Source organism: Nycticebus coucang, chromosome 4 (assembly GCF_027406575.1).
Source record: "Nycticebus coucang isolate mNycCou1 chromosome 4, mNycCou1.pri, whole genome shotgun sequence".
Taxonomy (NCBI): domain Eukaryota; kingdom Metazoa; phylum Chordata; class Mammalia; order Primates; family Lorisidae; genus Nycticebus; species Nycticebus coucang.
The window spans coordinates 133,169,762-133,229,960 of record NC_069783.1 but is presented as its reverse complement, the minus strand read 5'-3'; the positions used below and the strand labels follow the sequence as shown (position 1 = coordinate 133,229,960).

Genomic DNA, 60,199 nt, shown 5'->3' with positions numbered 1-60,199 from the left:
GCCCGCCTCGGCGCCTGCACCACCCCGCGCGGCCCCGCCCCCTCACCCTTCGGCCCTTACAGGCTGGCTCCGAGGCCGCGCCCGGGCAGCCAACCAATAGGAGCGTGGCGCGCCCCGCGGCACGTGCTGTTCCGCCCCGCCCAGCCCGGTGCGTGCCCGCTGAGCTCAGCGGCGCGGAGCGCGCGGGGCGGGGGCGCGCGAGGAGGGGCGGGGGAAGGGGCGGGGCGCTGGCGGGGCGGCGCTCTGATTGGCCGGCGCCGCGTTCCGAGGCCGTTAACGGCGGCGGGGCCGGGCCGCGGCTCCAAAACAAAGGGCAGGCGGCCCGCGGGGCGGCGGCGGGAGGATGCCTCGATCCCTGCCGAGGCGCCAACGGCCGCAGCGCGTCCCGGGCCGCGCCGGGGCCGCCTAGAGAGCAGAGCCCGCGCTGACCGAGGCCCGGGCCGGATGGGCGCTGCGGGCCGGGGCGCGGACCGCCGAGCGGCCGTGAGTACGGGCGGGCCCCGATACAGTTGCGCGGGCGGTTACTTTGTGGCGACCAGCGGCCGCGGTGGCTGCGGGCCGGTCCGGGAAGCACCTGTTGGGCATCCGGGCGGGCGGCGGCGCGAGCGGGGCTGACCGACCTGTCGACTTTTTTGTTCTGTTTTGATTTTTTTGATTTGTTGCTGTTTGGATCACCCAGTTTTGGAACAGATGACAAAGCCTAATCTTTTATTTTTCCTCCCCTCTCTCCCTTCTCTCCATCTCCCCGCCGTCCTCGCCCCCCACCATGAAAAGATTTGCAGAAAATGGGCCATATACTTGGTATTGTAATTGTTGGGTTTTCCCTTATTAAAAAATACGGTCGCAGTTGAAGAATATGAGGACAAAAAGAGTTCTTCTAGGAATGTTTATTAAAATGGGGAGACGTCTTCAAATTGCCCACATAAAGGCCATGACTAAAAGGAATCGTCCTCAGCACTAGTCTTTATTAATGAGGAGACTGCAGAAGCCTGAGCTTGGAACCTACCAAGTAGGGTCCTGCCTCGGCCTTGCCTGCCTCTGATTGACATCTTTGATGTCCAAATTATGTGCTGAAATCCAGGATGGAAAGAAAGCTGAGATTCTATTTTCAGTAATGGACATGGACGACATCAATATCCCCACCCCAAGCCTTTTCTGGCCAGTTGTGTTCCTCCTTCCTATGTCTGAAAGGTATTTACCCAGGAGCAGTGTAGTCCCAACTGCTCCAGAGGCTGATCTGGGAGGATCACTTGAGCCCAAGAGTTCAAGACCAGCCTGGGCAACACAGCAAGACCCCATTTCAAAAAAAAAACAAAAACACTAGGCCAGGTGTGGTGGCTCATGCCTGTAATCCTAGCACTTGGGAGGCCAAGGCGGGTGGATTGCCTGAGCTCACGGGTTCAAGACCAGCATAAGCCATAGCGAGACCTCTCGAAAAAACATCTGGGTATTGTGGCGAGTGCCTGTAGTCCCAGCTACCTGGGAGGCTGAGGCAAGAGAATTGCTTGAGCCCAAGAGCTATGCTGTGAGCTATGACGTCAGAGCACTCTACTGAGGGTGACAAAGTGAGACTGTCTCAAAAAAAAAAACCACTGAAGAAAACCAAAACTAAAACGCATCCACCTTCACATGCTTTTTCCTTTGGTAGGAATGTTATTTGTTCCACCCACCAGCCCCTGACTGCTACCCAGGTCTGAAGGCTTATCTCCCCTGGAAAACCTTTCCAGGTGCTTTACCCCTGAGCAAGCTGTAGGTGGAAATGTTTCCTGCGCCTCTCCCCCGGTGCCCGGAGCTGTGCTTGGTGGCCATCATTGAGTCTCACAGTCACATACTGGTTCCCCTACCACCAGCTGTGGGCCCTTGGGCAACAGTCCTGGCAGGTTGAGGAATGCTGATGCTGAGGGTTAGACTTTGTGCCTCTTCCCTTGCACCCCACAGCGTAGAGCATTGTGGGAACCCCTCAGGGCTAGGACCGGGGCTAAATCCTACCTTGCCCTATGCCATAGTGCAGCACAGGGTCTGGCCCAAATTTGGCGCTTAAAAAAATAACCGATCTTAATTACCAAATTGAGCAATAGTCTTTCTGTTTTTAAAATAAACTTATTTTGGAATAACTTTAGATTGACATAAAAGTTGCAAAGGTAGCACAAACAATCCCAATATACCCCAGACCTAGTTTCCCTGTTGTTACCATCCTGTGTTGCTATAGTCATTTGCCAAGATGAAAAAATCATTCTCTTAACTTAACTCCAGGTACGAAACCTTTCCATTTTGAAGTGCCATACGTTGTAAAGCATTCTTTATGTTGAGAGCAGTATGCAGGTAACATCTGTTCTTCCGCACCTACGTGTCTGCACTCAGTTGCCCAGGGGCCAGGCCAGTGCTCACCTGTTTCTCCCTGGAAGACTGATAAACAAAGTGGTCTTGAATGTGAAGAAGCAATGGCAGTTCTCCTGCTTTCAATCAGTTCTCTGACACACTTCACTAGAGATACATTTGATTTAAAATCAGTTTTTGTAAGTAGTTCTGATAATCAGTGAAACTTCTAGGGAATGGGAATTTTGACAAAGGAGAAGATTGAGTGGAAATTAGACAAAGTTCTGAATAGCCAGGATATAGAGGGCTCAGGGCTCTGGAGAGGGCAGTGTGAGTGGGGTTGAGGAAGGAAATTAAGAGGATGAAATCACTTCCCCCAGCCAGGTGACATTCCTTCTCTGTTAGAGACGCTGAGGTAATGAGGAACTGTCAGCTGCGATGTTAAAATGGAATCCTGGAGCTAACCCATTGCTGGCCACACCCCAGGAAGGGGTTAAGAGCCCCTCCCACTATCAGACTTTTGGCACCGACCTGGCTGTGGGATCAGAGCCAGAGTTGCCAGTGGGTTTAGTAAGGTGCAGAGCTTGCTGACCCTCTGCCATGTATGACGTTGACAGGATGCCGCTGTCGGGAGGGACTTGTCAGGCATTTAAACAGCAACCAAAGAGCCACCCCCCTTAACTCTCCTGACTGCCCTGTGAATTGTGTGTTGCTCCATTTAACAGACAAGATAGCAGGGTTTGGCTTGAGGTCCCAGAGCCAACAAATACATGTATATGGCACATTTGGAATCAAACCTTGGGAAGCCTCTCAACTTTGTCCCAACAGCGACAGCATCTCTCTTGTCAGACCTGCTTGCTTCCCTCTGGTGCCACACTCAGCCTGAGAAGTGCCCCCTTTCTGATGCCTCATATCTCTGATTTTTCCCTTTCTCTAAGAAAGGGCTTAGGGTCTGATTAGGTTTTATTTAGCATGGGATTCAGTGAAATAGTTTGATTCCCCACTTCTTCTCTTCGTGTCAATCCAGTCTTCCAGGCCAAGTTCCTGTCCCTTCAGCTGAGCAGAGGGTGTAGCATGTGGTCACTACGTCTTCCCCTTCTTGTTAGCAGGAAGCAAGGCACCTCTGCTAGCATGTGTCCCAAGGACAAGGCGGGGGAAACTTTGTGACCAGTAGAAATAAACAAGAATGTATTATAGGTTCTTCAGAAAGAAAGATTCAGTACAAACACATGGTCAGTAGTTCCCAGAAGATGGCAGAGGCAGGACTGGAGTGCAGGCAGGAGGAGAGATGGAGGATGGTGGCCTGGAGGGCTGAGGTGCCTGGGCCACTGGGCAGTGCAGGAGCTGGGCCCCTTGGGTTCCTCAGAGAGCAGGAGCTGGTGAGGAGACCACAGAGGGCCAGGGGAGCTTTGTCTCTGAGCAGCCATATAGGTGGCATGACTCCAGAACCACCAAGGCTGAAGTTCCTGAAATGTGCAGGACAGCTTTTCATCCTGTAATTCAAGCAGGGAGGAAACGGATGAGTGTGGAAAGGGAAGCCAGATCCACTGAAGGCAAATTGTGCCTGCGCTATTGCCCTGTGATGGAGCTCCTTCCAGGCTTTTCCATACCCGGGACTGTATGTACTCTGTGAGTTTGTAGAGTCGGTATGTATACTTGGCATCAAAATCAAAAGGTACAAAATAGTAGACAGTGTAAAGGAAATCACCTTCACTGCCCTCCTGTCCTCAGCCTGAAGCCGTATTTCTGATATACGGTCACCAGGGCATGTGGCCAAGTCTCTGGTTAGACTCGCGGTGCTTTCTGTTGTTTTGTTATAACAGCTCTTATTCAGTTATTTTGCATATGTGCCAGTCAGCCCAAAGGTAAACTCCAGAGAAAGACCCCTAGTCCACAGCCATGCACCCAGAAATGTTGATGGGTGTTGCCAAATGGCTGGGTCACAGGATGCCCTTGCCAGGGTGTTATCAACTTTTTAAAAACTGTTGCCAGCCTGCAAGGTATAAGACAGGAGTCAGTGCGCCTTCCCTTGCATCAGTGAAGTGATGTTGAGCATCTGATCACGTTTCTACAAGGACTTTGGTCCAAGGTGTAGACTCTCTGGCTTTGACTGCAGGTCCATAGCTTACTAGCTGTGCAACCTTGTGCAGGGTGGTGAACCTCTCTGGGCCTCAGTTCCCTGCGTGGGGGAACTAGCAAGAACATAACATCCCTTATGATGGCTCTTGACTCAACACCATTCCCGTACAGTAGATGGCACAGACCAGGGCTGCACTGGGTATGAGGCTTTGGAGCTGCAGCGTTCCTTTTCATGAGGTGGCAGTTTTATCTGTTGTCCATCTTCTCTGTGATAGTAGTGGCCTTTTCAGCTTTTTAATGCCAAGGACAGTTCCAGGGAGCAGTGGGACAGGCAGAGCCCACAGGGGGAGGCTCCACCGTGCAGAGGGAAGGACACTACCAGAGAGCAGAGGCAAGAAGCTGCTGGGCCCAGGTGGCTCTAGAGGGAGCAGGGGAGCCATTAGTTGGGTGGCACTGCTACCTTCTACCTGCCATCTCTTTCCTCCCAGGGGAAATGGACTCTGATGTCCCAGCACATGCTGCCTGTCTGGGACCCTGCTTTCTGTATGCACTCTGGCTGAACATAGCAAGACCACAGGAACAATGTTTTTTCCCCCACTCTCCCTGGAACTCTGTCCTCCCGGGATGCCAGCAATGTTTTTACCACAACCAGTGCACAACCCAGTTCTCAGCCTACTTTGCAAACTCCAGTCCTGGTGCTCACATCCCTGTCTACCTGGTGCCTCCTTTTCCACCTCACAGCACCCTGAGGAGCTGGGGGACACTGGGAGCCAAACTCAGCTGCCAGGTATGGATGAGCTGGAGGAACGTGAAGCAGCCGAGAACAGTGTTTTTAACCTTTTGTATCTAACTGAACACTTAAAGTTAAACTTCTATGGCACACTTAAATTATGTTAATCAAAAAAAAAAAGCGAAAAAATATATTTACTGTGCTTTGAACTTCTTTTAAAGATAATCAATGATCTTTAATTTTTTTTTTTTTTTTTTTTTGTAGAGACAGAGTCTCATTGTACCGCCCTCAGGTAGAGTGCCGTGGCGTCACACGGCTCACAGCAACCTCTAACTCTTGGGCTTACGCGATTCTCTTGACTCAGCCTCCCGAGCAGCTGGGACTACAGGCTCCCACCACAACGCCCGGCTATTTTTTTTTGTTGTTGTTGTTGCAGTTTTGGCCAAGGCTGGGTTTGAACCCGCCACCCTTGGCCTATGGGGCCGGCGCCCTACTCACTGAGCCACAGGCGCCGCCCAATGATCTTTAAATTTTTTTTGTGACACACCTAAGATCCTCTGATGGCACAGCAGTGTGCTATGGCACCCCATTTAAAAATTACTGGGGCAGAGAGAGACAGGGGTGCCTGCAAGGGGGTGAAGACAGAAAGAGGAAGGGGTGCCCCAGGGCCTGGGCAGTCTGTGCTCCACCCCAGTAAGTGTCTGAGCTTTTGCTTTTGGTTTTATTCCTTTTGTCCCTCAGTGTTTTTGTCTTTAGAAGTGTGTTAACTGCACCATATGGACATGGGCCTGATTCACATTCTCTTAAAATAATTCTACATGCTTATTTTTAGGAGAGACATTTCTGGAATCCACAAAATTGTTTTTGCTCTGAAAACGTCCCCCACATTAATATCTATTTGGGGGCATGGCAGCTGCCCTCCAAACTCAGGGGATGTGATGTCCTATAGTATAGCAGACCCCAACCTTTTGGGCACCAGGGACCAGTTTCATGGAAGACAATTTTTCTATAGCCTAGAGGTGGAGTGGGGGGATGATTTTGGGATGATCCAAGCACATTACAAATATTCTGTACTTTATATTATTGTTACATTATAAAATAATGAAATAATTATACAACTCACCATAATGCAGAATCAGTGGGAGCCCTGAGCTTGTTTTCCTACAGCTAGATGGTCATGTCTAGGGATGACAACAGACAGTGACAGATGCAGCTTTTGCTCACTCTCCCACCGCTGTCCCAGGGTGGGGCAGGGACTCGCTCCCCCAACTCACCTGTGTGCAGCCTGGATCCTCACAGGCCATGGACTGGCCCAGGTTCTGGGATGGGGCCATAGCTACAGTGACTCGCGGGGCAAAGTGCCTAGCACTTTCCTCTCAGTTACTCCAAGGCTGTTCTTCATTTTTAATAGATCTTGAAAAAGTCCATTTGCACATTGGTTGGTTGAAAACTTGGCTGTGATTTCTCAAATTCAACAGTGGATACTGAGTTTAAAAGGCAAGTTAAAACACAGCAGGACACAACACAACATGCTCCTCAGTGGCCACACATTCAGACCTGGCCACTGCCTGCCAGGACCTCCTCTAAGGGCAGGGGACCATCAGGACTAAGCCTGCTCGAAACACTTGTGAGGCTCCTTTGTGGTGAGACACAGCCCTGCTGCCTTTGAAGGGCTGACAGTGGGCGCTGAGACAGACCCGGCTCAGTACAGGCACAGGGACCATTGAAGCCTGGGGTGGGGACCACACCATGAAGGTCTCCATATAAGTGCCTGGGAAACTAACTGCAAGGCCCCTCTGGTCGGACATGGGAGTCTTTCTGGTAATACTATTGACTTGCAGTGTTTACTGTTCATGGCCCTGGGCTGAGCACTTTCCCTTAGTTGTCCAGAAGTAGTTAGTGGCGTCAGATTGGGGTCTTGGTGAGATAACTGAGATGCAGAGAAACTGCTGGGCAGAGGGATAGAGCTGGGGTTTGAAGTGTTGTCCCATCTGCCCCCACATCTGAGAGGCTTACCCTTTCTGTGGGACATCCCAGGAGGGGGAAGGACGGTGGGCAGGGCTAGGGCCCTGGGCATCATGTCTGTGCCAGGAGCACTCCCTTTGAGCAGCTAGAGAACATCATGGCTTGGAGGCCCCTAGGGTGATAGGGCCCGTGGCTGGTTGTGGGTCTCCTCTTGCTGCTTAAGGATGGGGACACACTGCTTCTTCCTCCCCCAAACACTAGCGTTTAGAGGGTCCCCTTCTGGGGATTTGCCCTTGCCTGATGCTTGTCTCCCTCAGACCAGACACAACTGAGTAGCGGAAAGCCTGTGGCTTCAGGTCGATACTTGCCCATGAACAAGGATGCCTGCTTCTCCAGGAAACAGCCTGGAAACTTGCAGGCCCTCAGGAGCACACATGCTGGGTGTGTAAAGGGTGAGTTCCTGTCTGGGACAAGAGTTGAGTCACCCCAGGAGCTCCAGACTCAGACCCGGGACTCAGCCCGATGACACCAGCGTGGAGGACCCTGTACACGAGCAGATGAGAATCCTTCCTGGAACTTTCTGTGGCCAGCTTGGGGCCACAGCAGATGCAGCACTGGCCTTCCTGGACAGCATTGGTGCAGGCCCGGCTTGTGCACTGCTCTTTGGGAACTAAGGTCCTCAAGTGGGGGCACATATGGGTCTGGATGGGATGAACCTGCAGCTGCTCCCATGGCCTAAGCTATGCCGAGGCTTCTCAGTGGCACCTGTGAGTCTGTGTCTTTAACAAGTTCGTAGTGTGGAGGCCATTTCTCCTGGAAAGTAGTGTGTTTCAGCCTCTGTCTCCTTGGCCTCCACCTGAGGAGTTCTTTTGTTCTTTACTCAGTCTTCAAATATTTAAGTGGCTTTTATGGTCCGGGGGCTTGGGCAATGATTTTTTTTTTCCTACCCCCTGGTTTTATGTATTTATTTATTTTTTTTTTTTTTTTGGCCGGGGCTGAGTTTGAACCCGCCACCTCCAGCATATGGGGCCGGCGCCCTACCCCTTTGAGCCACAGGTGCCGCCCTATGTATTTATTTTTTTTTTATACAGAGTCTTGCTTCATCACTAGGGCAAAAGTGCTGTGGCATCAGCCTAGCTCACAGCAGCCTCAAGCTCTTGGGCTTAAGCGATCTTCTTGCCTCAGCCTCCGGAGTAGCTGGGCCTTCAGGCGCCCCCCACAACACCCAGCTAGATTTTCTATTTTTTTTTTTTTTTTTGTAGAGACAGAGTCTCACTTTACCGCCTTCAGTAGAGTGCCATGATGTCACAGGACTCACAGCAACCTCTAGCTCTTAGGCTTCCACGATTCTCCTGCCTCAGCCTCCCGAGCAGCTGGGATTACAGGTGCCCGCCACAAGCCCAGCCATTTTTTTGTTGCAGTTCAGCCGGGGCTGGGTTTGAACCCGCCACCCTCGGTATATGGGGCCGGCGCCCTACTCACTGAGCCACAGGCGCCACCCCTAGATTTTCTATTTTAAGTAGAGACAGGGTCTTGTTCTTGCTCAGGCTGGTCTCAAACTGAACTCAAGTGATCGTCCTGCCTTGGCTCTCAGAGTGCTGGGATTACAGGCATGAGCCACTGCGCCCAGCCGCTACCTGGGTTTAATAAAGCCACCTAGGTGACTTTTATTTTTTTATTTTTTAATTAATTTTTTTAGTGCCATGACTCAGCTATGAGCCCAGATTGCTGCAAGCACTGGGTGTCTTTTAAATTTTCTTTTTTTTTTTTTTTTAAGAGAAGGAGTCTCACTTTATTGCCCTAGGTAGAGTGCCGTGGCGTCACAGCTCACAGCAACCTCCAACTCCTGGGCTTAGGTGATTCTCTTGCCTCAGCCTCCCGAGTAGCTGGGACTACGGGTGCCCACCACAACACCTGTTTATTTTTGTGTTGCAGTTTGGCTGGGGCCAGGTTCGAACCCACCACCCTTGGCATATGGGGCCGGCCATTTCACATTGTAACATACCAGAGGATTTAAGCACAGTGTAGAGAGGTTGGGAAGAAGTACATAGCACGTATACACGGAAGGTTCCGGAGAGTCAAGGGAGCCTTGCTTCCATCTTGGGGAGGGATAGTGTGTGAGTCTTTTTCACTTAATGCAGCATCTTTCTGTCATCCTTAAAAAGAATATGTTACTTACAGGTAAGAAATAAAGATTAATGGATATCTGGGCGGCGCCTGTGGCTCAGTCGGTAGGGCGCCAGCCCCATATACCGAGGGTGGCGGGTTCAAACCCGGCCCTGGCCAAACTGCAACCAAAAAATAGCCGGGCGTTGTGGCGGGCGCCTGTAGTCCCAGCTACTCGGGAGGCTGAGGCAAGAGAATCACTTAAGCCCAGGAGTTGGAGGTTGCTGTGAGTTGTGTGAGGCCACGGCACTCTACTGAGGGCCATAAAGTGAGACTCTGTCTCTACAAAAAAAAAAAAAGATTAATGGATATCTATGTCCTGTCACCAACTTAAAAAATAAAACCCCTCTGGCAGATTTTGCCACTGTACTCTCTGTAGGACCCTTGTTTGCTGTGCCCCACCTGGCACACTAACCAAAGGTGTTCCTCGCAGAGGACAGAGGTGCACCAGTGCTGGAGGGACCTGAGCCCAGAGTTTGCTAACCACAGAGACTATTCTAGTGTGTCCTGGGAGCTACATTTTCTCTTCTAAAAGATGGCCTGCAGTTAGTCACTCAAAATAACAGAAAACCTTTGGCAAATGGCCACTTTTAAAAGTGCTGTCCCTTGGCTGGGCGCAGTGGCTCTTACCTGTAATCTCAGCACTTGGGAGGCTGAGGCAGCTGGATTGCCCTGATCTCACAGGTTCGAGACCAGCCCTAGCCAAAGCAAGACCTCATCTCTACTGAATAGAAAAACTGAGGCAAAGAGGCTTGCTTGAGCCCAAGAGTTGGAGGTTGCTGTGAGCTATGATGCCTCGGCACTCTACCCAGGGGTGACAGCTCGAGACTTTGTCTCAAAACAAACAAACAAAAAAAAAAAAAAAACAAACCACACACGAAAAAAGAGCAAGACCTCCTCTCTAAAAATAGCCAGGTGTAGTGGCGGGCACCTATGGTCCCATCTACAGGGGAGCCTGAGGCAAGAGAATCACTTGAGTCCAAGAGTTTGAGGTTGCTGTGAGCTGTGACACCATAGCACTCTACTGAGGGTGACAAAGTGAAACTCTGTCTCAAAAAAAAAAAAAGTGCTGTCCCTTGTCTGTATATACCACATTTTGTGGAAATACTATTAATTTCTTAAAAAAATAAGAAAAGGCAATTCTGCAATAGGGGACAACATGGATAGACTCTGAAGATGTCACGCTCAGTGAGGTGAGGCAGACACACTTGAGCACTGCATGGCTCCACTCAGGCAAAGCATCCAGAGAGGGACCACACAGACTCAAAGGCCGGAATGGTGGTCACAGGGTTGGGGGTGGTACACGGACTTGTTCATCAGCAGGCGTGAAGTTCCAGGTGAGTAGGAGGAGTGATTCCTGGAGACCTGCAGCAGCGTCCTTGGGGGCCACAGCATGCTGTGCCGAATGTGGGGCAGCAGGCTCAGTCTCATGTGGGAGTGTTCTTACCACAATTAAAAAGAGGTGCCGTTTCACTAGAAGGGAACTAAAGGTTAAAAATGGGGGGTATTGTCCTTTCTAATTATGAATAAAAGTGATACCATTTGTTTAAAAGTGATGAAGAGGTTGGGTGCGGTGGCTCACACCTGTAATCCCAGCACTCTGGGAGGCTAAAGCAGGCAGATTGCCTGAGCTCACAGGTGCGAGACCAGCCCGAGCCACAGCAAGACCTGGTCTCTACTAAAAATAGAAAAACTAAGGTAAGAGGCTTGCTTGAGCCCAAGAGTTGGAGGTTGCTGTGAGTTATGATGCCATGGTACTCAACCCAGGGGTGACAGCTTGAGACTTTGTCTCAAAAACACACAAAAAAAGAGCGAGACCTCCTCTCTAAAAATAGCCTAGCGTTGTGGTGAGTGCCGATAGTCCCAGCTACTCGGGAGGCTGAGGCAGTAAGATCGCTTGAGACGAGTTTGAGTTTGCTGTGAGCTATGACCCTACAGCATTCTACTGAGGGCGACCAAGTGAGACTGTGTCTCAATAAAAAAGAAAGAAAAAAGCTGAGAGCTGGGCATGTTAGCTCACGCATATAATCTCAGCCAGTCAGGAGGCTGAAGTCAGAGGATCACTTGAGCCTGGGAGCTCAAGACCAGCCTGGGTAGCTTAAAAAGTATTTTTTAAACATCAGGCAAGAGTGGTGCACACCTGTAGTCCCAGCTATTCAAGAGGCTGAGGCAGGAGGATCGCTTGAGCCCAGGAGTTGGAGGTTGCTGTGAGCTGTGATGCCACAGCACTCTACTGAGGGCAAGAAAGTGAGACTCTGTCTCAAAAAAAAAAAAGTGATGAAGAAAGCCAAAGACAGGTTCTGTAATTCTTTATTCAAGTCACTGGGAGCAGGGATTTGTGAGTGCTGGAAACCTGAGTAACCGGTTACTCAGTAACCAGTTTTTGAGGAAGATTCTTGTCTCTCTCAGCCCCTTCACTTAATACTGTTTCTTTGTTTTGTTTGAGACCGAGTCTCACTTTGTCACCCTGGGTAGAGTGCTATGGTGTCCCAGCTCACAGCAACTTCAAACTCGGGCTTAAGCGATTCTCTTGCCTCAGCCTCCCAAGTAGCTGGGACTACAGGTGCCCACCTGTAATAGGTACAATGCCCAGCTATTTTTGTTGTTGTTGTTGTCGTCGTCATCATTGTTGTTTGTAGCAGGCCCGGGCTGGGTTTGAACCCCTCCAGCCCTGATGTATGTGGCCGGCACCCTAACCACTGAGCTACAGGCGCCAAGCCTCTTAGTTTCTTTGTTAAATGGAAGCCCAGGGAAAGGAGAGAAGAGAGAAAACAGAAGTTTCTTAATTTGTCTCATTTTCAAAAAGAAATGTGAATGAAGATAATAAAGCAAAGACTGAACCTGAGTGAAGGCACAGTGAGGAGTGAGGTCGGCACGTACCCATCCCTTCCTACTGGGCAGTGCTGATTCGTGGGACGTGCGTGGGTTTGAATAAGCTATTGACATACTCTCTGGCGATGTCCTCGTGGACCAAGTGGGACTCTTGGGTGTGGAAGCAGAGCTGGGGTGGTTCTGGGCTCATGCAGAGTGGTGACTGAGTTGACTCTTGTCCCCAGGACCTCCCCAAGGCATGTCAGCAAGTGGACCAAAGATGAAAAGGATGCTTTTTTTTTTTTTTTTCATAAAAGTCCTATAGGTTAGAGCAGCAGATAAAATCAAAAAAAAAATGTAACGTATTCAGGCTAAATGTGGCCAGCCCCAGTGGCTCCTGCCCATAATCCTAGCACTTTGGGAGCCCAAGGCAGGGGCATCACTTGAGGCTCACGACCAGCCTGAGCAAGAGCAGGATCCTGTATCTATAAAAAATAGAAAAATTAGCTGAACATGGTAGGTGCCTGTAGTTCCAGCTACTTGTGACGCTGAGTCAGGAGCATCACTTGAGCCTCAAGTGTGTGAGGTTGCTGTGAGCTATGACACCACTGTACTCTGGGTGACAGAGACCTTGTCTCCAAAACAAAACAAAAAGTCTAAAGTAAGGTCTTGTCTTTGATTCTAAAGAAACTTGAGGGGACCAGGTGCGGTGGTTCACGCCTGTAATCCTCACACTCTCCGAGGCCAAGGCAGGTGGATTGCCTGAACTAACAGATTCGAGACCAGCCTGAGCAAGAGCGAGACCTCCTCTCTAAAAATAGCCGTGCGTTGTGGCGGGTGCCTGTGGTCCCAGCTACTCCGGAGGCTGAGGCAAGAGAATCGCCTAAGCCCAAGAGCTGGAGGTTGCTGTGAGCTGTGACGCCACAGCACTCTCCCGAGGGCGATAAAGTGAAACTCTGTGTATAAAAAAGAAAGAAATGTGCTTCATTTAAGAAGATAGAGGTGTCTGTGAATTTATGTATCTATTTATATTCTCCACAGAAGTCCTGTTGGATGGTCATCTCTGTTGAGAAATGTGATCAACTGTTAATTTTTGCATATAGCATGAAACAGGGCACAGCTTTGTTTTTTTCTGTAGATACCCAGTTTCCCAGCATCATCTCCCTTGGAAAAATTTGTTCTTTCTCAGCGCCCTGAAGTGTCAGCGCCGTGCAGTCTGGTGGCTTCTATGGGGTCAATGTTCATATCATTGACCTGTTACTCTGGCTTGTGCTGGAACCACACTGTCTCAATAGCTCTGGGGTAAAATAATGAGATGTGCGGGAGTTCACATCTCTCCAGTGTCATGAGAAAGGTCTGTCTCTGCACTTATTTAGCACTCCCTTAGGACACACTCTGAAAGGTCTTTGGATTTATACTATTCTTAGGCTGTTGTGTGAGAGCATATTTACCCCTTATACTCTTTATGCCTAATTTTTATTTCTTATCTTACTTAGCCAGCTAAGAACTCAGTAAAATGTTAAATAGAACTGATGGTGTGGAAGGCAAGCTGGCTTTATTCCTGATCTCATAAAGAATTTTCTCTAAATTTTATCATTAAGTACAATGTGTGTGTTTTTGTTTTTGTTTTTTGAAACAGTCTCACTCTCAACCAGGCTACGGTGCAATAGTGTCAGACTCGCTCACAGCAACCTCAAATTCGTAGGTATACGCAATCCTCCTGGCTCAGCCTCCCAAGCAGCTGGGACTATAGGTACCAACTACAACACCTGGCTAGTGTTTCTATTTTTAGTCGAGACAAGGTCTCACTCTTGCTCAGGCTGCTCTGGAACTCCTGAGCTCGTGATCCTCCTGCCTCGGCCTCCCAGAGTGCTGGGATTACAGGCGTGAGCCACAGCAAATGGCCATGTGTGGGTTTTTGGTAAATATCTCTTAACAGCTAGGGAAGTCCCCTTATGTTCTTAGCCTGCATAGAATGGTTTTAAAATCCTGAATGGATATTTAATTTTGTCATATATTTTTTCTGCATTTAGTGAGATAAACATATTAAAAGAAAAAATAGGCAGTAAATTTAATTACATTTTCTAATGTTAAGTAATCTTTTTTTTTTTTTGTAGAGACAGAGTCTCACTTTATGGCCCTCGGTAGAGTGCCGTGGCCTCACATAGCTCACAGCAACCTCCAACTCCTGGGCTTAAGCGATTCTCTTGCCTCAGCCTCCCGAGTAGCTGGGACTACAGGCGCTCGCCACAGCGCCCGGCTATTTTTTGGTTGCAGTTTGACCGGGGCCGGGTTTGAACCCGCCACCCTCGGTATACGGGGCCGGCGCCTTACTGACTGAGCCACAGGCGCTGCCCAATGTTAAGTAATCTTATATTCCTTTAGTAAAGTCAACTTGTTTAAGGTGTATTATCCTTTTAAAATAGTATTAGATTTTATTTGGTGATATTAAGATTTTTTCATCATGATTCATGAGAAAAAATTTATAGAAAATTTCATTCTTGGGCGGCGCCTGTGGCTCAGTGAGTAGGGCGCCAGCCCCATATGCCTAGGGTGGCGGGTTCAAACCCAGCCCCGGCAAAACTGCAACAACAAAAAAAAAATAGCCGGGCATTGTGGCGGGCGCCTGTAGTCCCAGCTGCTCGGGAGGCTGAGGCAGGAGAATCGCGTAAGCCCAAGAGTAGAGGTTGCTGTGAGCTGTGTGACGCCACGGCACTCTACCGAGGGCGGTACAGGGAGACTCTGTCTCTACAAAAAAAAAAAAAAGAAAAAAAAATTTCATTCTTGGCTTGTGCTCGTAGCACAGTGGTTACGGCTCCAGCCACATACACCCAGGCTGGCAGGTTTGAATCTGGCCTGGACCAGCTAAACAACAATGTCAACTGCAACCAAAAAATAGCTGGGCATTGTGGCAGGTGCCTGTAGTTCCAGCTACTTGGAGGCTGAGGCAAGAAAATCTCTTAATGGGCGGCGCCTGTGGCTCAGTGAGTAGGGCGCCAGCCCCATATGCCGAGGGTGGCGGGTTCAAACCCAGCCCCGGCCAAACTGCAACCAAAAAATAGCCGGGCGTTGTGGTGGGCGCCTGTAGTCCCAGCTGCTCGGGAGGCTGAGGCAAGAGAATCACGTAAGCCCAAGAGTTAGAGGTTGCTGTGAGCTGTGTGACGCCATGGCACTCTACCCAAGGGCGGTACAGTGAGACTCTGTCTCTACAAAAAAAAAAGAAAATCTCTTAAGCCCAAGAGGTGGAGGTCGCTGTGAGCTGACACCACGGCACTCTACTGAGGGCAACATAGTGAGATGCTGTCTCAAAAAAAAAAGTCATTCTTTTACTGTCCTATTTGAGGTTTGGTATCAAGGATAAACTAGTTACATTAAATGAGTTGGAAAGTGCTTCCTCTTTTTCTTTTCTGGAAAAGTTTTTGTTATTTTGTAATTATTCCTTCCTTGAAGTGTAGTAGAAGTGAATTGTGAAGCTGTCTGGGCCTGCAGATTTGTTTTATGTGTGTATATGTTAGGAAAGAAACTTTTTACCAGTGATTCAATTTCTTTGCATTTTCCCTCCTACCTCTGTCCCTCCTACCTCCCTCTCTCTTGATCAGTCTTACCAAAGGTTTGTCAATTTTATTCATCTTTTCTAAGAAACAAACTTTTGGCTTTGTTGAGGCTAGTGTATTCATAGTTTTCTCTTCTGTTTAGTTGGTTCTTTGGTATTTCCTTCCTTACATCATTTGGGCTGTTTTTCTTTCCTTCCTTCCTCCCTTCCTTTTTCTTTCTCCCTCTCTCACCCTGAGTAAAGTGCCTTGGCGTCACTGTAGCTCCTTGTAACCTCACACTCCTGGGCTCAAGCAATTATCCTGCCTCAACCTCCCAAATAGCTGAGACTACAGCCATGTACCACCACACCTGACTAAGTTTTTCTATTTTTGGTGGAGACAGGGTCTTGCTATAACTGGAGCTGGTCTGGAACTCCTGGCCTCAGGCAGCAGGCCTCCCAGAGTGCTGGGATTACAGACGGGCACCCTTGTACCCGGCCATGTTTTTCTTTAGTTTTTTAAAACTAAGATGGTGTCTTGCAAGGTTAGCAGGCTGGTCCTGAACTCCTGGGATCCAGTGATCCTCTTGCCTCAGCCTTCTGTGCCGGGGGGACTTCAGGGTACCTGCCACTCTGCCGGTTTTCCTTTTTTTTTTTAATGAGTCAAGATCTTGCTCTGTCACCCAGCCTAGTACAAGTGACGTCATAGCTCACAGCAACCTCAAACTCCTGGGCTCAAGCTATCCTCTTGCCTCAGCTTCCCAAGTAACTGGGACTACAGGCACATACCACCATGCCCAGCTAATATTTTTTTTTTTTTTTTTTTGCAGTTTTTGGCCAAGGCTAGGTTTGAACCCACCTCTGGTATATGGGGCTGGCGCCCTACTCCTTTGAGTCACAGGTGCCGCCTCATGCCCAGCTAATTTTTTTTTTTTTCAGACAGAATCTTATTATGTCCAGCCCTCGGTAGAGCGCTGTTGTGTCACAGCTCACAGCAACCTCAAACTCTTGGGCTTAAGTGATTCTCTTGCCTCAGCCTCCTGAGTAGCTGGGCCTACAAGCACCTGCCACAATGCCTGGCTATTTTTTTGTTGCAGTTGTCTTTGTTGTTTAGTTGGCCTGGGCTGGATTCAAACCCACCAGTCTGGGTGTATGTGGCCAGTGCCCTACTCTCCAAGCTACGGACACCTGCCCTAATTTTTAAATTATTTTTGTAGGTATGGATCTCATACAAGTGATCCTCCTTGGCAGCACCTGGCCTTCCAAAGTGTTGGTATTACAGGCCTGAACACCCATCCTTTAATTGATTTTGAGTGAATTTTTACTTTTTAATTTAAGTTTTGGTCTTTTATTTGTTTATTTTATTTTTTCTTTTTGGAGGCAGAGTCTCACCTTGTCCTCCCCCCACCCCGCCCCGGTTGATTGCCATGGCGTCATAGCTCACAACAACCTCAAACTCCTGGGCTCAAGCAATTCTCTTGCCTCAGCCTCCCAAGTAGCTGGGACTACAGGCACCTGCCACAATGCCTGGCTATTTTTACAGACAGGGTCTCGCTCTGACTCAAGCAGGTCTCGAACCTGTGAGCTCAGGCAGTCCACCTGCCTCAGCCTCCCAGAGTGCTGGGATTATAGGTATGAGCTACCTTGCCCAATTTTGAGTTAATTTTTATATATGGTGTTAGGTAAGGGTCCAACTTAACTTTTTCAATTGGATATCCAGTTGCCCCAGTCTCATTTGTTAAAAATACAGTTCTTTCCCCACTGACTTGTCTTGGCAACCTTGATGAATATCATTTGCCCATGTATGAGGACTTCTTCCTGGACCGGATCCATCACTCATATTCATGAATGAGTACTTTGAGTCATGAATTCCAGGATTGGGGCGAGGTGGGGCCAGCATGCTGCTGGCTCGCTCAGACACAGTCTGGTTGGCACTTTTTCTTTCATGTCTCCCAAAGCCAAATGTGGTTTGAGAAATATTCGATCAAATATTTTTCTCAAGTTATTTGTATTGTAAAACAAGTTTATTTGCCGCTTGTAGCTAAATGTGGGATGGGCAAACAGCAACTCGGTATTAGTGTTCTTTTTTTTTTTTTTTTTTTGCAGTTTTTTTTTTTTTGGCCAGGGCTGGGTTTGAACCCGCAACCCCCGGCATATGGGGCCGGTGCCCTACTCCTTTGAGCCACAGGTGCCGCCCAGTATTAGTGTTCTTTTTGTGACTAATTAACATCGAAGAGTCAGAGCTTTAACTTCTAGTTCCTTCCCCATTCTTAAGAACGCAGCAGCCTCCTACACACACCTTCACGCTGTGTCTCGTCCTCTCTGTAACCCTCGGCTGTGTCTGGTCAACAGGTGGTGACATTCTTCTCTCGTCCCAGCTGTGTGGACAGTGCCACACGCCCTCCAGAACAACAACGGCTCTTGCGTGCATTTTCCAGTGTTTCTTTTGTCAGAGAGCCCAGCAGAGCCAAGGGTCTTCCAGAGCCAGCCCGGAGCTGAGTGAGGAGTGCCCAGCAGAGATGGTGAAAATGACAAAATCCAAAACGTTCCAAGCTTACCTGCCGAACTGTCACCGAACGTACAGCTGTATCCACTGCAGAGCCCACCTGGCCAACCACGATGAGCTCATCTCCAAGGCAAGTGGCTTATGTCAAAAGAATTGATGTAGGTCTCGCTCATCTTTTTTCCTCTATGAGAGGGACCCACTTCCAACTCTCTTTGGAAGTGCTCTAAACTTTTCTTCCTTCTTCCTAAATAAAATCTCTCTTGTTACACACCCACACCAAAGATGTAGCACAATGATAGCCTGTCATCGTGATACCTACATAGTAGACAAATACTAACCATCAAATGCCCTCCTAAATTTGCTGTGCCCTAAAAGTCTAGAAGCTCATGGCAGCATTGGTGACAGTGGTGTGCGTGATTCCACATGGCCACACCACCATCCTGGGCGTGATCTGGGCACAGGGAGTGGTTTTGGAGGCTAGCCTCCAGACTCCCAAGGACTCTGAGGAGCAGGATAGGACCGTTACTTCTCTGAGCAGCAGTTCACGTAAAGCCAGTGAGGACTGAAAGAGCAAAGAAAGTCTAGGAAATCTGTAGGAAACACATTTATAAAGCTCAGAATGGCTTAAAAAGGAGAGGGGCTGCTCAGGAAAAGTTCCAGGAGGGTGGGGTGCCTTTGCCAGGGCCTGTTGGGGCCCTGGAGCCAAGCTCCCGATGGGCTCCATGCGAGGGACCCACAGGCAGCCCTGGGATATGACGAGGACGCCCCGGCCCCCCCCTCCACTCAGCTCTGTATCATAGCGTGTGACGAATCTGCTCAACCCCTGAGAAGGCTGAGCAGGTATCAAATGAGATAGCACTCCCTCAGGAAACGACAGTCCTCACAGGCCGTGACCCCTGACCTGCACTGAGCAAGGGTATGACCTCCACCCATCCTCAGCAGACTCATGACCCCCCACCTCCACTCTCCTCCTGAGTAGCCTGACCCTCACACTGCTCTGAAAGGAACATGTGCCTTTCAGGAGTCTCTTCTTAGATTTCTGGTTTAAGTCAATTAGAAGAACATTTTATCCGCTTGTATTTTCACTAGGTAATAATGAGAGATTGTCTCGTTTCTGTCCATCATCTGAAATAAAAACTGTTAAGCAAACCCTGTGTCTCCTCTGTCCGTTCAGAAGGTTCAGGTAAGAAGTGGAAGCTCCTCGCACCTTGTTGCCTTGGTGTGTTTCCTGAGGCAGCTTCAGCTCGAGACTACATTGTAAGTTAATGAAAGGCAGTGTGTGGCTTGGTGTTGTCACTGAGCCTTTGACCCCTGTGCATTGGCTAAGACCTCTCACCTCAGCAGCTGGTCAGTGTCAGGCACCACATAGGGTTTTTATTTTGTTTAAGAGACAAGATCTTGCTCTGTTGCCCATGCCGGAGTGCAGTGGTAGCCACAGCTCACTGTAGTGTGGGACTTAGGCTCAAGCCATCCTCCTGCTTTAGCCTCCTGAGGAGCTGGGACTGTAGGCACGCACCACCTTGCCTAGCAGATTTGTAAATTGTTTAAAGATAGGATCTCACTGTGTTGCCCAGGCAGGTTTGGAACCCCAGGGCTCAAGTGATCCTTCTGCCTTAGCCTCCAAGGTACTGGGATTGCAGGCATGGGCCTTTGCTCCTGGCCAGTCTTTTTTTTTGAGACAGAGCCTCAAGCTGTCACGCTGGGTAGAGTGCTGTGGCATCACAGCTCACAGCAACCTCCAACTCCTGGGCTCAAGCGATTCTCCTGCCTCCGCCTCCCAAGTAGCTGGGACTACAGGCGCCTGCCACAACACCTGGCTATTTTTTTTGTTGTTGTTGCAGCTGTTGTTGTTTGGTGGGCCCAAGCTGGATTCCAGCTCAGGTGTATGTGGCTGGCGCCTTAGCCGCTTGAGCCACAGGTGCTGAGCCATGACCAGTCTTTTTCATGAAGCACGACAATGTATTGTTATTAAGGGGCCCAGAAGGAATGCGAGAAGGACCCCGAAGCACGGAACTGATATAAGAATTACATCAGTGGCTCACCCTGTAATCCCAGCACTCTGAGAGGCTGAGGCGGGTAGATTGCCTGAGCTCATGATTTCAAGACCAACCTTAGCAAGAGTGAGACCCCATCTGTACTAAAAAAAAGAACTAGGCACCTGTAGTCCCAGCTATTCTGGAGGCTGAGGCAAAAGGATTGCTGAGGCCAACAGTTTGAGGTTGCTGTGACGCCACAACACTACCCAGGGGGACGGGAGTGAGATTCTGTCTCAGAAAAAGGATTACATCAAGAGCAGGAGCCTACTGGGCAGTCAGTGAAAACCATGATCAGTGAGGACATTAAATGAGCATTTCAGGATGAAACTCCAACACTGAGCTCCAAACTGAGCTCTCCAAACACACAGTTGCTGAGAGGTGTCAGACCTGCATCTCAGCTGGTGATGAAGGTGACGTGACGCACAGCATAAACTCCCCCTTTCACAGCGATTGCAGATAAAGGAGTTTACTGAAACTGGAAAGAACACTTACTATGTCGAACAGAACCACTGACAGCCTCTAGGTCCTTTGTCACTAACAAGTAATCCCCTGGGTCACACGAGCCTGTTCTCGTACAGTTCTGATTGCTAGAAGGCTCCATCTATGATCTGCAGGCCCGATCTGCTGCATGCCACCTGTTTTTGTAAAGTTTTATTGGATCACAGCTGTGCTAATCTGTTTACAGACGGGTTGAAACATACAGCCTGGGAAGCCTAAACTGTTTACCTCCTGCCCTAATTTACAGATGAATTTTGTGGACCCCACGCTCGTCAGAGTAAACTCTGAATCACAGAGCTGCCCCTATCCCTGGTACAAACCTTGTTTAAAAAATAAGGACTTTCGGGTGGCGCCTGTGGCTCAAGGAGTAGGGCGCCGGTCCCATATGCCGGAGGTGGCGGGTTCAAACCCAGCCCCGGCCAAAAAAAAAAAAAAATAAATAAGGACTTTCCCCACTTGCCAAAAAAAAAAAAGGCGGGGGGGGCTTTTTCAGGTGAGCATGGTGGCTCATGCCTGTAATCCCAGCACTCTGGAAGGCTGAGGTGGGTGGATTGCTTGAGTTCATGAGTTTGAGACTAGCCTGAGCAAAAGCAAGACCCCATCTCTACTGAAAATAGAAAAACTGAGGCAAGAGGATCACTTGAGCCTAAGAGTTTGAGGTTGCTGTGAGCTGTGATGCCATAGCACTCTACCGGGGACAAGACAGAATCTGTCTCAAAAAAAGAAAATGTATATATATATAAAATATATATGGACTTTCCCCACTTGGCCAAAAGTATCTAAAAAAATTAAAAAATAAAGGCTTTCGGGATGAGCATGGTGGCTCACGCCTGTAATTCTAGCACTCTGGGAGCCAAAGGCAAGGATTGCTTGAGTTTAGGAATTTGGGTGCAGTCTGAGCAAGAGCAAGATCCCTTCTGTACCAAAAAAATTAGAAAAATTAGCCAGGTGTTGCTACAGTGTGAATCTGTAGTCTCAGCTGTTTGGAGGCTGAGGCAAGAAAATCACTTAAGCCCAGGAATTTGAGATTGTAATGAGCTATAATGATACCATTGTGCTCAATCTGGGAACAGAGCAAGGTTCTGTCTCATAAATAAGGACTTTTAGAATAGGTGAGAGAAGAAGGATATTCAGAACAAAATATTGAAAGCTAATAAGGATGTGTGAGTGAAAAGTCTAATTTGATGTAGGATAATATATATATATATATATATATATATATTTTAGAGACAGTCTCACTTTATTGCTCTCAATAGAGAGCTATGGCGTCACAGCTCACAGCAACCTCCAGCTCCTGGGCTTAGGCGATTCTCTCGACTCAGCCTCCTGAGTATCTGGGACCACAGGCGCCCACCACAGTGCCCGGCTATTTTTTTGGTGCAGTTCGACCAGGGCCGGGCAGTTTGGCCAAACCCACCACCCTCAGTATATGGGACCTGCATCCTACCACACTGAGCCACAGACGCCACCCAAGGATAATATTCTTAATCCTAGAAAACCACGTAAGGGAATACTTCTCTTTAATTCTGAAAGCTGTATTTTAAAACCAAAACACATACTGCAGTACCAGCTGGATTTAAAAAACCCAGAAAAAATAAAATCAAAACTCCACTAGCATCAGCCTAGGTAGAAGAGAGAGAGTGTCCTGCATCTCAATGGCTTAAAGCAAAGGTCTTTCAGGCTCAGGTGAGAGGTCTATCAAGGGTTGTCTAAGGGCTCTGCTTTTTTTTAATTATAAAGGAAATTGCTCAGAATCACCCATTACATAATGTGTATGTATAAAGTAACATAAGAATTGCTTCTTCCCCCTGTCTGGTCTAGCTCCATTCCTTGGAATTATTACTAAGAGTACTTTGGCATCTGTTGTCTGTCTATTGTTTTTGTTTTATCTATAGAAACATCTTTCACTTTAAACAAGGGACTCACCTGACACCCATTTTCCAGCTCACTTTTCTTCACTTAATATCTGATGGCCATCTTTCCCTGAGCACTCCGGCAGGCCCGTCACCAGCACCTGCGTGAACCCCACACCTGGGGACAGTTGACGTGTTAAGCTGTGAGTGCCGTGGCGGTGGCCATTCCAGTCCGTTTCCTGACTTGCTCAAGCTGCTTTTGTTTACGGTACATTCTCAGAAGTGGGACCACTGGATTGCACACTGTGTGCCTTTCACATTTGGATATTGTCAAAGTGTGTTCCAGTCAACATTCTTGTCAGCTACGTAAATTAGTGCTAATGTGACAAGCAAAAAAAAAAAAAGGGGTGGTGCCTGTGGCTCAAGGAGTAGGGCGCTGACCCCATATACCACAGGTAACAGGTTCAAACCCGGCCCCGGCCAAAAACTGCAAGAAAAAACAAGGGTGTTCTTGATTTGGTTTGCATTTCTTTGTTTATTTTTAAGTCCAAGCATGTTATGTTGGTCATTTGAGATTGGCACCAGCGCCGACAGACTCTCCATCTGCATTTCCTCCTGGCCTGTGGGGTGAAGGTTGTGAGCACTGACCGGGGTATATAAGGGTGGCACAAATGCCCTCTTTGGGCTCCTTCACACTCAAACGTCTGAGAATACGTCAGTGTATTGTGAGCTGTTTCTTAGCTGATGATGTTTTTCTGGAGTGAGATGTCACTGGAAGGGCCTTTTCTCCAAGCAAGGAATCACATCTTGGGCTGCAACTTGATTTCTAGTTTAATGGAAGAGTGTGGAAACGTGGCCTTGCCCCCTAACATCTGGCAGACAGTGATGTATCTGGACTGCTGGAGAACATGCAGGGAGGAGAGGATTTTGAGGAGCTATAGGTTTTTGGGTGGAGAAATCTTTCATGATTCCATCTCAGAACTCTTCTAATGGGATGGAGCAGTAATGTAGCTCCCTATTTTAAAAAGTGATTCTGGGTCAGGCAGGGTGGCTCATGCCCATAATCCCAACGCTCTAGGCAGGTAGAATGGTTGAGCTCAGGAGTTCAATACTAGCCTGAGCAAGAGCAAGACTCCGTCTCAACTAAAAATAGAAAAACTAGCTGGGTGTGGTGGTGAGCACTTGCAGTCCCACCTACTTGGAAGGCTGAGGCAAGAGGATGGCTTGAGCCCAGGAATGTGAGGTTGCTGTGAGCTGTGATGCCACCACCACTGCACTCTGCCCAGTGTGAGTGAGACTGTCACAAAAAAAGGGGGAAAAACTGCCATATTTTTACAAAATGGCCACTTGCACAATGTTGAAGCGGCCAAAATCAGCTACTTGGTGACTCAGTCTAGACTAGACTCACAATCAGTTTGCTGCGCTGGTCAGTGGGCGTTGCTGTGGCAGGCCCCAGGCCACGGGCAGCCCCCAGCACGCCCTGTCCACTTTCCTTCCAGAACGTACACTCGCTGTCCCTTGCGCGACCACAGCCAGCCTTCTAACGCCGCCTTCTTCTTTGCAGTCCTTTCAGGGAAGTCAGGGGCGAGCCTACCTCTTCAACTCGGTGTGAGTAGCTCTGCTGGCGTCTGCCGGGCGGGGGGCTCCCAGCCGGGTCTGCGGGGACTCCCGGGGCGCAGCTGCCTCCTCCGGGCTCCCAGGGGCTCCAGGGGGTGGAAGGGCCCAGCCTGCCCCCGAGAGGGCCCCGGTTTCCGGGGAGGTGGCGCGGGCACCCGGGTGCACCGGGCCGGGCCCCCAGCAGGGCGGCTTGTCTGTCCCCAGGGTGAACGTAGGCTGCGGCCCCGCCGAGGAGAGAGTCCTCCTCACCGGGCTGCACGCGGTCGCCGACATCTACTGCGAGAACTGCAAGACCACGCTCGGCTGGAAATACGTGAGTGCCGGCCGCCCCGACCGCGCCGTGGGGGGACGACGCTCAGCGCGCACGCATTTCCGAGCCGAGCTGCTTTGTTTGTTTATTATTATTTTTTAGACAGAGTCTCACCTTATGGCCCTCGGTAGAGTGCCGTGGCGTCACACAGCTCACAGCAACCTCCAGCTCCTGGGCTTAGGTGATTCTCCTGCCTCAGCCTCCCGAGTAGCTGGGACTACAGGCGCCCGCCACAACGCCCGGCTATTTTTTGGTTACAGTTTGGCCGGGGCCGGGTTTGAACCCGCCACCCTCGGTATACGGGGCAGGCGCCCTATTCACTGAGCCACAGGCGCCGCCCTCTTTTTTTGGTTTTTTTTTTGGAGACAGAGCCTCACTTTGTCACCCTCGGGTGAGTGCCATGGCGTCACAGCACACAGCAACCTCCAACTCCTGGGCTTAGGCTATTCTCCTGCCTCCACCTCCCGAGTAAGCTGGGACTACAGGCGTCCGCCACAACACCCGGCTGTTTTTTGGTTGCAACCGTCATTGTTGTTTGGCGGGCCCGGGCTGGATTCGAACTCGCCAACTCAGGTGTATATGGCTGGCGCCTTAGCGAGCCACAGGCGCCGCCCCCGAGCTGCTTTAGAAACGGGTTCGAATGGAGTGTAGGCTCGGGGCTGCCCGCGCTGCCCAGGTCAGGTGGAACTGTGGGGTGAGCCCAGCAGACCTCACTGGGCCTGCCCAGAGCTCTCGGGGCCTGCTAGGGTCTGGGACACAGGGCCACCTGGCTGCCCGCCCACAGGGGCTTGACCCACCCCCTTCTCTGAGGACTTGGAGTTGAAGGTCGCTGTCACCACTCCTCCCTGCCGTAGCCTTCACCTCTGCTTCTCCCCCTCTGGATCTTCTATCCTGAGCTGACCAGCCTGCCCCTCCTGCCCCTCCTGCCCCTCACCCACACACCCTGGTTGTGGTATTTGTCCAGGAGAGTAGGGCCCTTGGTGCCAGGATTCCCAGTTCTCTCCTCCCAGCAGCCCTGACAGCCTGCCTGGTTTGGAGTGCACAGGTGTTGACAGCTGCTGTCCTAGCAGAAGTCCCCTGGCCATCTCCTGAATGCCACACTGACCCTTTTTTTAAGGTGTAGTCCTCATTTCTGGCTTTGATGTTCTTCAAGTCAAGGCTACCTGCTAGCTCTCATTCTTAGCTTTCTGGTCATCTCTCAGATTCCCATGAGCTGTGAGGGCACACAGGCTGCTGCTCCCTGAGGCCTGCCCACACCTAGCCCCCCGGCACCATCAGCCCCAGCGTGGGTGGCCTCCCTTCAGGAAGCCTTGCTGCCCTTTTCAGGCACCGTGTGGTGTCCCCATCTTACTGCTGTTGCAGCACACCTGGTGGGCAGGACTCCTCCCAGTCAGCTGCATCACATCCCCAAGCACCAGGCCACACATTCAATATGCCCTCCCTCTCCCCTGAAAAGGGGCCTCTTCCCAGACGCCTCTGATCCGGGTCCAGGCTCTCCCTGTTCTTGCCTTCAGTCTTATTTGACTTGGAATTCCCTGAAGCACAGTATCTCGTGCCTCTTCATACCTCCTAAGTTGCCCCTCACTTTTCGGTAGACAGATTTGCCTTAACATTGCCCTACAAGTTTCATGACAAATGCAAAGTAAACCTATACTGCCTTGATTGACTTGTCACCTGGGACAGATCCCTTCTGGCACTGGGTCAGCGCACATGGCTCAGGGAACATCTAGGTATAGATGATACTCTTGACATTGGGTTTTTTGCCAAGAATGTAATAAAATTGAAAACGAGACTGATTCTGTTCTTAAATCTACTTCTTTTTTTTTTTAAGGAACATGCCTTCGAGAGCAGTCAGAAATATAAAGAAGGAAAGTTTATTATTGAGCTTGCTCACATGATCAAAGACAATGGTTGGGAGTAAAGAGAAAACTTTCCATTCTCTTTTGAATACTATTTTGTGAAAGAAACTGTGAATGCAACAGAAACATAGGAACATCCTGGATGACAGCGTTTCTTGAACTTTGAGCTCACAGTGTAGACGCGCGAGTAGCTTTGGACACTTGGACCCCGCAGGCCACCTCCTTAGGTAAGGGCTTCCTCTGAGCTAGGTCTTCTTCACACGTATGCTTGTTTCTAACTTCCCAAGTTTTAGAGAAAGATTTAAGCAACTGATGACTTACCTGCCTAGTTAATATCTTCTAACCTGTGCCCTCAGCAGAGTTTGGCTGTGCTTTTGTAGGTCCAGTAGAAAACCAAATGAAGGCTTCACGGCCACGGGGTCAGGGTCTCTTTGGAGAGCACATTTCACCTCTCCCTTTTTTAGGGTGAAGGTGTTGTAGCCCCCCCCCCTTTTTTCCCTAATTCACAAAACTACAGATTGGTTATTCCTCTTGCAGATGAATTGTTAAGGCATAGTGTTCATTTAGAATATTTCTGATTCAGTCAACAAACTTATATACTAAGGGTGTTTTACGTTTTAGCCTGTTCAAAAACAAAGGACAGCACTGATAACATTTTAGTTTAAGCTATAAATAGAGAAATGTGTCTAGTGGAACATCTTGTTTATTTAAGCCAATAGATCCCTTATCTAGAAAGCAAATGAATGAGTCCTTACAGAAGACTGTCCCAGGGGCCTGTGGAGGTACCATTACGGAGTTGACAGCCTTGTGGGGGCTGGTGCCAGGGGTTGCACCTTCCATGGTAGCACACTGGACAGAGGCAAAGTTGGATTTCATTTTCTACCCTGATGTACTTGAAGAAAAAGAAATTATTTTTGAATATGAAAGAGGCCAGAAGCCACAGGAAAAACTTCAAAACTTGATTTGCCACATTGTTTTAAATTTTTTTCAGAAAAAGTTAAAATTGCAAGATAGGTTTTAACCTTGTAAATGAAGATGTCTGGTTTGCTAGAGGAAGTTACCCCCTCCCTGTCTGGTACTGTCACATGAGCTGCAGAGGGGACTTGTGCAATCTCCTAATCTCCTTTGCCACACATTTTAAGTTACAACCCACCTGTCTACCATGCCTCTATGGGGAGTGCACTACAAGAGGGTTTTGGCAATTTGCAGAGAATATAGAGGCCAAAAATCATTCCCAATAAGGTCTGGCTTTCAACATTTTGACCTGACTCAGGGCAGAGAAGTAGGCAGAAGGCTGGGGAGGTTGGGAGAATCCTGAGCTAGATGTCCCTCAGCCTGGCAGATGGCTCTGAAAGTGCCCTCTGACAAGGCTAGCCTAGTGACAGTGTGAGCAGATAAGGACCCTCACCCCAGCCCCTGCCTCAACACAGCTCTGACCCACCACTCACCCTGAGCATCCTCCTGGGCACCCTCTCTGCCACTGCCCTGGGCTGTGGCCTGCCTGGCTCACCACTGAGACGCATCGAGTCGGCAGGAGTGACAGCTACTGAAGTTTCTTTAAGCATGTCCGCAGCTCGGCAAAGGTGGGGAACCAGTGTACAGCTCCGTGAGCCTCTGCACTTGGCTGTGGCCCAGCAAGATGCTTCCTTGTGGACTCAGGCCTGACACATCCCTGCACATCGGAGCTAGCCTGCAGAGCACAGCGTCACCCAGCACGACGCATCTCCTACTGCTGTGGTTTGAAACCTGAAGAGGCTTCACTCACAAGTTGGCACATGAAGTAGTGACACCTGTGGCTTCAGCCTGTATTCTGGACCTGTGACAGGGCTGAGACCCCTCCTACCTGCTGGGGCAATGGGCACCGTGGCGGGAAACCTACAGCAGACCTCCCACTAGTCTACGGTCCTCAGGGGCAGGGGGAAGGACCCTGGCCTCAGAAGCCACTGGGGACAAGGGGAAACCACTGGGAGGCCTCGTGCCATTACCACCCTGCTAGGGCAATCGGGAGATAGCCCTGGTCCTGAGTGTCCATAAGATTCTTCACTTAAATTGGAGAGAATCTTATAAAATCCTTCTGACCAATTTTTGTATATACTAAAACTCTATTTAAAGCTTTTATATGTTCTGGGCAAGTTTACTGCTCCTTCAATCTGAGCACTTTGGTTTTTGTATTGTTGTCTTTTTGTGATGGCATTGATTGCAAATTTTTTACTAGTACTTGTATGATTTTATTTTTTTTTTTGTTTTGTTTTTTTTGGTAATTGATACCAACAAAACCTTTTGATCACTTTTTTGTTGGTCTTCTGCAAAATACAAGGTCCTTTTAAAACCAAATGAACTGACCGTGAGCTGGCTTCAGGGGAAATGATATTCACAAGACCATAACCAGATGTGGTGAAGTGCTGGAATGTCCCACCCTCTTAAATTCCTAAACAATAAATATCACCCATGACTTATATTTAAATTATTTAAAATAATTTTTCCTCCAACAGTGAGAGGTATTGTCAGGATTATAAATGCATTTAACTTAACCTAGTGTATCTGGCACAGTATGTTTGCTTTAGAAATGTGGTTTAGTTTTGTCATTTTATATATATACAAATAGTATTTTTATATTTTAATGATTATTCTTGATGGCATCTGTCAAATTTTAGAAAGGATCAGAAATGAGAATTTTCCCAAAAGTCCTTTAATTAACATTGTGACCTCATCAGGTAATTACAAAAGCCAACTCGTATTAATACTAGAAAACTACAATTTAAGCTCTAAAATGAACTATAGAAATGTAAACCCTCATTTGTCAAAGGCCCTTGTTTTTGTAGGCACCATCCTCTGCCCTGGGGTAAGCGTGGGGCCTGCAGCCTCCTGTCCTGCCCCCAGTGAGGCTGGCTGGCTGTGGCGGCCTAGAGGACTGCAGAGCTCGAGCACAGGCTACCCTCAGTCGCCCTATCCTGTGGCCTTGGCTCTGGCCCTCTGTCTGTCTGAGGTTTACAAATAAAGCTTCCAGTGTCAATTGTCTTGTTTGAAATTGTGCCCACAGTTGACAAGTTGTGCCCTGATGCAGACGGACCAGCCCTGGTTTCCTGTAGAGTGTCGGTAGCAGGAGGCCTCAGGGTCCCCAGGCACCCCCACCCCCGCCAGGGCAAGGGGGTTGCAGGTTCTCCCCACAGCCTACTGTGCCCTCTCCTGGGTGTGTGAGCCTTTAGAAAGCCCCAGAGCTCACCTGCTGGGCCGGCTGCAGAGGCACACACCTTCCCAGCAGCAAGGAAGGCCAGCAGCTGGCATGGTGCAGTGACAAGGGACTGCCGAGCTTGGTGCAGGGCAGTGTGTGGACAAGTGGGGTGGGGGCAGTCCGGAGAGACAAAGGGCTGTGCCTGCAGCTTCAGCATCAGCAATGGTACATTCTGGAAGTCGCAGCTGTTGGACTTGCTGACAGAGTCAAGGTTTTGGGTGAGGGAAAGAAGAAAAATCAGAAACCAAGCCTAAGTCAGGATTTAGTGTGAGGAACGGGAAGGGGGTAGTGACCCAAGGAGGACAGCATGTGTCAGGGGCAGAGCCCGTGCCATCAGAGAACACTGACTTGCCTGCCTAGCCCCCCACCCCCACCCAGGGCCCAGGCAACAGGGCCTGAGACTCAGAGAATAGAGGCCAGATTGGCACAAGCTGAAGACAGAACAAAAGATGAGCCAGAGCCAGAGTGGAAAATTTAGCAGAAAATTGGGGGCCAAGGGAAGGGTCTCCTAAGTTAGGAAACGCTGATACAGTCGCCCAGAGGCTAGGAGAGGCAGGGACCAGGTACAGCGTCCTGGTGCACAAGGACAGGCCCTCCAGGAGGGGGAACCTGTCATCTTCCCCCAGGTGAGGGTCTCCTCACCCCTCTGACTGTAGTGAGGAGGGGCAAGCACACCTAGGATAGAAGCCTGTTGCCCCCACATCCAGTCGCCCCAGAGCCCAAACAAGGGGTAGCAGAAGAGGTTATGAAAGTAATGTCGGTGCTCTAGTCCAGGGTCCTCAACCTTCACCAGTCAGAAGCCCCTGAGGGTTTGTCGAAACAGATTGGGGATCCCACTCCCAGCATCTTGGGTTAAGAAGGTCTGGGGTCCAGGAACTTACATCTTTAAGGGTCCCAAGGAATGGCACTGGTTGTGTAAATAAGCAGTCCCTGACAAGGTGGCAGAGTGGGGGGAATAAAGCCAGCTGAGGCTGGACACAGTGGCTCACACCTTTAGCTACCCTGCATGGGAGTCTGAGGGAGAATGAGCTTTGGAGTCCAATGGTTTGAGTCCAGCTTAGGCCACACAGTGAGACCCTGTGTCTATAAAAAATAATTTGAAAAGGGTGGCACCCATAGCTTAGTGGGTACTCCAACCTAGGAGTTTGAGGTTGCTGTGAGCTATGATGCCACAGCACAGCTCTCTACCCAAGGAAACAGAAAATAAAGAAAATAAGCCATCACTGGTTGAGCTTTAGCATAGTGTCAATGAAGAATAGTGATAGTTATCAGAAAAAGTTGTTAAAATATTCCTTCTTTGGGGGCAGCACCTGTGGCTCAAAGGGTTGGGTGCTGACCCCATATGCTGGAGGTAGTGGGTTCAAGCCCGGCCCCGGCCAAAAACTGAAAAAAAAAAAAAAATATTCCTTCTTTGGTTCAGTGCCCGTAGCTCAGCAGCTAGGGAGCTGAGCCGGAAGGGGGTGGGTTCAAATCCAGCCTGGGCCTGCCAAACGACGACAACTACAACCAAAAAAATGCTGGGTGTTGTGGCGGGCACCTGTAGTCTCAGCTACTCAGGAGGCTGAGGCAAAAGAATCACTTAAGCCCAAGAGTTTGAGGTTGCTATGAGCTGTGAAGCAACAGCACTCTACCAAGGGCAACATAGTGAGACTCTTATCTCAGAAAAAAAAAAATTCCTTCTTTCTTTGTAAGGCTGAAGTTTTTTAGAAACTTTAATCAAAACTACATATTCGGGGAGCACCTGTACCTCAGTGGGTAGGGCACCAGCCACATACACTGAAGCTGGCAGGTTCAAACCCAGCTTTGGCCAGCTAAACAACAATGACAACTGCAACAAAAAAATAGCCGGGTGTTGTGGTGGGCACCTGTGGTCTCAGCTACTTGGGAGGTTGAGGCAAAAGAATCACTTGAGCCCAAGAGTAGCTGTGAACTGTGACTCCACAGCACTCTACCCAGGGCAATATAGTGAGATTTTTGTCTCAAAAAAAAAAAAAAAAAAAGAAAAGAAAACCAAAAACCAGTCAGGAGCCAGAGTCCTTCCTCACTAACCCAGGCTGCCCACAGGGGGTCTGAGCCTCAGGCCGGGTCTAGGGCAGTTTCATGCCCGGAGGTCTGAGAAGTAGGCTCTGGTGGGGCTGAGGCCTTGGAAACAGGGCCAGGCCACCTGGCACCAGGTGAGGGATGAGGAAGCTAAGGGCTCCCAGGGCCAGGAAAAGGAACCCAAACAACATGCAAGAGCTTTATTGGGTTGCAGCCCGAAGGCAGGCCCAGGAAGGCGGAAAGCTCAGGGCAGATGCACAGGCCCCCAGCCCCATATTCCTACCGGAACCCAGAGCCACCGACTGCTGCTACCAGGAACTGAAGTCCCCAAAACCTCGGCTGGGCTTTTTCTTGGCCAAGGGGATGGCTGCACTGGTGGATGGCTCTTCTTCTGCTGCTCGTTTTCTGAGAAGAACAGAACAGGACTCCAGCACCGTGCAGGCCCCAGGCCCCCACACCATCCTGACACATCCACTCCACCTGCATCCCTCCCTGCCAAGCCGGCCCCAAATAGCTATTACGCCCACTTCCCCCTGACTCTGTCCTGGCCAGGCCTTCACAGGGGAAGCCCCCCTGGCTGCTGTAGCCCCTTAGCACATGCTCAGGTCCAACTCACAGGCCTGTCAGCCCCTCCCACTCACGTGGCTGCTGGGCTGATGTACTTGCCCACCCCCTGGCGGAACGTCTGGGGGCCCTGGCTCCCGGCCTGTGGCTGGCTAGTCTTCACTGTGGTCTCCAGGGCCACCTCCAACTGGGTCTTCTTCCGCTCCTCAGCAATCTGTGACACGAGGACTGGGCTGACCCACAGTGCCCTGGGCTAGGGGCAGCGAGGAAGGAGGACACGTCGGGTCGCTCCCCAGGTGGCAACATCGCGCCCTCCTCACCTGAGCATCAGCCTCCTCGTACGGGTCCACAAACACCGTCGTGGCCTCGATGCAGATCTCCTCCTAGGAGCAGAGGGGCTGAGTGTACAAGGGCCCTCGCTCACCTGCCTGCTGGCCAACCTCAGTGGCCTCCCACATCTCCCTGAGCACGTACCTTAGGGCGGTCAGTTTTGGGGTCACTCTCCACATTCTCCATCGCTGTCAGTGTGTCAAAGCCCCCAACAACCCTGCAGCAGAGGGCAGAGGTGGATCTAAACACACTGGGGGAGGGCACCCCACCCACCCCCATGTCAGGAAGAGAGCAGACCGGGGTGCTGGGACATCACTTGGCCGGGGAGGGCCTGTCTGTCCTCTCCAGCAGCCATGAAAGAGGGCTCCAAGCAAATCCAGCTGGTTTGTAAGTAAAGTTTTATTCGGACAGAACTTCCAAATAAAGTTTCTTAATACTGCCTATGTCTGTTCTGAGTGGCAACTGCAGAGCTGGGGAGTTGGGGTCATGGAGACTATGTGGCCCACGCAGCTAGAGACCCTCCTCGAGCCCCTACGGGAGAAGTCTGCAGACACCTGAACCAGAGGCTGAGGAGAGAGACAGACCTGCACAGACTTGGGATTCAAGCACTGCTGGGTCTGAGACGGCAACTGGCCAGGCCGAGTGGGGACACATCTCCTCTCCTGAGCCCGGCAGGCCTGGAAAGCCAGACTTTCCACCCAGCAAAAGCACCCAAGTCCCCACTCTGCACAGCCTCAAGCCCAGCAGCGGCAGGGAGACCCCCTGAGTACAGGGCTCGGGTCTTAGAGAGGCAGTGAGGTAGGCCCAGCTGGGGAAGGAACCCACTTGCTCACAGGCTCCTGACTTCATGTAGCCACATCTCTTACCTCCCGAAGATGGTGTGCTTCTTATCCAGGTAAGCACAGGACCGGAATGTGATGAAGCTGGGGGGAAGGCGCGGGTTAGGGGAGTGTGCTGGTGTCCCCACCTGTCCTGCCCTGGTCCTAGCCACTGCTGAGCACACACCAGGAGCTGCCCACCTCCCAGGGGTGCACACGTGAGTGTGCCCCACCTCCCCACCTCCATCAGCTAAAGCCCCCACGTCACCCCTGACCTCCAGGATCCCAGGCAAGAGCCCAGAACAGCCGCACCTCCCGCCAGGTAGGCCCTGTGCCTAGAGCCAGGAGGTAGCGGCCGCTGGCTAGAACCTGCCCTTCCAGCCACAGGAGAGGTAGCTGGGATAGAGACACATGGAACACCAGAGTGGGGCCCACTCCATCAGAGCCTACCTGAAGGACCAGGACTCAGAAGCAGGAGAAAGGAAACAGGAAGCTGGGGAGTCGGGGATGGGAGGATGGGAGTGAAGGGACTTGAGAAATATGGGTGACAGAAGGAATCACAGACCAAGAACACGATCCTGTCTGGTTTTGTCGCTGTTGTAATCCCACCCTATCTGTATGCCACATTGGCAGGTACCGAGGCCAGGTTACAGTTAACTGTAACTTTGGATTTCACACCGATGGCCTTCTTGATGTAGACCAGAGGCAAGACATCTAACTTCTAAACCAGGAGAAAGGCAAGAGGAGAGGGTGGCGCCTCTGGCTCAGTGGGTAGAGCACCGGCCCCATATACCGAGGGTGGCAGGTTCGAACCCGGCCCCGGCCACACTGCAACCAAAAAATAGCCGGGCATTGTGGCGGGTGCCTCGGGAGGCGGAGGAAAAGAATTGTCTAAATCCAGGAGTTGGAGGTTGCTGTGAGCTGTGATGCCTCGGCACTCTACCCAGGGTGACAAGGTAAGACTCTGTCTCAAAAAAAAAAGACAAAAGGAGAAAATGAAATGTAACACAGGGTAGCTAGAAAGCACCAGGTGAAACAGCAGGAAGCAGTGTACTGAGTCACAACTGTCAGGATGAATGAAAATAAAACAGAATCCAGGTGTGAGCCTCTAAAAAGACAAGACTCCTGTGTAAAAACCTTGAAAGGCTAGCAGAGGATGGAAGAACCAGACACCACCCGGGTGGGGGCTTAAGGCACCCAAGACACAAAGCATCGAGACCTGGTCTCAGCCACTGCAGGGACCAGCTCTCCAGTGAGAGCTGCAGGACTCAATCTCCACGCCACGTACAATCTGTACCACTCGGCAAACCAGAGCAAACCAGCCCTCTCAGGGCACCTAAGCCCCCAGCTCTGACCACACAGGGCCACCAGACACATCTCCACAGATGTCCCATCCAAGACTGTGCAGACAACTCTGGCCTCCGAGCCATTCTCTTTCTCTTACTGACTTCTAACACAGGTAAGGAGGCTAGAAAAATAAATCTCGAATGAAAATATTGATGTGAGGGCAGCGCCTGTGGCTCACTGAGTAGGGCGCCGGCCCCATGTGCCGAGGGTGGCAGGTTCAAACCCAGCCCCGGCCAAACTGCAACAAAAAAATAGCCGGTCGTTGTGGCGGGCACCTGTAGTCCCAGCTGCTTGGGAAGCTGAGGCAAGAGAATCGTGTAAGCCCAAGAGATAGAGATTGCTGTGAGCCGTGTGACGTCATGGCTCTCTACTCGAGGGCAGTACAGTGAGACTCTGTCTCTACAAAAAAAAAAAAAAAAAGGAAGAAAGAAAATATTGATGTGAGAAAGCTGTGTACAAAAATGGTCCTAAAGGAGAGCACCAAAACAAAAGCCAAGGAGAGTCAAGTGTGCCAAGATCTTTAGGAGAGGCAAGACGGTGCTTTGGGCCATGTCACCACTGGACTGAAACACGGCTGAGCCAATATAAGACCCTGAAGCAAAGCGTGGAAGTGCACAGTAGAAGTCAGCCAGTTCTTCACCACCAAAAAAGTTGTCAGTCCAAATCAACAGTCAAACAACGCTGCTAACCTTTTCTGATATCAGAAAGATTGTTTATTATGAATTTGTCAGATGACAGTTAACCAAGTTTACTATTTGGAAGTGCTAAAAAGGTTGCATGAAAAAGCTAGACGAGGGCAGAGCCTGTGGCTCAGTGGGTAGGGCACCAGCCCCACATATAGAGGGTGGTGGGTTCGAACCCGGCCCCGGCCAAACTGCAACAAAAAATAGCTGGGTGTTGCGGCGGGTGCCTATAGTCCCAACTACTTGGGAGGCTGAGGCAAGAGAATCACCTAAGCCCAGGAGCTAGAGGTTCCTGTGAGCTGTGACACTATGGCACTCTACTGAGGGCAACAAAATGAGACTCTGAAAAAAAAAAAGAGAGAGAGAGAGAGAGAAGGGAAGGGAAAAAGAAAGAAAAGAAAAGAAAGATAGAAAAAAAAAAAAGAAAGAAAAGAAAGATAGACAAAAAACCCTGAACTTTCTGCCAAGAACTCATGGCTCTTGCATCATGACAATGCACCAGATCACACGGCACTGTCTGTGTGGGAGCTGTTAGGCAGTAGACAAATTGGAACACCCTCCCTACATACCTGAACTGTTCCCTAGTGACTTTTTTCTTTACCTGAAGATAAAGGAAATATCAAAAGGAAGACATTTGGATGACGTTCACAACATCAAGGGTCATACGATGACAGCTCTGATGGCCTTTCCAGAGAAAGAGGTCCAAAGCTGCTCTGAAGAGTGAACTAGGTGCATAGCTTTCCAGGGACCACTTCACAGGTGAGCACAGTGAGCCAGCAGTAAGATGTGCAGCACATTTTTAGGGCGATTTTGAACAACAGCAACCAGCAAGTAGTACAGAGGGAGCAGCCCCCAGAGTTACAGACCAGCTGTCTGCGGTCATGGCCAGATACCAGCTAGGAAAGCAGCAGAGAGGACAGACGCCAAGAAGAATCAGCCAAGACAGAAACTGAAACAGTGACACAGAGAGCGACAAATGACAAATGCCTCATAAACCACCAAGGAAGCAAGGAACACAGACGCGGTTAGGAGAGAGCAGGGCGGCATGACGCATCAGAGAGGCCGACAAGGCCCTATGGAAACAAATGCGAGAATCTAGGGTTGGGGGAGTTGAACTGTGGCCTGACAGAAATCTGCCAGGGCTCGGCACCTGTGGCTCAGCAGCTAGGGTGCCAGCCACATACACCGGGGCTGGCAGGTTTGAATCCAGGCCTGCCAAACAACAACTACAACAACAAAAATATCCAGGCGTGTGGCAAGAGCTTGCAGTCCCAGCTACTCAGGAGGCTGAGGCAAGAGAATCACTTAAGCCCAGGAGCTAGAGGTTGCTGTCAGCTGTGACACCATGGCACTCTACCCAGGGTGACACAGTGAGACTCTTGTCTCAAAAAAACAAAAAGAAAGAAAGAAATCATCCACCGGCCCGAAATGGAGGCCTGGGAATCGTGTGAATGACTCCGAGCTGTCCTCAGCTGGTAACAGCTGAGCCAGTGTGACTTTAACTCCTGCAGACCACAAACAGTGGCAGCCCCGCTCACACCACAACCTGCTCCGGCCAGTTCACACGCCCAACACCGCACACCACAGGTGGAGAGTGAGGCAGCGAGGACCATGGGGCAACGATGACAGGCCAGGGCTTCCTTCAGAATGCCAAGGAGACACCAAAGGAAAGGCCAGGCCACTCTGATTTCTTTCTTTTCTTTTTTTTTTTTTTTTTTGAGACAGTCTCACTTTATTGCCCTTGATAGAGTGCTGTGACGTCACAGCTCACAGCAACCTCCAACTCCTGGGCTTAGGCGATTCTCCTGCCTCAGCCTCCCAAGTAGCTGGGACTACAGGCGCCCGCCACAACGCCCAGCTATTTTTTTGTTGTAGTTTGGCTGGGGCCGGGTTTGAACCCGCCACCCTTGGTATATGGGGCCGGCACCTTAGCCACTCTGGTTTCATGGAGGTCTCATCCCCACACTCTAGGAGGACGAGAGAATCCGATGGTCATCAGCGTAACAAATGTTAAGAAAAAAGGCCTCTGGAAATTCAGCCCCTTCTCTTAGAACAACAGACTGTCAAATGTCATCAGATGACAAAACAGCATTTCAGTGGGGGCCTAGGATGCCAGAGCCTCCTCCCCGCAGGCCCAGGCAAGGATGTGCACACCAGGGGAGCAGAGAGGACTCCAGGTTTTGCTTTATATAAGCTTGAGTTTCTAGAATACCCAAGAAAGTCTAAATAAAAAGGACCTGAATTATAAGAGAATTTGATAAATTAGCTAGAAATAAACTAGTTTTTCTCTACATGAGCAAGAATTAACAATTGAAAATAATTTCACTTACAAAAGTATCACAAAGTATAACATGAAATTCTCACATGGTAGCTTAAGACAAGGGACTCCTGCGAAGATAACTATGAAACCAAAGGTCAAATCAAGCCACGCTTGTGGACGGTGGATAAACGGAACGTGCACACCTGTCCTTCCACAACTTGGTGCCCAGCACCCAGCCCTTGCTGCCAGCTGTTGCCCACCCACTACCCTCCACGCATACCAAGACACACGCTCTGCCAACTGCCAGTGCCTGCCTAGTGGCTGAGCTCCCCAGTCCTGGCCTGGCCACACGCACATGCTAGTTCCCACCTTTCTGGACCTCATGGTTAAGAGGTGACTTCTGCTCTCTTAAGGGCACATGCTGCCAGGGCCTGCTCTCCGTGCCAACTGGCTCTGGGGCATCCCCTTTTGATGCTGGGGCACATGCCCAGCCTAGAGGTGCCACATGCTACCTGGATTGGTTTCAAGCCAGTATAACCCTCAGGGAGCAGCTAAGAGGAAGAACCACAGGAAGCTTTGGGCCACCCCCCACGCCCCAGCCAGGCCCAGCCGACTCACAACTGAGACTTGTTGCTGTTGGGCCCAGAGTTGGCCATGCTGAGGATGCCCCTTCCCGTGTGCGAGAGGTTGGGCCGGAACTCATCTTTGAAGGGCTTCCCCCAGTATGACTCCCCACCTGGGTAAGAAAGCTACAGTCAGCAGCAAGAATGCCAGAGCCCAGCTGGGCCTGCCCTGAAAACTGCCTCCCAAGGGGTATCCGGCCTCGCTGGGCACACCTGGGGCAGCAACACCTTAAAGACTGGCCTTGGTCCTCAGCCCCCACACCCACATGGGCCCCCAGATGACTTGCCCCAGGATAGGCAGTAGAGGGTCAAGGTCTATAGGGTAGGGTGGGGGCCAAGCAGCTGCCAGGCTGGGTTTGGCTGGAGAGGCCTGGGCAGTCATTTCTGGGGGCCCAGGAAGGGGGTGACACACTCTTGTCCTATCCCTCATGTGGGCCCCATAACCACCAAGAAAAGGGTTGGGCCTGAGGGCAGAGTGGGGGGCTGGGCCCAACCCTAGCCTTGGGGCTCAGACTTCATGTCTGAACTCTCCACACAATCCTGCTCGCTGGCGCCCTCATGCCCCACAAACAGCCAAGGGGCCTAGGGAGGGGACCAGCACCAGCACCTACCTGTGCCTGTGCCCGTGGGGTCACCCCCTTGGATCTGTGAAGAACAGAAGCCCGTAAGCCATTCTTGCCCCGAAGTCCAGAGCCCGCCCCCAGGTGTGCTCCAAAGGGGGTGGCAGGACCAGGGGCCTCCCACCCACCCTTGTAGTGAACCTAGTTCCACCTGGGCTGGGGACTCAAGGTTATCAGAGGCTGCAGGTTCCCTGGGAGACTCCCAGACAGATTCCCCTTCCGGACCAGCCCTAGTGTGGCCTGGCCCAGGTGTCTGGGACAGGGCTGGGAAGGGTCCTTCCAGCTCTGACATCCCATCAAGTACATCTTGTGCAGCCAGGGACTCCATCACTCACCACGAAGTTCCTGATGGATCTGTGAAAGATGGTGCTGTCGTAATAACCCTTCTTGCAAAGCCTGATGAAGTTTTCACAGGTTTTCGGTGTCTGAAAAACAGCCCCAGTACTTTTGTGAGGCACATAGCAGCCAAGTGCAGGTCACAAAAGCCACACGGGGCCTTTATCACAGGGCAGATACGTGATCAGATGCCCCGCACTACAAGTGAGGAAGAACCTGCCAGCCACAGCGATGGTCCTGGGCAGGGCAGCAGGCAGGCCAGACCCTCTATAGCCATCAGGCCCCATGGGGAGGACACAGGGATACCCTCCTGGGGACAGGCTACAAGCACATACTCATGACAGCTCCATGTTTAAGACACAGCTGACCATAATCCCAGAAAAGCTCTGAGGCAGAGTGAGGGCAGCTGCCCACCCACCAGGTCACAGTGCAGCTCCAGGTTGAGGTCGCCCTTGCTGGTGTGCAGCCGCACGTAGCCCTTCTTCTTGACAAACTGATAGCGCAGCACGTCCTCGTCAATGGCAGCTGCAAACAGAGGCCCAGACTCGGCGCCCACCCTTACCCCAGGGCAGCCCCGCCACTAGTGCTGGGCACAGCTCTGGGAAGAGTGCTGGCGGGAGCAAGGGGCCAAGGATGACCCAGGCCTCGCAAGCTCACTGGGCTCATGGGGCAACAGTTACAATAGGTGCCAGAAACTCCCAGAGTTGGGCGAGCAGGGCAGTCAGAGGGCAGAAGAATCTGGGGTTCAGGGGATAGTGGGGGGGAGAGACCCCACAAGAGGACAGTGCCTGAGTGCCCATGGAGCCACAGGGACATGAAACTGTGAGACTGTGAGACAGGGCCAAGGCCACAGAGTCAGGAGAGGATCTCCTGGCCCAGACCTGGCACACACAGCAGCCTCCCTGACCCCAGCACAAAACCCACTTGCCAAGAGGGCCCAACCCTGCCCACCCACTCCACTGAAAACTGCTGAGGAAAGCGGCAGTGGGAGGGTAGCCGCCTGCGACACAGTGATGGGGCTGTGACTGGAGCAGCAGAGGCATGTACCTGCTTCGTGTGTGGTCTCCGGAATCATGGCAGTAGAGGTGAAGGAGGCGCTGACCTTCCCTGTGGAGTAGTGGGCCTGCCAAGAACACCAAAGCAGCCCCTCAGTGGCACGCCGGGTGCTGGCGGGTGGGCACAATGATGCCTACCTGCAGGCCAAACACACGTGCACTCTGCACCAGGCACACGTTCTCTGCTCTAGCTCTCTCCTCCAGAAGGGTATCCCTGACCCCTACCAGTGGGCCCAACAGGACAGCCCAGCCAGCATTGCCCTTCCCTTAGAGCCCAGTCAAGGGGCTGAGGACAGAGACACAGTGACAGCAGGGGGAGGAAGGCCACAGCTGGCCCAGGCCAATGGCCCCCAACTTTCATGACCTATGTGAAAGCCTGGAACAAAATACCCCAAGGGTCCGGCCCCCTAGAAGCAGGCGTGACTCCTTTCTTTTTAAAAGTTCACTTTTTACAGTAAACACATTATCTCTTTAATCAGGAGAAAAAGGCCCAATAAATATTTTTTATCATAGAGAAAAAAAGATGGTTTCTCCCCATCAGAACGTAACACACCAAAGCATTAGAATGGGGAGATCACGGACAACAAACTTTCTTTTCTAAATTTCCCCAATTTTCCAGAATTTGGATAATTCTTTAGCAGGGAGAGTCTCTACCTTCCCCCTACAGTTCCCCTGGCTCTGCCTAACATGCTGAAAAGCAAACGTAATGATCCAGACAGGCCCACGCAGGGCAGCAGCAGACACACTGACCCTCACCACACTGGCCCCCAAACGCCCGACTCCGTGAGGCAGACCTCCACGACTGGGGCCACACCCCTGCAAGGAGCCATTCACCAATCTGTTGCTTCTCCACTGTCCAGTGTGGGGGTCAGCCCCACCCCTCCCACCTTCTGGAGCCAAGCCATCTCGGCCACCCTGAGGGCTGGCACCAAGGGACCTGGGGACACTGCAGCCCTGGGGGTCCCCCAGTGCCCCACAAGCCCCTCCCCAGGACAGGCGGGGAGAGGGACCTCAGCCGAGTGCCCTCCAGCACTCACAGCATTTAGCTTGTCCACTTTCTTCTTCTCCGGGACCTTCATGGTGGCAGCCAGAATCTCGTCCCCTTTGAACTCCTTGTAGAGCTCCTGCAGGGTCTCCCGTGTCTCAGTGTTCATGTTCTTCAAATAATAAGATGGGTCCTGTTTGGCCTTCTCTTCATCTACAAAACAGTACCGTGGCCCTGAGCAGCCAGGGTCCCAGCAAAACCCCCAAACGTGCTTGACGGCCCTGTAAATCCAGAGCAGGTCCCAGTGGCAGAAACCACAGGTAGGTCAGGCTACAGGTCCCAAGCTGCTGCCACTGTATCACAGCAGGCAGTGAGGCCAGGTGCCCAGAGCACACAGAAGGCCTGTGTGAGTTTATAACTTCAACAGTTTTGTGGGTTTTTCTTTTGGAGACAGAGTCTCACTCTGTCACCCAGGCTAGAGTGCTGTAGCGCCATAGCTCACAACCACCTCAGATTCCTGGGTTCATGTGATCCTCCTGCCTCAGCCTACCAAGTAGCTGGCACAGGCACCCATCACAATGCCTGGCTAATCTTTCTATTTTTAGTAGAGAAAGGGTCTCGCTCTTACTCAGGCTGGTCTCAAACTTCTGAGTTTAAGCAATCCACCCGCCTCTGCCTCCCAAAGTGGAAGGATTATAGCCATGAGCCACTCAGCCCAGCCTAAAAGTAATTTTTTTTAATAATTCAAAGGTCTGGGACCTGTGATACCCCATTGGATGTGAAATGCACCATCCATCTGTGACCACTCAAGAGGGGCCATGCTGCCTGCAGGGAGAGGGGTTAGAATCCCTGGTCCACAGGGTATGGCTGGACCCCAGACACCACAGGCCTCTGGGTCTCCCAAGCTCAGATCTACCCCAACCATGTGCTCAGCTGCCTGAATTCGAAGCAGTTCACACAACAAGCGCCACATGTGCGGAGATGCTGCTCTGTGGTACAGAGACCACTCAGGCCACCTGAGCAGGATGCAACTGGCTCCTCCAGCACTGCACGTGGCTACAAGTCAGCACAGAAAACCCGAGGACCCTCCTCACCCTGCAACCTGCTCCCTGACGGCCCCGGCTGGTACACAGGGAACACAGGCCCAGCTGGCCACAGCATCAGGCCTGACACAGCCCAGAGCCTCCGAGCCAGTGCCTGGACACAGCAGTGGTCAACAGGAACCCAGGGAGGTACATGGCCACAGCTGAGGAGGAGAAAGTGAGGTGATGTCCTGGCAGGGCAGCAGGTCCAGCCCGCCTGAGGTTCTATAGCTGTTGCTGCCTAGACTCTCAGGAAGTGCAGGCCTGTCCAGGCTTGAGTCCTCTGCCCCAGGGAGGCAAGGGCTTTGCCAGGGAAGCGCAAGTCCTGCTCCCCTAAACCCTCAAGCCCAGCCCAGCCCATGGCTATACACACCTGGATCTATCATTTTCATGTTATTCTTAACATGAAAGAAGTTGGAGACATTGAACTTGTCCAAATTGGTGGGGTCCTGTAGTAAAAAGAGAACCCCAGCAAAAAAAAATTAAAAAAAAAGAGAACCCCAACAGCACAAGCCCAGTGCCACAGCCAGGCGCCCAGCCTGCAGCCTGATGGCAGCTACAGGAGACAAAGGATGGGCAGGCTCCAGGAGGGGAAGAGCCAGCGTTGCACTGAGGCTGGGGGTAGGGAACAGGGCAGGTGGGGGCACCTTTGTCTCAGGAGACTAACAAGCAGGGCAGGGTGGAGACTGCTAGCTCATAGCTGCTCACCAAACTGCATGCTGTCCCTCCAGGGCCCACAGCTAACAAGCATGCCTTGATGTTAGGTGGCCACGGACAGAAACGTGGACAGCCTGTGGGCCGACCTCGGATTAGAATAGGACCAGCCACAGAGAGGAAGGAGCTGTACCCTGCTTTCTACATCAGTGTCTCCTCAGTTCGCTGGGCTCTCTGACCCTGCAGGGAGGCCTGTGCCAGATGCTGGGCCCAGAGTTCCTGCCCTTGAAGTGCTGGGCAGAGCCAAGCCTGCAGAACAGCAGCTACACTCCAAGAAGCTTTGAGGGACCCTGACATGAAGCTGGGGGATCAGAGAGGAGGACGTGAGAGCCACACACACAAAGCAGGTGGTCTTGCAGAGGCCTGGGCGGCTTGTAGGTGGGGCACTGAGGGCAGCTGAGGAACCACAACCAGGCAGGAATTCCAGGAATTCCTGCCCCCCGCAGGGAGCCACACAGACGTTAGGGCCCTCTCAGCAGGATGGACACACTCGCCTTGCAGGGGCCACACAAAGGTCAGGGCCCCTCTCCTGGGAAGGACACACTCGCCTTGCAGGGGCCACACAGAGGTCAGAGCCCCTCTCCTGGGAAGGACACACTCGCCTGCAGGGTGATGATGTCCTGCCGGGAGAAGGGCTCATCTGTCAGTAGGTCTCGGAAGTTCTTGGCCTTGATGTTTAGCTGCTCCACTGCCTGAGGCCGGAAGGATACGGTATCAGGCACCTGCCCCCAAGCCTTGGCACAGTGACCTGGAGGTGGGAAGCCTGGAGTCACCCAGCATCGAGAGGGGATGAACGCGAGACAGTTATGCATGCCCCACACACAGCAGCAATGGTGAAGGCAGAGCCAGCTGGGCCCCAGGCACCAATGCAACCTCTGAGCACCTCCATGGGGAGGCTCTTGTCATACATGTGCACAGAGCAGCAAACAGGCCCAGCAGACCCATTCCGCCTTTCCCAGCACTTCCTGTGCCAAGCCCCAGCAGGCAGCGGTTGAGGACAGAAGTGCCCTCCTGGGGCACCCTCTAGCAGCACTCTCGCACCAACAGCAAGGACTGACCCCAGCCCCCTGGGGCAGCACTGGCCACCAACCCTGAAGACGTCCAGGTGCAGGACTAGAAAGGGCACAGGACAGTCTGCTTTCCTGTACTGCTGAGCCTCCCCCACAGCCCCACCCCGCCCCCACTGCTCTTGAGTCACTGCCTCATCTCTCCCTAATCCACCCGTAGGCAGAACTCCACCCACGAGCCCAGACCCGCTGCTCCTAGAGACAGGTGGCTCTATCCAAAGCCAGGACCCAAAGACCCCTTAGACTCCCAGAGGACTGCCCTCAGGGCCTGGTCTCAGATAAAGACAAGGGAAGACCTTCTGAGAGATAAGGGTCTCTGCCCCAGAGCCACCTGGATTCCAGGTTCAGAGGTGGCAGGAAGCTCCACCCCACCCTCTCCTGACCTGTCTGGAAATGAGAAGTCTGCCCAGCAAGAGCTGTGGCGCCACTGCCAGTGAACCCTGAAAAGACAGGCTAAGCCCAGCCCAGCTGGTGGAGCCCAGAGGACACACCTGAGGTCTCCACACCATGTCCCACACACCTCATAGGCATAGACGTTGCCAGTCGTCCTGATGGCCACAATGTGGGTGTTGTTGGTGAACACGGTGAACAGCACTGGGCAGTGGTAGTTTCCTAGAGAGGAGGCACAGGGAGGCTGGTCACCCAGGACTGTGAGGCCCCAGAGAAGACTGCTGGCGGGTAGGGCATGAGGGAACTCAGACCAAGATCAAAAGATAGGGGAGGCGGGGCTAGAGGGACAGCAGTTGCTCCCTTCCACCTGTACCATTAAAAGACTCCTAGTTGGCTTGGTGCCTGTGGCTCAGAAGCTGGAGCGCCACCCACATACACCAGAGCTGGAGGGTTCAAGCTCAGCCCACCTGCCAAACAACGACAACTATAACCAAAAAATAGCCGGGTGTTGTGGCAGGCGCCTGTAGTCCCAGCTACTTGGGAGGCTGCGGCAAGAGCATCAGTTAAGCCCAGGAGTTTGAGGTTGCTGTGAGCTGTGACACCACAGCACTCTACCCAGGGCGCCATAGTAAGACTTGGTCTCAAAAAAAAGAAGACTCCTATAGTCATCCTGTAAGACCCAACTCTGGGCTCAGCACCCATAGCTCAGTGAGTAGGGCGCCGGCCACATACATCAAATGTGGCAGGTTCAAGCTCGACCCGGGCCAGCTGGACAGCAATGACAACTGCAACAACAACAACAACAAAAATACCTGGGCATTGTGGTGGGCACCTGTGGTCCAGGTACTTGGGAGGTTAAGCCCAAGAGTTTGAGGTTGCTGTGAGCTGTGACGCCATAGCACTTTACTAAGGGAGACATAATGAGATTCTGTCTCAAAAAAAAAAAAAGACCCAACTCTGGCACCACCTTCCTCGTGTCCTCCATGACCCCTAGTACACCCCTAGGTGACCACCATGAAGACCTCCTCCTCTTAAAGTCAGCACTTGGCAGGAAACCCATCCTCTGAGAAACCTGCCTCTTACCACCAGTCCCTTTGCCTGGTCACTACAGCAAACACCTACCCAGCTACCTGCCCACAGGTCCCCACCCCATGGCCAGGGGACCCAACAAAGAAATGCAAAAAAGGGGGGAGGGAGGAACTTCTACATTAAAAGACAGAGTCACCAGCCACACACATTTGCGTAGACTTTTATTTTTTTGAGAGAGTCTCACTCTGTCACCCTGAGTGGAGTGCTGTGGTGTCATCATAGCTCACAGCAACCTCCAACTCCTGGGTTCAAGTGATCCTCCTGCCTCAGTTTTTCTTTTTTTTTTGTAGAGACAGAGTCTCACTTTACCGCCCTGGGTAGAGTGCCATGATGTCACAGGACTCACAGCAACCTCCAGCTCTTGGGCTTCCGCGATTATCCTGCCTCAGCCTCCCGAGCAGCTGGGACTACAGGCGCCCGCCACAACACCTGGCTATTTTATGGTTGCAGTTCGGCCGGGGCTGGGTTTGAACCCGCCACCCTCAGTATATGGGGCCGGCACCCTACTCACTGAGCCACAGGCACCACCCCAGTTTTCCTATTTTTTAATAGAGATGGGGCTCCTGAACTCAAGTGATCTACCTGCCTCAGTCTCCCGGAGTGCTGGGACTACAGTTGTGAGCCACTTGCGCTCAGCTTTGTGTAGTCTTTTCATTTGTATTTATTTTTTTGAGACAGAGTCGGTACAGTGCTGTGGTGTCACCACTCACAGCAACCTCAAACTCTTGGGCTTTTTAACTGATTCTCTTGCCTTAGCCTCCAGAGTAGCTGGGACTATAGGCATCTGCCACAATGCTCAGCTATTTTTTTGGTTGCAATTGTCATTGCTGTTTAGCAGGCCTGGGCCAGGCTCGAACCCACCACCCTTGGTGTATGTGGCTGGCGCCATACTCACTGAGCTACAGGCGCTGAGCCAAGTGTGGTCTTTTTAAACATCTTAAAAACTATTAAAAAAATAATTAGGAGACAATTATAGAAACATGACCACTGGCCAGACAATTCTTCAGGCTGGGAATGGTACCATGACCATTCCTTTCACATCCTTTCTTCAAGTGCTGCCCGGTGAAGCGTTTAGGCCTGGGACTGGCTTCATCCACCAGCACAGGGGACCAGCGCAGGCAAGGACTGCCAGGGCCATGGGGACTGCAGGGTGATCCACCCCAGGAAGGGTCACCACACAGTGCTCTCCACTTTCAAGTATCCGAAATTTCCAATTAACAACAAAACGAAGCCAAAAAAAAAAAAAAAAGTGAATTCTAGCTCAAAGTTATTTAAAACAAAAGAGAAAAATCAGGCCAGTTCTTGCCTCCTCCTCAGCAGCTCCCATCTAAGAGCAGAAACCCAAGTCCTCCATGGCTGCCCAGCCCTACAGGAAGGCTGTGCCCACTCCTGACCTCTCTGACCACATCCCCTGCTCCTAGATGCCACAGACTCCCTGCTCTCAAACCTTGCCAGCGTGTCCCCTGGAAGCCCTCCACCCATCCCTGCTGTACTTTTGTCCCTGGCAGAAGCAGCATCTGACATGCTCAGCAAATACTGATACCTGCCAGTGATGGGTGCACACTGTAGCCTGCTCTCATACCAGCTGATCACAGAGGGGAAGGTGCCCAGCACTTAGCCACCAGGGTGGCACTCCTGCCCTCCACTAGCCACTAATGACCCACCGTGCTGCTTTCTCACTGAAGCTCACTCATTCATTCACCTATGAACTTGGCACCAACTTGGGCCAGCCAGGGAGGCAGGGCCTGGCCTCACGTGCCTCAGGATCTCTCTGGAATGCATGTGCCCTGTGAGCAGGGACAGCAACCTAACCATGGTGTCCCATGGCCAAAGACCTGAGCCATGCCCACAGGATCAGAGAGTAAGGCCTGTGCCCAGATGGGCGGGACAGGCGGGTCACCTCAGCTTGGGTATCTCTGCCCACGAAAACAGCAGAGGGTGGGCAGGGGACACAAAGCAGCAGGAACTGGCACTGGGCAGGACCTTGTGAGCAGCAGCAAAGAGAAACCTGAGCCAGGATCTGCCCGGCAAATACCTCTGGACCAGCTGCCCCTGCAGCCAGGATGCCACCCTGGCTCCCAGCCTGAGCAGGGGCTGCCTACAGCAGTGAATGGACCACAGAGCCCAACTGTGCCCACCAAGGCCACCAGCAGCTCACAACACCCTGGCCACACGTGTGAGAACAAGTGCCCCACACCCCAGGCTGCATCCCCACCCTGCGCCAGCTCAAAACTCTTGGGCTGAGAATGCTACTGAGAATGGTGCTTGAGAAGAAATCGTACGGCACCTGTGGAGAAGGCAAGCAAAGCCAGTGCCTCACTTGATCAGAAAGGAACAACACGTACACGAGACCTGGAAGAGCTGGGCCCCTGGTCTGGGCTGCGATGGTGCTACTCACCCTCACTGTTCTTGGCAAAGTTCAGCTTGATCAAGGACCTCCCATCCAGTTTCTGGAAGAAACACAATAATCAGTAACAAACAAGTGGCTGATGTAAAGAGACGGTGGGTATCAGGCTAGGAAGATACAGATGGAATGGTCTTCACCAGCCGACTCTGGAGCTGCAAGACACCGCGACAGCCTCACAGGGGGCACACCGCCAGCTATTTGTTTATGCAGCCCCCGCCTGCTCCCCACCAGCTCAGAGAAAAGTGTCATGGGATAACCTGAGAGATGCACGTGTGCAGTACACTTCTGCCATGGTTGGACTTTTTTTTTTTTTTTAGAGACAAGTTTGCCCTGTCACCCTGGCTGCAGTGTACTGGTGTCATCACAGCTCACTGAAGCCTCGAACTCCTGGGCTCAAGCAATCCCAAAGTGGTCAGCATCCTAAAGTGCTGAGATTACATGTGTGTCCCCAACACAGCCATCTGTGGACATTTTTATGTGAGCAGCGATTACTTCTGAAATTAAAAAAAAAAATGAATGGGCTTGGCGCCTGTGGCTCAAGTGGCTAAGGTGCCAGCCACATACACCTGAGCTGGCAGGTTCGAATCCAGCCCGGGCCCACCAAACAACAATGACAGCTGCAACCAAAACACAGCCGGGCATTGTGGCGGGTAGTCTCAGCTACTTGGGAGGCTGAGGCAGGAGAATCGCTTGAGCCCAAGAGTTGGAGGTTGCTGTAAGCTGTGAAGCCACAGCACTCTACCCAGGGCGACGGCTTGAGGCTCTGTCTCAAAAAAAAAAAGAATGTATTTCTTTGGGTATTGAAGGGTATGCAGGTATCCAGACATTTTGTCATACAAATATTTAAGAAAAATGAGACACTATTAAAAGGAATAAATATACTCAAATGTTAAGAGTGAAGAGTGGTTGTGATAAGAAAGCGGTATCCGGGCAGCGCCTGTGGCTCAGTGAGTAGGGCGCCAGCCCCATATGCCGAGGGTGGCAGGTTCAAACCCAGCCCCGGCCAAACTGCAACCAAAAAATAGCCGGGCGTTGTGGCGGGCGCCTGTAGTCCCAGCTGCTCGGGAGACTGAGGCAAGAGAATCGCGTAAGCCCAAGAGTTAAGAGGTTGCTGTGAGCCGTGTGACGCCACGGCACTCTACCCGAGGGCGGTACAGTGAGACTCTGTCTCTACCAAAAAGAAAGCGGTATCCTCTACACCAGCGTTTTTCTTTTTCCTTTTTTTATTTCCTAGAGATAGGGTCATATGATTTTGCCCAGGCTGGAATGCAGTGGCTGGAATAGCTTCCACCCAGAAGCTCTCTGAGCCCCTTTGCTGAGGGGTCTCATGGTGGCTCCACTCCACAGGTGTGATTCATTAAATCACTACCCTTAGTGACCAACTCCATCTCCAGCCCCTTGGTCCCTGCCTGACATCTGAGGTGAACCACAAGCTGGTTCCTCTGGCTAGGGGCCTTGTCCTCCTCCGTGTAAACTCAGGTCAGACTGAAGGGTTCCTCAGGAATAACTGCTTACCCTCTCAGCCAGGAAATTCCACGTTTTAGAAGCTCAGGAACCAAAGAAAACACATGCTTCTTACTATATCACAATGGCTCCCTGCTCGCCCTCCTCACCCAGCTGCCCGTGTCCCCATCAATCCTGTCCCCATGGGAGCCTCACTGGCCTAAGATCCCCAGCACAGGACAATTGCTTGGCTCCACCTGCCCACTCCTGGCACAGGACATGTGGTGGCTGCTCAGGAAATTCTTGCCAAACTGAACTGGTCCCTGAGACCTGACTGCACTGGCAGGTTACTACTGAGGTCCCCACTGCCTAAGGAGAGAGAGGGATGGGCACGGGTACCTCAGCACTTCCCACTGGACCACCCTCCACAGCCTCCCTGGTCTGCTGCCTCCAGCCTGCTCATAGCCCGAGGCCCAGCACACAGCACAGCAAACACCTTCCAGCTGAACAGACACGTGCAAGTAAGTGAAGAAATGGGCCCAATCTGGGGAGGGACAAAAATCTCTGAGAAGTGAAGAAACCAAGAGAACAGAGATGCTGATTCAAATGTGGGAAAACCAACAGTTTATGATAAAGACACGCAGTGGTGGCTCGGCGCCTGTGGCTCAAGTGGCTAAGGCACCAGCCACATACACCTGAGCTGGCGGGGTCAAATCCAGCCTGGACCCGCCAAACAACAATGACAGCTACAACCAAAAAATAGCCAGGCGTTGTGGCAGGCGCCTGTAGTCCCGGCTACTTGTGAGGCGGAGGCAGGAGAATCGCTTGAGCCCAAGAGTTGGAGGTTGCTGTGAGCTGTGACGCCACAGCACTCTACCCAGGGCAACAGCTTGAGGCTCTGTCTCAAAAAAAAAAAAAAAAAGATATGCAGTGATGTACAGAGAAATGGAAAAGGAGAAAAGGAGAATGAGTTAGAACTTGACTCAGAATACCCATTCTGAGCAGCACAGCATTCACGAGACTGGATCTGTCTGTGAGACATAAGAAACTGCTCAGTCTCACAATAAAAGTACAACTTAAATTTTTGGGGGGCTGTAAATAGCAAAATTTTAAAAACTAGATGATAACCAATGTCGTCAAGGACATGGAAAAACAGGTATTTCTCTTACGCCTTGTTAGTAAAAAGATGCAGCTGCACAGGAGGGACAGAGCCAGCAGCCACCAACACAGAGACTGAAGGCATCCCCTGGTGACTGGCAGTACCCCAAGACACTCCTGTGTGCTGGAGAGACGTGCACAAGGACATTTCCCGCATCTCCACTTACAACGAATGACAAAAGTCAGAACAGAGAAGGACATCTGTGGCCACCACAGAATAGCACATCACTCTGTGCTAACACACACAGACCCCCAGAGGCACTGTGGGGCACAAAAACCAAAGACCCCCAACATCCAAGGAAACATCTACAGCCCCCAAAATGATATATGCACACACACATACACACACGTGTGCATATGCAGGGAGCATTTCTGGAAACAAGTGGGTATGAGGAGGAGAGGACTGAACCACCTCACCAGTACATGAAAATCTCCAGAATAAAAATGAAGAGCAGGCTGGGTCTGCACTCTGGGAGGCCAAGGCAGGTGGACTGCTTGAGCTCAAGAGTTGGAGACCAGCCTAAGAAACAGCGAGACCCTGTCTCTACTAAAAATGGAAAAACGAGCTGTGTGTAGTGGTGGGTGCCTATAGTCCCAGCTACTCAGGAGGCTGAGGCAGGAGGGTCGCTTGGGCCCAAGAGTTGGAGGTTGCTGTGAGCTATGACTCCACAGCACTCTACCCCAGGGTGATAGAGTGAGACTCTGCCTCATAGACAAATAAATAAATAAATAAATGTCAAGGCCAGAGGCGAGCATTTACCAGAACCACTTCCACTGCTGCACAGCCACTTACCTCTCCATTGCTGGGGTTGGTCCCGTACTTCTTAAGCCACGGAACAATGCTCCTGAAGGGGAAACAGGGCAGAAAGCATTCCCACAGCGGTTAGGCACCACCTGCTAACACCAAAACTGACATACAGAGCTGCTTCTGTGTTAGGTTTTGTTTCACTTTAGGAGGGGAAAAGTCTCAAGAAAGGAAGGGGGAATATCTGTGGGTACGTGGGTTTCAAAATAGATTCTGGTTTTTACTGCAGCTATGTATAAAAACCAAAACTACAACTGGGTAAAAAGGTACAAATAAACGTTGACACGTCTATACAATGAAATACTGGGCCAGGGCAGCACCTGTGGCTCAAAGGAGTAGGGCGCCGGCCCCAATATGCCAGAGGTGGCGGGTTCGAACCCGGGCCCTGGCCAAACTGCAACAAAAAGTAGCTGGGCATTGTGGCGGGCACCTGTAGTCCCAGCTACTCAGGAGGCTGAGGCAAGAGAATCTCCTAAGCCCAGGAGTTGGAGGTTGCTGTAAACTATGACATCACAGCACTCTACTGAGGGTGACAAAGTGACACTTAAAAAAAAAAAAATACTGGGCCAGTATCCACAATTATACTTTCAGAGCATTCTGAATGACATGGGGGAGAAGCTTTCACCATAACAGAATGAAAGTAGATCCACACAGAATCATCTCTTTCGTTGTTGATTTTCAAGAGACTGGGTCTCCCTGTCACCCAGGCTGGAGTACAGTGGCACAATCATAGGTCACTGCAGGCTTGAACTCCAGGGCTCAAACGATCTTCCTGCCCCAGCCTCATGAGTAGCTGGGACTATAGGCATACAACAGCATACCCAGCTAATTTATTTTTTATTATTGGCAGAAATGGGGTCTTACTATAATGCCCAGGCTGGTCTCAAAACTTGAGGCCTCAGGCTCAGCGCCCATAGCACAGTGGTTAGGGTGCCAGCCACATACACCAAGGGTGCCGGGTTCAAACCCGGGCCAGGCCAACTAAGCAACAATGACAACTGCAACAGAAAAATAGCCAGGCATTGTGGCAGGCACCTGTAGTCCCAGTTACTTGGGAGGCTGAGGCAAGAGAATCGCTTAAGCCCAAGAGTTTGAGGTTGCTGTGACGCCATGGCACTCTACCAAGGGTGACATAGTGAGACTCTGTCTCAAAAAAAAAAAACAAACTCAAGGCCTCAAGCAATCCTTCTTGTCTCAGCCTCCCAAAGTGCTGGGATTACAAGTGTGAGCCACCGCACCCAGCCAAGTGTTATTTTTCAATATTTCACAACCATGTTACTATGAATAAAACCACAGGAAAAATAACTCTCAAAATTTACAGTAGTTATCTTGGGTAGTGGGATTGTTTTCTATTTTCCTTTGAAGTATTTTCTAAATTTTCTATGAGTCTGAAACATGAAAAAATTATAGAAACTGGCTTTATGTTGGAATGGAAAACTGGGCATGACACTCCAAAAATACAGCACTAGAAAAGTGGGCACTTTAGTCCCAGCTCTGCCTTCGTCAGGTGGAACGCTCAGGGCAGTACCATTCCAAAATAGGTATAGGTGCACCAGTTAGAACAGGAGGACCAGCTGTGGAGTTGAGCTGTGGTCAACCCATTCCAGGCAGCAACAGCAGCACATGGCCAGCTACAGCTGCCTGCCTGGGGGTCACAGAGCACTGCTGTCATGTCCCTGGACCTAAGAAAGGACCTGGTGGTCCCTTCTTAGTTCCCAAGAGGCCACCTGGGGCTCCAAAGGCTACTAAGACCAAGGGTCTGGCGATGCCTGGCTTGGTGCTGCCTGGATGGCCCAACCCACAGGATGGCCTAACGTCCCCTTCCCTAGAAGTTATCAACAATCTCACCATATTTGTTAGATCAAAATTCAAAGAAAACTCACAGCAAGTCAAAGACGACGCCTTCAGGGGTGCAGACTGGGTAGACAAAAGGCTGTAGGGAGAGACTGGGAAAGGACAGAGTCACTCCAAGGCAGCAGCCAGGAGCCCTGGTCAGGCCAACAGAATCACCCCAAGGCGGCAGCCAGGTGTCCCGGTCAGGCCATGGGATGGCTGTGCCTTCCATAGTGATCTCTCAAATGCTGCCACAGGAGTGTGCTCCCTGGGCAAGCTGGCAGCTCCCCCGCCCCAACCTTCTACTCTGATTGCAACAGTGGTGGTATCTGTGAGTGACAGAGCAGGACCCAGCACCAGGGCAAGCTCCAAATGTCACCACAATGATGAGTATACATCTTCTCCCAACATGACCACAAAGGCCACGTTTTCAAAGCACATTTTTACCCATAAATCCAAGATAGTTAAAAAATAGGCAAGACATAGACGAGAGGCCTTTTGGAAGAACTGGAACCAAAGATGGAAGCCAGGGGAGGTGGGGGACACTGAAAAAGCCCCAGATGCGGGCAGCGCCTGTGGCTCAGTGAGTAGCGTGCCGGTCCCATACACTGAGGGTGGTAGGTTCGAACCCAGCCCCGGCCAAACTGCAACAACAAAAAAAAATAACCGAGGGTTGTGGCGGGCGCCCGTAGTCCCAGCTACTCAGGAGGCTGAGGCAAGAGAATCGCCTAAGCCTAAGAGCTGGAGGTTGCTGTGAACTGTGACACCACAGCACTGTACTGAGGGCAACAAAGTGAGACTCTGTCTCTTAAAAAAAAATACTAATCTGCCCCTCAGGGGTAGATTCACTCTCAGAGAACCATCACAAGGCAAACACAATTACAATACTCTTACCTGCAGTGGTCAAAAGGTAAACGACGGAAATTTGTTTGTGGGAGATCTGTTTAAAATAAAATAAAAAACAGAAGGCTCTTACCAACAACTCAATTACACTTCACGAAAAAGTTTGTGTGAATTACCTAGTGCAGTAATTGCTGCGGATTACAAACCTTCTAATAGATATAACCAAAACACAAGGCACATCAAAAAAGAACTCAGACAAAAACTACATACTTTACTCCCAATAAAATTAGACAATGCTCTTTTTAACTGCCGCTTTGATTGCTTGAACTAAAAAGATTACCATCTTTCATATTCTTTATTAATTTGATAGAGAAAAAATGTTATTTTATGACCTACATTTAAAAAAATCACCAACATGAAATACATTCTCTTTTGTTGAATATATTTCTTTTTTTTTTTTTTTTTTGTAGAGAAAGAGTCTGACTTTATGGCCCCCTTGGTAGAGTGCCGTGGCATCACACAGCTCACAGCAACCTCCAACTCCTGGGCTTAGGTGATTCTCTTGCCTCAGCCTCCGGAGCAGCTGGGACCACAGGCACCCGCCACAACGCCCGGCCATTTTTTTGTTGCAGTTCAGCTGGGGCCGGGTTTGAACCCGCCACTCTCAGTATATGGGGCCGGCGCCTTGCTGACTGAGCCACAGGCACCGCCCCAGAATATATTTCTTTTTTTTGTGAACTACGTCTTTGGCCCATCTGTCTCCCCAGTGTCTGTTTTTTTTTCTTTTTTTTTTTTGAGACAAGGTCTCACTCTGTCACCTTGGGTAGAGTGCCATAGCATCATAGCTCACAGCAACCTCAAACTCTTGAGCTTGAGCCATCCTCTTGCCTCAGCCTTCCAAGTAGCTAGGACCACAGGCACCTGCCACTACACCCAGCTAGTTTTTCTATTTTTAGTAGAGATGGGGTCTCACTCTTGTTCAGGCTGGTCTCTAATTCCTGAGCTCAAGCAATCCTCCTGCCTCAGAGTGCTCAGATTACAGGCGTCAGGCACTGCACCCAGCCCTGCGTTTTTGTTAACTGTCCATTTTTACAGCTCATTGTGTAATGAAGACATCATTCCTTAATGCCTCTCACCCAAGGGGGGAAGAAAAGGATTTCATGCCTTACCTGGCTTCTTGCCACCATAAAAGTGAGTGTATTCAGCACAGGTAATATACCTGGAGGAGAAAGAGGGAAACAGAATGCTACTACTACCTCCTTCATAAAAAAGCACTTAGTCTTCAGAAGTGAGTAACCAATGACGTAATCTTCACTCATTCAGCAAATGCTTATGAAACACTTACTACGTATCAGGCACACAGCAATAAACACAACAGACACGGGTACACACACTGGTAAACAAATATGTACAATTCTCCTTTGTTCTCAAGGAAAGAAACTGAACTTATCAGAAGACCTGACAATGAGAAGCAGCTGGCCACGTGAAGATCTGGGGAGAGCTTTCCAGGCAGAGGGAACAGCACCATAGCACTGACCAAAGCTCTGAGGCAGGAAATGCTGGGTGCGTTCCAGAATAAGGGGGTTGTTACGGGGGAAGTATGTGCACAAGACTTGTGGCAGATAAAGACGAAGACACAGGCAGTGGCCAGATCACAGGGGCCTCACAGGGCACGGTGAAGAGTCGGGATTTGCGTAAGATTCTGAGCAGAGCCCTGAAGTAATTGAACGTTCAGTCTCAAAGCATCAATCTGGCTGCTGTGTACAAGGGAACTAGAAAGAGCGGCAGCAGAAAACAGCAAGCAGTCACGGGTGTTTCACTTGTTGTGATGAGAATCACAGAAACACGGTGGCACTCTAGCCAGGGTGACAGAGCGAGACCTTGTCTCAAAATAACAAAACACAGAGGGGCGCGGCTGGCATGCTCTACACTGTCAGACTCTGCAGCACGGTTGCAGGCTGGGGAGACGAGGGACGCAGAAGGAAAGCAAGCTAATTCAGGGACGGAGCTGGTGCGTGGACGGGGCAGTCCGGGGACAGCCGCACTCGGAGGCCGCAGCTGGGGGAGGGGGCGTGCGGCTCCCCGGAGACCGCGGCGGCCGGGGGAAGGGGCGGTCATTACCCTGCCTGGGCGGGGCGGGGGCTTCCGGGAGAAAGTGACATTTGGGACCGGCTCTGGGGCCTCACAGGGAAAAGGAGCTGCGCGAAGTGCGGGACAAACGGGGACTGGCGTAGAGCGGGGCACCGCTCCCAGCTGCGGTTCAACTTACATCTTGTCCTTCTGGTGTTGTCGCTTCCCCATGGTGGCGGCAGCCGGACCCGTGAGCCCTGAAACGCGACCACAGACAACTCAGACGCCGGCGCCCGGGCCGAGCCTCTGACTGCTTCCGGGTTCCGCGCTCCGCCCCGGAAACGGGCGCTGGCGAGCCGAGAACGGCTTCCCTGGGCCAAGTGCGCATGCTCCGAGAGGAGCCGGCCGGGCTGGACTGAGCACGCATGCTCGATCTCTGCCGCCAAGCCCCGTCCTCTCCAGGGACCTCTCTTTGAACCACCTGGTTTACCCGCCCAGCCGTGGCTCTGTGCCTTCCCCGCGCTGGATTCTCGGGTCTTTTAAAAACTCCTTCTGGTGGTTCGGCGCACATAGTACAGTGGTCACGGCGCCAACCACATGCACCCAGGGTGGCAGGTTCGAGCCCGGCCCAGGCCAGCTAACCAACAATAATTGCAAAAAAAAAAAAAAACACCGGGCGTTGTGGCAGGTGCCTGTAGTCCCAGATACTTGGGAGCCTGAGGCAAGAGAATCGCTTAAACCCAAGAGTTTGAGGTTGCTGTGAGCTGTCACTCTACCAGGGGTGACACAGTGAGACTCTGTCACAAAATCTCCGGGAGAACATTAAGTATCACAAGATTGGAAAAATAAGTATCACAAGTACTCGATACCAATTTGAAACTAGATGAAGAACCACAGACCCTAGCCACAGAAAATTTCAATTAAATTCAAGAAGGGGCAGGAAGGGAGGTTCAGTAGCTTCCAGTAGCGTGGATATAAGGCACATTCCCTGGGTGCAGGACACAGCTACAACTCTGACTTTTAACTTTTCATGTGTAAATTATATAACCTAAAGGTTTTGTACCCTCATAATAATCAGAAATAAATTAAAAGCCCTCCTGGTGTTGAGTCCCGTCAGCCTCTGCTCCCACCCAGTTCCCCTCCCCTCCAAAGTCTCCACCCTTGACTCACTTTCCATTCTTTCCCCATTGCTTCCAGCAGCAATGCCCACCAAGCTGGAAGGTCCAAAGTCCTCTCTGGTCCTTGCTATCTCTTCTGCCAGACCCTTCCCTCTGCTCCCTTCTGTCTCTTGACCCTTCGCTGGGGCCAAATCTGTACATGACTTGGCGTGCCCCGGTCTGAGCTCACGGCATCCATCTGCGCTCAGGCCCTGGGTGATCTTTGCCAGGATCATGATTGTCAACATCACCTGTATGACTCTCACCTAAGTCGCCGGCTCTGCAGACTCCTAACTTCCATTTGGGTACCTATGATCTAAAGTTTCACATGCCTGGTCAAAGCAGAATTTCCTATCTCTACCCCCGCCCCTCAACCCACTACTCCCAGTCCCTAGTCCCTACTCTTCTGAAAGTGCCACCATCCACGCAGTCACCCAAACCCAGCAGTCCATGCACTTTCTCATCCCATGATAGGACACTTTTTCATCTTCCAGGTTTCAACATAAGTGTTACCTCCTCAGAGAGACCCTCCCTGACCACCACACATCTCCCACAGGGTGGGTCACAGTTAAAATCCTACAGTAATTTGGTCTGCATACTGATTTACCTCCAGCCCCCCAACACACAGGATGGGATGCAAGCTACTTAAGGGCACAGCCTGACCACTTGGCTCATTATCTGCAGACCCAAGCATAGTATGGGACATACATCAGGGCTCAGGGAATGTCCATGGCTGTCCAGTAGTCGTCAGCATTCAGTGAGGACCCACATCTCACATGCAGGTTAGCTTGCAAAGTCAGTGTGTGAGGCAACAATGAGACAGTCATATATCTTTGAAATTTCCTTGGGAAGGTTCCAAGTTGGAAACTGACAGGCCAGATAATTTTTCCTGCAGAGAGGAACAGACCACTGTTTCTAAATCCATGCATCGGATTACACCCATATGTTTAGGGGCCGGTTGTAGGAAAAATACACCAGACTTGCAACTCAGTTGGGTCCAGAGAGGCCCAAAGTAGCCACAACGTCATTGAAGGGAAGGGCAGCAACACCACCACTCCCACTCCATTTCTCTTTCAAAGGACACGTGATGGAATTGTCATGGTATAATGCTAGCGAGGGGACTACAATGGTGCTGCCGTGACCCCACCTACTCTACAGAGATACAGGCCACATTACACTGACCACCTCCTCAGGCCGGAGGGAGCCAGTGGGATGGCACAACTCCCAGGGATCCCAGCACAAGGAAGGCACCTCCTTAGGAACTTTATTGATTCCTAGGCCATAGTATGTAGGGAAGAGGCTATGGGCTCCTCTTTTGGGTCACAGAATCTGTGCTGCCAGGATCGTTCTCTGAGTCATCTTTGGGTCTGGGCACAGGATGGAATTTCAGTAGGACAGGTGGGGAGAAGACGGAGGCCTTCACAGCAGGAGCTGGAGTCTCATCAACGTTGGAGGAGGGACTGCAGGCCGAGTTCCTGCATAGGAGACATCGAGACAGACCCATGAGGTAGAACATCACCACACAGGGCCATAATAGGCACAAGTGACAAAACCAGGACATTTCTACTTCCAGAAATGTCTCCCATGGATGTGTGTTTAAGGCTGTTCACTGCAGCAATATTTGTAATTGTAAAACTCTGAAACCCATCTAAACGTCCACGAGAGTACAACCAAAGGTACAGCCAGCCATGCACTGGCTGTTCTGCAGTCCTTTAAAGGAAAGAGGGAAGCTGGGTACGCTGGCTCGCTCCTATAATCCTAGCACTCTTGGGGGAATGAGGCAGGTGGATTGCTTGAGCTCAGGAGTTCAAGACCAGCCTGAACGGGCGGCACCTATGGCTCAGTCGGTAGGGCGCCGGCCCCATATGCCGAGGGTGGTGGGTTCAGGCCCAGCCCCGGCCAAACTGCAACTAAAAATAGCAGGGCGTTGTGGCGGGCGCCTGTAGTCCCAGCTACTCGGGAGGCTGAGGCAAGAGAATCACTTTAAGCCCAGGAGTTGGAGGTTGCTGTGAGCTGTGTGAAGCCACGGCACTCTACCGAGGGCCATAAAGTGAGACTCTGTCTCTACAAAAAAAAAAAAAAAAAAAGACCAGCCTGAGCAAGAGTGAGACCTGTTGCCACTAAAAATAGAAAAACTCAGGTGCCAGTGGTGCCTGTGGCTCAGTGAATAGGGCGCTGGCCCCATATACTGAGAGTGGCAGGTTCAAACCTGGCCCCAGCCAAATTGCAACAGAAAAATAGCTGGGTGTTGTGGCAGGCTACTTGGGAGGCTGAGGCAAGAGAATTGCCTAAACGAAGAGCTAGAGGTTGCTGTAAGCTGTGCCACCACAGCACTCTACTGAGGGTGACAAAGTGAGACTCTGTCTCTAAAAAATAAAAATAAAAATAGAAAAACTAGCCTGGCATAGTGGTAGACACCTATAGTCCCACCTACTCTGTAGGGTGAAACATAAAGATAGCTTAAGCCCAGGAGTTTGAGGCTGCTGTGAGCTATGACATTATAGCACTCTACCCAGGGTGACATAGTGAGACTCTGTCTCAAAAAGCAAACAAACAAACAAACAAAACACTTTAAAGGCCCACACAAAACCCCTGGCAGCAATGGACATATATGCATGTATTCGCTCTGGATCATGAGCTTTTTTTTTTTTTTTTAAGAAACAGAGTCTCACTTTATCACCCTTGGTAGAGAGTGCTATGACATCACAGCTCACAGCAACCTCCAACTCCTGGGTTTAGGCCATTCTCTTGCCTGAGCCTCCCCAGTAGCTGGGACTACAGGCGCCTGCCACAATGCCCGGCTATTTTGTTGTTGTTGTTGCAGTTTGGCTGGGGCTGAATCCACCACCATCGGTATATGGGGCCGACGCCCTGCTCACTGAGCCACAGGCCCCGCCCTATCATGAGCTTTTTTCCATGAACTATGTTCTGCTTTTGTCAACTTTTTTAAACCAATTAAAAATCCATTTT

General features: G+C 51.1%; 3 protein-coding genes across 4 annotated transcripts in view; 1 reads left to right on the top strand and 2 right to left on the bottom strand.

The window, feature by feature from the left end:
* Nucleotides 1-301: 301 nt before the first annotated feature.
* On the top strand, nucleotides 302-26,390 carry YPEL1 (yippee like 1). Its single transcript, XM_053589519.1, has 5 exons — nucleotides 302-483; nucleotides 17,952-18,235; nucleotides 24,057-24,100; nucleotides 24,314-24,422; nucleotides 26,251-26,390. The coding sequence occupies exons 2-5, from the start codon at nucleotides 18,119-18,121 to the stop codon at nucleotides 26,338-26,340; spliced, it is 360 nt and encodes a 119-aa protein (XP_053445494.1). The 5' UTR covers nucleotides 302-483; nucleotides 17,952-18,118; the 3' UTR covers nucleotides 26,341-26,390.
* On the bottom strand, nucleotides 26,278-56,399 carry PPIL2 (peptidylprolyl isomerase like 2). 2 transcript variants are annotated; one of them, XR_008379688.1, is made up of 22 exons: nucleotides 56,272-56,380; nucleotides 55,172-55,221; nucleotides 54,054-54,099; nucleotides 53,210-53,272; nucleotides 51,315-51,366; nucleotides 47,912-47,963; nucleotides 44,555-44,646; nucleotides 43,570-43,659; nucleotides 42,627-42,702; nucleotides 41,224-41,384; nucleotides 40,179-40,254; nucleotides 39,550-39,656; nucleotides 39,131-39,220; nucleotides 38,787-38,820; nucleotides 38,171-38,288; nucleotides 33,311-33,367; nucleotides 32,589-32,661; nucleotides 32,435-32,497; nucleotides 32,192-32,328; nucleotides 31,834-31,955; nucleotides 29,502-29,707; nucleotides 26,278-27,968 (listed from the first exon to the last, which is right to left on the bottom strand). XR_008379688.1 is itself a non-coding variant. In XM_053589510.1 (21 exons), the coding sequence occupies exons 1-20, from the start codon at nucleotides 56,301-56,303 to the stop codon at nucleotides 31,859-31,861; spliced, it is 1,566 nt and encodes a 521-aa protein (XP_053445485.1). In that variant the 5' UTR covers nucleotides 56,304-56,399; the 3' UTR covers nucleotides 28,505-29,707; nucleotides 31,834-31,858. The 2 variants fall into 2 exon arrangements, 1 of the variants encoding a protein (XP_053445485.1); XM_053589510.1 differs by lacking the exon at nucleotides 26,278-27,968 and having other exon boundaries at nucleotides 28,505-29,707; nucleotides 56,272-56,399.
* A 2,075-nt stretch (nucleotides 56,400-58,474) lies between these two features.
* Nucleotides 58,475-60,199, bottom strand: part of LOC128584427 (uncharacterized) — a 15,849-nt gene continuing 14,124 nt past the window's right edge. Inside the window, exon 7 of the mRNA XM_053589392.1 lies at nucleotides 58,475-58,704. Coding sequence (XP_053445367.1) covers nucleotides 58,530-58,704 — 175 coding nt within the window. The 3' untranslated portion in view covers nucleotides 58,475-58,529. The remainder of the gene's footprint in view (nucleotides 58,705-60,199) is intronic.

Coding starts and splice junctions, on each gene's coding strand:
- YPEL1 (XM_053589519.1), top strand. CDS start 18,119: ATGGTGAAAATGACAAAATCCAAAACGTTCCAAGCTTACCTGCCGAAC. Junction 18,236..24,056: donor ACGATGAGCTCATCTCCAAG/GCAAGTGGCTTA, acceptor TCTTCTTTGCAG/TCCTTTCAGGGAAGTCAGGG. Junction 24,101..24,313: donor GCCTACCTCTTCAACTCGGT/GTGAGTAGCTCT, acceptor GTCTGTCCCCAG/GGTGAACGTAGGCTGCGGCC.
- PPIL2 (XM_053589510.1), bottom strand. CDS start 56,303: ATGGGGAAGCGACAACACCAGAAGGACAAGAT. Junction 39,657..40,178: donor GGAGACCACACACGAAGCAG/GTACATGCCTCT, acceptor CTCTGTTTGCAG/CTGCCATTGACGAGGACGTG. Junction 31,956..32,191: donor TACATCAGCCCAGCAGCCAC/GTGAGTGGGAGG, acceptor TGTTCTTCTCAG/AAAACGAGCAGCAGAAGAAG.